This window comes from Setaria italica, chromosome IX (assembly GCF_000263155.2).
Source record: "Setaria italica strain Yugu1 chromosome IX, Setaria_italica_v2.0, whole genome shotgun sequence".
NCBI lineage: Eukaryota > Viridiplantae > Streptophyta > Magnoliopsida > Poales > Poaceae > Setaria > Setaria italica.
Window position 1 is genome coordinate 32,607,339 of NC_028458.1, and position 72,089 is coordinate 32,679,427.

At 43.7% G+C, this 72,089-nt stretch overlaps 3 protein-coding genes and 1 pseudogene across 4 annotated transcripts; all 4 read left to right on the forward strand.

Annotated features, from left to right (window-relative positions):
• The first annotated feature begins 22,192 nt into the window (after positions 1-22,192).
• On the forward strand, positions 22,193-33,864 carry LOC101775393 (alpha-mannosidase). The gene is made up of 28 exons (XM_004983347.2): positions 22,193-22,714; positions 24,696-24,784; positions 24,865-25,039; positions 25,273-25,392; positions 25,510-25,596; positions 25,665-25,736; positions 25,841-25,954; positions 26,321-26,421; positions 26,513-26,606; positions 26,712-26,879; positions 26,971-27,054; positions 27,300-27,365; positions 27,435-27,491; positions 27,946-28,165; positions 28,362-28,498; positions 28,668-28,736; positions 28,833-28,895; positions 30,397-30,468; positions 31,201-31,248; positions 31,399-31,518; positions 31,733-31,798; positions 32,107-32,219; positions 32,622-32,706; positions 32,817-32,927; positions 33,010-33,105; positions 33,197-33,244; positions 33,339-33,407; positions 33,508-33,864. The coding sequence occupies exons 1-28, from the start codon at positions 22,406-22,408 to the stop codon at positions 33,694-33,696; spliced, it is 3,042 nt and encodes a 1,013-aa protein (XP_004983404.1). The 5' UTR covers positions 22,193-22,405; the 3' UTR covers positions 33,697-33,864.
• Positions 33,865-34,887: 1,023 nt separating this feature from the next.
• LOC101753123 (alpha-mannosidase-like) lies at positions 34,888-53,280 on the forward strand. The gene is given in 29 exon segments (XM_012849044.2): positions 34,888-35,115; positions 35,201-35,284; positions 44,435-44,523; positions 44,607-44,781; positions 45,096-45,215; positions 45,324-45,410; positions 45,480-45,551; positions 45,648-45,761; positions 46,174-46,274; positions 46,360-46,453; positions 46,559-46,726; positions 46,816-46,899; positions 47,187-47,252; positions 47,323-47,379; positions 47,554-47,773; positions 48,149-48,285; positions 48,641-48,709; positions 48,829-48,888; positions 49,642-49,713; positions 50,359-50,406; positions 50,561-50,680; positions 50,948-51,013; positions 51,252-51,364; positions 51,960-52,044; positions 52,328-52,438; positions 52,519-52,614; positions 52,729-52,776; positions 52,861-52,929; positions 53,064-53,280. Coding segments are annotated over 29 exon segments (3,042 nt in total). The 3' UTR covers positions 53,253-53,280.
• Positions 53,281-54,250: 970 nt separating this feature from the next.
• On the forward strand, positions 54,251-56,199 carry LOC101774984 (GDSL esterase/lipase EXL3). 2 transcript variants are annotated; one of them, XM_004983346.4, is made up of 5 exons: positions 54,251-54,695; positions 54,817-54,947; positions 55,035-55,229; positions 55,343-55,604; positions 55,846-56,199. In XM_004983346.4, the coding sequence occupies exons 1-5, from the start codon at positions 54,419-54,421 to the stop codon at positions 56,034-56,036; spliced, it is 1,056 nt and encodes a 351-aa protein (XP_004983403.1). In that variant the 5' UTR covers positions 54,251-54,418; the 3' UTR covers positions 56,037-56,199. The 2 variants fall into 2 exon arrangements, with proteins under 2 accessions (XP_004983403.1, XP_022679244.1); XM_022823509.1 differs by having other exon boundaries at positions 55,370-55,604.
• Positions 56,200-69,757: 13,558 nt separating this feature from the next.
• On the forward strand, positions 69,758-71,585 carry LOC101774590 (annotated as a pseudogene).
• Positions 71,586-72,089: the final 504 nt, after the last annotated feature.

Genomic DNA, 72,089 nt, shown 5'->3' on the forward strand with positions numbered 1-72,089 from the left:
CCCACGTATTTTCATGGGTACTGTAATCCTGTGAGACGTGAGCTGGGAGAAGGTGCACTGCGTTGTTGATCGGTCATGGTGCTTCAATAAATAGGCGTGCCTCCAAGGCCTTTGCTCATCGGCTCTTCATCTTACACGCATTGTTTAGTGGTTGTGCTAGGCGACCTACTTGGTTCTGCGCCTTGTGAGAGGTGAGCTCATAGCTTCCGCATCTTGTTTATAGGTTACCATCATTTCTTGTGGTCATTGCTTATCATTTTTAGTTATGTTGGTAAGTATTTGTAGGAGGATGGCTGGTCAAGTGAATGGAGCAAGCAACTTCGATGTTGTGCCACCTCCGCAACAGCCAGGCTTCATTGATCCATATGATCGGTACAACATGGAAGAAGTGGATGAGGATGAAACAAAGGAGCTGAAGAAATCTAAGTTTGCTTGGCTGCAGGACCATGGTTGCACTCGTGTGCTTCGCAATGGTCGCTTTGCATGCCTTTACTACTTTCTTGCCTACCTGACGTGGCGTATTCGTGACATCCTGCAACATGCTTCTGGCATTGGTCGCTCGGGTCATGTTACCCTAGACTCGAGGGCTAGGCATTGTGCATTGGAAGACTATCTCCACGGCGACCCTCATTTTGCTGCACTCCGTGCTGCCACAAGTATGCTGGAATAAGCTTTTCCATATCCATCTCCATGACCGTGTTTGTTGGTGTTTTAGACCGGCAACCCGCCTAGGGGGTACCCTAGGAGGTCTTTTGTGCAGTAAGGATCATCGAGGATCAAGGAATCAATGGTGACGCAAGGAACACGATTTAGACAGGTTCGGGCCGCTAGATCGCGTAATACCCTATGTCCTGTGTGTTGGTTTGTATTGATGATCTGAAGTTGTTGTTGAGGGGGGTCCCAGCCTGCCCTTATATACACGGGAGGGTAGGGTTACAAGTCTTGAGTCCTAGTCGAGTACTATTACAGAGTTCTACTTGGTAAGGCCCGAGTAGTTTTCCATAAACATACTTGACTAGTCCGAGTGGGATACGCCTATCCCCTGCCTTGATCATATCCGAGTACATCCCTTAGTGGGCCATCCAAGGTCTACTCGTGGGCCTGGGGTGCATGCCCAACAGTGTTCGTTGTCTCCTTGTTGCCATGTCCGTGTCCAATGCATTGCATCTGCGTGTTGTGACACTTTCATGTAACAAAGATGACTTTATTTGTATTGTCTGGATAAGTGGTTTTAGCCTGTCGGTGCCTGCTGACAGTGCACCAGTTAGTATTTAAAATTTGTAAGGTTTTGTTGTTGTTGTGTGTGCGCTTGTGCCACTGTACGAGTATGGATATGTGAGGATGTATCATGTATGTGTACTTAAGAATGCGATCTAATAAGAATGGTCATGGTTTGTTCATTACTATTTTAGAATAGAGGACCTTACGTTGTGTATCTTCTTATATAAGCTGACATTCCTATATACTCTGCTCACTATGTAAGGCACAAAAGAAATCCCCTATTGTTCGCTGCCTCTACTCTCTTCCCTGCATCTTTTCAATCGCCACCGCCACCCGATGAGTTGCTCGTCCTCGTGACCAAATCCCCCAACATGGCTTAGAGCCAGACAAGCTTCTCAAAGAGCACCAACACACTCTTCTCCATGGCAAAAGACCTCTCCCAGGAGTTTGGGGCCCACATCACTGTCGACGCGTTCTCCCCCACCGGTGAGCCTAAAGCCTACAGAGCACCCACCGCCGACTCCGTCCTCCGCACCTACCTCCCTAAGATCCATAGCTGACTGTCTCTAGCTTGTTCTGAAATGGAGGGGGACGCCCCCGCCAGGGTTGTTGGAGTGAAGCGGGAGGCGAAGGAGACCGCTTTCCTGGTCGAGGCAGAAATGGCACGTCAGGCTGCCGCATGGTCGAAGATCTTGGCGACTTAGACAAGCGTGGGGAAACAAAACTGGTGGGAGGTGGACGTGGAAGCTCTCGGGGGCGATCAAGCTGTCGGTGTTCGTCAGGGTGTTGGAGGTGCTAAGGACCAACGTCCAACGCCACCTCGAAGCAATGGAATCATCCTGGAAAAAGAGGATGCAACCTTAATCCTTTTCTGTTAGTGCTCTCACTGCAAGATAAATCTTGAAGATGTTCTGTGAACTTTTATGCTACCTTAATCCTTTTGTAATCCATGCAAGAAAGATTTTTATGTTCTTCTTATGCATTATATTAGCATCAATCAGACGTATGATCCGTTCTTGGAATTTTGAATAGGTCGGATTAACATTTGCGATTCTTTATTGGAAAAAAGATGCTTGGTCTGAATTTTGGCAAGGTGAGCAAGGATTTCCTTAATTTTGAGAGAGAGTCAAATCGGATCACATTAATATTTGTTAATAATCATCCCATATTGATTTTCAACCTTTCAAAAAACTGATGCACTATTTTAACTACATTCTCATTAAATGAAACATAAAGTTCGATCCATCTTGGTTTCTCGGGGCATGCAAGTAGGAGAACGACGCATTGGGAAATAAATGAGGTAAGACCAAAACTTGGTTTCAAGTAACTATGCCTACATGAGAACCAAGGAAGATTGGCTGCGTGGACATGGAGGATGTGACATTACATGGCGCTGGAACATGGACGGTTGCCACGTTAATCCTCAAGTACAAATTAGAATTCATGATAATTTTTGGAAAAAATATGTACAGACGTATGATCCTTTATAGGTAAAGTGAATAGAATGGACCAATATGTTCGATCCTTTGTGGGAAAAATGGTTTGAATTTTGGCAAGGTGAGTAAGGATTTTCTTGATTTTGAGAGAGCCAAATAGGATTACATTATTTGTTAATGTTCGTCTGATATTGACTTTCAACCTTCAAAGAAACCGATGCACTATTCCAACTACAATCACATTAAATGAAATATAAAATTCGATCCATCTTGACCTCTCGAGCTATGTGAGTAGGAGAATAGCATAGCCAAGATAAACGATCTAATTAATCTCCCTAGGAAAAGCTTGGAACTTTTGGAAATAGAAAAATGAAATCATGCAATTCGATTGGCAAAGTGACAATACATCATCGGCACAATGATTAGAAATAGCGATTCTTGGAGAGGTCGTATGATCTGTTGTTGGAAAAGTAAATAGGATGGACTAAACTTTTCGTCACATATTGATTTTCAACTACTCAAAAAACCGATGAGGGAAGATGGTCATTTGTTTCTAAATACACAAGACAAGATAGTTGTTATTGCTAGTACAAAGTACAAGAGAGTTCGTTCATGAACATTCAATGGGAAACATTGACTTTTTTGCCGTAGTGCGGTGCAATGGGACAAGAATAAAAAAATCACTTGACAAGACATGGCACGGCAGGCTATGACGCAGCATCATGACCAAGAAAACCAAAGCACCAAGGAAGATGAACAGATTATTGCTGATGTCCCATCGGAGAGCAAACAGAGCAGGAAAACAGGGAATTGATCTTCGGACTAGAAAACAGAGGATTTCCCTGCTAGATTCATAGAGTAGGAAAACAGGGGGATCGATCTTTCCATCCAAAAGGAAACAATCCATTGATCTTTCCAACCAAAAAAAGACCTATGTACATGCAAAAGAAAACCCCAAATCGGAGTAATCTACGACGACCCCTTCGAGGAGTTCCCCGATGACTCTAGGTTGGGACTAGCAATGGTAGGAGCCGCATCCGACAATGGTGGGAGCCACGGGACTGGCATTGGCAGGACCGGCAATTGAGGGACCAGCTCCAACGTCGAAGTCCACCCGCCGCCTCTTCTTGACCATCTCCGAGTCCACCTCCTCCTACTCCCTTCTATTCTTGGCAGCCCGCTTCTTGGCCCTCTCCTCCTCCCTTCTCTTCTTGGCAGCCCGTATCTTGGCCCTCTCCTCTGCCACAACCTTCGCCAATGCTGCTTTTGCCACCCGCGTCGCAGCTGCCTCTGCCCCCTTCCTCTTCTTTGCCTCCCATTCCGTGTGGTAGGCTGCCGCCATCGCTTCCTCCTCTGCTGCCTCCGCCACCGCTTCCTCATCCTCCTCGTCCGAGTTCTCCTCAACGTAGGTCTCATCATCGTCGTCGTCCTCCTCCTTCTCGTACTCAGTCTCCTCATCGTAGGTGTACCTGGGAGACTCAGGTACAATGAAGGGCTCGGATGAAGGGTCGGAGTCATCATACGGTGGCCCACCATCCTCGACAAGGCCACCATCCTCGTCGAAGGAGTAGTTGGAAGGAAGAGAAGAAGCAATCGTAAAATAAGCTATGGTAGTTTTCTGGAGGAAGAGAGCATGGAGGCAAGGCAATGGAGGGGTTGGTTAGCATAGGAGGAGGGTACCGGTATATTAATGGCTCTCAGATGTCAAGGGAAAGCTGAAGGGTCACATTGGGAGTCAGGGGGACGGAAAATGGCAAGAGGCGCGTCGATCTGTAATAATGTAACGGTTTTTTGCAAGTGAATAACATTGAAATCTCAATGAATTCTGGTAGAGAAATAAAGAACTAAACTTAAGTTGCAAGTACTAGAATAGGGAGAGATAAATGATTGACAGCATTGCAAAGATAAACGATCTACACAATCTCCCTAGAGTTGCCTAGGGACTCCCAGTAGCCCTCGAAGATGGTTAAGCGACTGACGCAGCGGAAGATGACGACCTCTTTCCACCACTGCCAGGTGTGACTGTGAAGGCGGTCAACATCCTGGGAGGATGGAAGTACAGTGAAGACAATCTTAGAGGAGGTGTCATGCGCCATCCTGAAGTTGTGATGGCCCAGCGAAGTGCCGATGTAGACCAACGTGGTGAGCCAAGGAGCCTGGCAGTGCTGCTGGTGACATAAGACACCACCACCCGATCAACAACACTGTTCTAGACACCAAGGTGGAGCAGCATGGCCTGGGTGATGGTAAGTTCCAGCGGCAGAGTTAGAGCATCCATGTTGACGATCCTAAAATGCACATAGAAATTAGTTTTATCAAAGAGGGGGCAAGGTCGAAGGCACGTACAAATCGATACAAAGACTAGGGAGAGAGCATTGTACTTGTGCTGAGAGAGGAGGAGATGCAGAAGGGTTTTCCTATGCTTGAGGCCAGCTGAAGAAGTGGAGGGCCATCAGATTTATAACAAAACCACCACTACTTCGCTAGGCAAGTCTCCCAAACCAACCGGCGCTAGAACGTGGACGGTTGCCATGTTGATTTTAGGGTAAAAATAAGAATTCATTAAGAAATTGGATTTTTTGTGAATATATTTTGTACAAGACTGGATTTTACGGTTTAGGAAAACTGAATAGGCTGGACTCACATTTTCGATCCTTTGTTGGTGAAAACATGGTTGGTTTGAATTTGGCCAAGGTGAGCAAGGATTTCATAGCTTTTGACGGAGAGCCAAATAGGATCACATTATTTGTTAATACTCATCCCATATTGATTTTCAACCTCTCCAAAATCCGATGCACTATTCCAACTACAATCAATGGTGAAGCTAGAGCAAATGAAGGGGGTGCACTTACCTTGGGAATTAAATGAGAGAATAACATAAATTGGTTTCAAGTAAAACCATGCCTACACAAGAACCAAGCAAGACCGGCTATGTGGACGTGGAGGATGTGACATTACACAACGCTTGAACGTGGATGGTTGCCATATTAATCCTAAGGTACAAATTAGAATTCGTTACAATTTTTGGAAAAAATATGTACAGGCATATGATCCATTGTAGGAAAAGTGAATAGGACAGACCAAAATGTTCGATCCTTTGTGGGAAAATGGTTTGAATTTTGGCAAGATGAGCAAGGATTCCTTGGTTTGGAGAGAGAGCCAAATAGGATTTCATTATTTGTTAATATTCATTCCATTTTGATTTTTATCTTCTAAAAAAACTGATGCACCATTCCGACTACAATCACATTAAATGAAACATAAAATAGAGCAGGAAAACAGGGGATTGGTCTTCCATCCAAAGGAAATAGTGCATTGATCTTACAAACAAAAGATAATAGCATAGCGGAGATGGCTAGGGTTCAAACAAAATCTAAAGTTGCTAATTAAATGCATAGCAAAGATAAATGATCTAATTAATCTCCTTAGGGTCGCCCATGCCCTCCTAGAAGCGGGTCTTGAAGAGGTAGAAGCGGCTCACGCGCCTCTTGATTTGAATGCAATTGATTATGATTCTTGGTGAAGCTAGATGTAAATTTTGTTGTCAGAAAAGTGAATAGACCAGACTAAAATGTAATGAGTGTGGAGTTAGTGGAAAATATTTGAGTAGCAGAGTTGTGGATAGCAATTGCCGCACAGCAAGGATTGCCTTGCCAAGTCTTGGCAAGCAAGGCTAGTGGGCAAGTTTGGCAAGACAACCAAGCAGACCTGGAGTTTCATCCATGGTTTCATTTTTATTTGTCGATGTCGCACTCTTGGAACAACAAAATGAAATCATGCAATGAGATTGGCAAAAGTGAGAGTACACCATCAGCACAATGTTCAGAAACATAAGGCAACATAACCAAAGTGACACTTGCAGAATATATCATTGGGAAAATGTTCAGAAATATAAGGCAATCCTATGGTACTTTCACTCTAATTACCATTAGCTACCAAAATATAAGAGCATCATCCTACCTCTGAACCATCTACTTAATTAGCCTTGCCACCAAGCATCAATCCCGCGACAACAACAAATAAAGCAAGAAGCATGTGCGCGAGTTTGAGATTGTGCCTTTAAATCCCAATTGACTTCAGCTCGGCAGTAGCCTTCTGAAGTTGTTGTAGCATTGTCTTGAGCTCATTCCTAATCTCTCTAAGCTCACAGTTAGCTTTTCCCAATTCTTCATCCCACTTTTTTGCATCCTCTTCAGCTTGCACCTTTTTCTTCATGAGCTTCACCATAACGCCAAAGGCCCTATCGTCCCATTCTGGATCAACCCAGATCATGTAACCACATTGCTTTTTTTCTTCTTGCAAATTAAATGCCCCTTTATATATCGCCGTTGACAACAGTAACATGAAACTATAGAATCAAAATCTCTGTGAAGCAGGTAGCTATTACCTTTGGGCAGCAAGCAAACCGGCGGTGAGGGTTGAGAAAGGTCTAAGAATACTTCATCATAGCTCTCAACCCATGACCAAACTTGTTTTCAGGATACCAATGGGTAGTGTTGTAGGAAGATGTCTCCGAGCAGTAGCTGCCAACGGAAGAAGATGATGGAATACACGGATACTTCATAAAAGTCATTGTAACTTGAAATCAATGTTTAGTTTTGCACTTCATAAACTATAGCCTATCAACTTCTAACACCAATTGGAATGCAAACCTAAGGCTAAGACGAAATCAGAATCTACTACCTTCAATTGAAATCCCCAATTCTAGAAATCTCTTTCCCTCTAACGAAAGGGGAAGGTAGCGGCAAAAAATAGGAGACTGACCTAACTGTAGCTCCTACTCCTCCCTTCGCTGGTAGGATGTGCCATTCCCACCGCCCGTTGCAGATTTGCGCACCGACGCCTCTAGGCTCAAGTCTTTGCCACGCCAACAGTAGCATGCCGGCAAGTCCCTTGCAGTGTACACCGTTGCAGATATACTCATTGCACTGGCCTGCAATTGGGAAGTGGACCACACTTATTAGAACTGTAATATAAAGAAGCTGCCTTGTTCAAAAACCATAAACTGCATTATGTCTCAGTAGATGTGCTGACTCTTCAGAATCAAAAGGTCATCGCAGGTTCGATCCCTGCTGTGGACACTATTACCTTTTTATTTTTCTTCCTTTTTTTTATCTTAGACTGAGTTGTGGGATCCTGCCAGATTTTATTATCTAAGCCGCCCGTTGTATTATCACACATTGCATTTGTATATATACTACCAATATCTATATTATTAGTGTTCCTCAATTATGCAGCGTATCTGAATTCTAAATGGTAAATATGCTGGAATCAAATTGAAAGTAGATTAAACCAAAGAGGAATAATCAGATTGCATGTCATAGCCATTCATCACTACAAAGTTCATAATCATCGTTTTTACTTATCCTAATTTGCCACATAGTATATCACAGCAGTAGCGATTGCTTGACCTTCTTCACCACATTGGTGGCCTGTTCCAGGTGTACCTTCACCTTCTGCAGCTCAACGGCAGTCGCTTCAACCTTCATGTTAGCCTTAGCACATCCTTCCTTCCACAACCTTGCTTCCTCTTCAGCTTTTGCCTTCCTCTTCATCAGCTTCATCAGAATACATTTAGTCCTAGCATCCTATTTAGGAAGGGGCGAAGCCCAGTACTAGGGCATGGATGCAGATGAACGTCCCTCCTAATTTTTTTTCAGTGCCTAGTCCCACATCTTGGCCCTTTATGCACCACCCTTGGGCCAACAAGCTGCACCCCCCACGGCCCAGCTTCCCAAGCCAGCAACCTGCAACCCAATTAAATAAGCCCATGAGACAGACAAGAAGACTAAATGAGCAGATTTAGCATATTACCTCCGCTCATTTTTCTCATCTCGCGGTTATGGCGGTTGTCGATTGGCCTGCCACGCTTCTCCTCCTTACCCTCTTGCGCACATCTCGCTGCCGGCAGGACTGCAGCTCGTGCTGGCCAGTGGCTGCCACCTGGCTTCGCAACACGGCATCATGCTGACGTTCAGGGCTCTGGACCAAAGCATTTGTGTTGTGCAGGCAGCTGCTCGCAATCTTCATGGGCTCAAGGATCAGTGTATGAATAGATGATTAATGTTTCTTTTTATTATTTCTTTCTCAATTAATCTGATTTGTTATATATATAATCGGAAAGCCCTAATGATTGGGTATTCTTTTTCATACAGTAGGGTTTATTGGTACAACCGGGTTTCAATTTGGGAATTGGAGTGATCGCACAGGAGAATTTAGTATTGAATCCTTAAAGGTGTGACTTCAACATTTGGCATGTCATCCTATTTCCAATTTTCCATAGGTTCTGTCCTTGATTCCTAAACTATGCAACCAGCGATTAGCACATACTTACATATTAGGTTACTAATGACAGGTCAATTAATGGAACGATTTTACAAAAGGAAAGCACCAGAGCCATCGGATAGTGGCAATAATGCTAGAAATTCACGTTTGGATGATATCAACTGGGAGGAGGAGATTAAGTCTGATCCAGGTTAAGGAAACAAATTGATGATTATCATCCTAATGTTAGAGATAGGGTGAGAAGAAAGTGCTTGGAGAATGGGCCTTGCCAACCTCGCACAGTTTGTTTTCCTGTGACAAAGATTGGAGGAGTTCCTAGAAGGTTTGTTCCAGACTGGTTCGATGACTTTGGAGGTTGGCTTGAATATAGTTAGTCCAAAGATAGAGCACATGGCTTTTATTATTTCCTGTTTAGAGAAAAGAAGGATGGTGGATATGAAGCATTTGTTAAAAATGGTTGGAACGGTCTATCATAGAAAGGAAAGGCTACAAAATCATGTTGGTAATGTCGGTGGCTCACACTATCTGGCAATGAAGAAATGTGATGATCTCTTACAAACAAAACAACACATTGATATTGCTTTCCGTGATGTGAGTGAATCTGCTAAGAAGGACTATTTTACTCGTTTGAATGGGTCTATTGATCTTGCTAGAATATTGGTGAAGCAAGGATTGCCATTTCGGGGCCACGACGAGTCGAAGAAGTCCTTAAATAAAGGGAACTTCAAGGAATTTTGTAATTTTGCAGAGGAGCAAAATCCAACCTTAAGAAAGGCAGTAGATAAAAAGAAACCGGATAACAACCTTTTGATTGCTCTTGAAATATAGAAGGATATTATGCATTATTTTGCGAAGGAAGTGCTACACTCTATTCTAGAAGAAATTGGGGATGATGTTTTTTGCTTGCTAGTTGATGAGTCGAGAGATATTTCTTGGAAAGAACAAATGGCAATGGTCTTAAGATATGTAGATAAATGTGGAATTGTTAAAGAGAGATTTGTTGGTCTTGTTCATGTGAATGAAACAAATTCTGCAAGTCTCAATTCTGCTATTGATGCATTATTTGTTGACCTTAAGTTAAGCCTAAAGCAAGTTAGAGACCAAGGATATGATGGTGCCAGCAATATGCGAGGTGAGTTCAACGGCTTGCAATCATTGATCATGAGAGAAAATAGTTCAGCTTATTATGTTCACTGTTTTGCTCACCAACTCCAATTAGTCCTTGTGGCCATTGTGAGAAAGCATACAGGGGTTAGTGATTTTTTTACTATGATTTCTATCTTATTAAATGTGGTGGGTGGATCATCTAAGAGAAGGTACATGATTAGAGATATTAATCTTCAAGAAATGAGTAAAGTATTAGGCTGCGGGCAGCTTCAGACTGGAACAGGGTTGAACCAAGAGCAAAGTCTTCAAAGACCTGGAGATACTCGTTGGAGTTCCTATTATAAATCTCTCAAAAGTTTGGTTGACATGTTTCCTACAATAGTCAAGGTACTAGAAATTGTGGAAAAAGATAAAAAGATTGGAAAATCATATATCAAGCATCAAACCTTCTACGATACTTCCAGTCTTTTTGACTGTCTTCTATTTGCATCTCATGTTGTCTATATTAGGAATCACAAATACCTTGTCATTAGCATTGCAACGGAAGCATCAGGACATAGTGAATGCTATTAAATGTGTGAAAGCAACTAAATGCCAATTGGATGAACTTAGAAGAGAAAAGTGGGGGAAAATACTATATGTTGTGCATGGATTTTGTGACAAGAATGATATTTGCAAATTGAAAATGGAAGATGAATATATTGATCCAAAGAAGCGGAGGCATAAATCTGGAATTATGAACAAGCATTATTATCAAGTAGATTATTTTAATGATGTTATTGATTGGCTACTTCAAGAGCTTGACAGCCGCGTCAATGAGACAAGCTCTCAATTGCTTGTTTGCTCAGCAACTTTTAGTCCAAGAGACTCATTCCATGATTTTAGTATATAAAACTTGAAGAGCCTAGCAAAGCTTTATCCACATGATTTTGATTTTGGGAATTTGAGGGATCTTAACCATGAACTTAGCCTCTACATATATGATGTGAGAGATGATAAAAAGTTCTCCAACCTACAAACTGTTGCCGAGCTTTCTCAAAAAATGGTGAAGACTAGAAAACACGAACGTTATCCAATGGTTTACCGACTTTTGAAGCTTGTGCTAGTGCTACCTGTTGCTACTGCTACAGTTGAGAGGTGTTTCTCAGCCATGAAAATTCTGAAAACAGAATTGCACAATCGCATTGGTGATTTTTATATATATATATATATATATATATATATATATATATATATATATATATATATATATATATATATATATATATATATAATAGCCTATTCCATACCTAGGGTATTATACAGTATAATCCTATATATATATGAGCAATAGCCTTATTTGCTACGTGGAGAAAGAAGAGCTGTTGAAAGTCACCAATGAGGCCGTGGTTCGTCGCTTCATAAAAATGCAAGGTCGTAGATTTGATGATGAAGATTAAAGGTAATGTATTGTATTTTTTTCATTGGTTCATTTTTTTTCTCTTGAAAATGAAGTTGAGTCACAAATCTTTGTTTGCCTTTTTAGGCACGTTGCATCATCGAGGATGTTGAAGACTTGAAGTCAAATTGATGTATTTTGCCGATGTTAATGTTATTTTGTTAGTGCCACACCAAGTCATAATAAATATTATTTGTGGAATTCTTCGATTTGGTAAATATATTTTATCCCTTCTTTATTCTTGCACCCCCCTTCATTTCACTCTAGCTTCGCCACTACATTCAGGATCAACCTACATAAACGCCACGCATTTCAGCCCTTTACACTGCAGACACCGATTACGTTCATACAATTCTCCATTTACAACACTAACATCAAGAGTACAAGGAAGGTTTATTAGAATTGAAACAAGTTATCGTTTATACCTACGCCTAAGTTGTCAAATGTCCAATTATACCTCAGAAGAAGAGCATACTCGTGCTCGCACTTGTTTACAGGATCCCAACGATAAGATCATCATCAGGAGACCTCGATCTGCCGCTACCAATGACTTCAAGCACCTCTAGAAGCTAGAAGCTAGTAAAATACAAAAACTTAATACGATCCAAGTTAAAAAAACTAAATGCATCACGAAAGTCATTGTAACTTGAAATCAATGATTAGTTTTACACTTCATAAACTATAGTCTATCAACTTCTAACACCAATCATAATGCAAATCTAAGGGTACGACGAAATCATAATCTAGTATGTTCAACCCAGATCCCCAAATCCCCTTCCCTAGGACAATAGGGGAAAGTAGCAGCTTAAACCAAAGGGTGATCTCATCGTGGCTCCTCATCTTCCCATGGCCGCTAGGTTGCGCAATCATCCTCCCGTCGCCGCTAGGATGCGCCATTCCCACCGTGGGCCGTTGCAGATCTGCACAGCGAAAGTCTTTGCGAAGCTAGCGAAGCGTAGTGCTGACCATTCGATCGGTAAAGACTCATCTAAAACTTACATAACGGACCCGATGGCAGTAAAGACTTCCCATTCGATCAATTCCAAAAATCAAAGCCTAGCATGACGGTTGCTAAAGGATTTGAAATTATTAACTTTTAATTACCCTCTTCTCCCCCTTTCAAAAGTAAAAACTACATAGCATAGCATGTGTGTATGAAGGAATGGATATCTATTTATGAGCAGATGTTTATTCATGAAAGGAAACATTAAGATTTAAGAGGACACGACAATTCATGAAAGGTGGTGTTTAATGCAACCCTTTATGAAATATAAATAGATGGAGAACATCTGTAGAATATATGACACAACAAGACACTTGACTACATATTCACATACACAATCAAAACCAAAACATAACAACACATATTTTGTACTAATAACAGTGCTTAATCTACATTAGAGGATAAAGGGATTAAAAGGTTGAACCCAGTATATGATAAGGGAGCAGGTACCCAGTGCTTAATCCTGGTTAATTTTTTTTGCATAAAGGTTTTTTCTTACAGACCAAGTACAATATTTTCAATTTGGTAATGCTTATTGATGTCCATAGAGCATGTTAATAGCAAGTAATGCAACCAACCAAAAGACAGAAAAAAAAATTCAAGAGCTGGGGAATGCATCATTGCAAGAATAACCTCTTCTGCATCATTGCCACAATAACATGAATCTGATCTGTCTTATTGGCATCAACAGCATAACTACATATATTTGGGTAAGATGTTAAAAACTCAGCTGCTGGTCGACAAACTATACCAGCTCCAAGAATTACCTTTGGCCCTCCTTTATCCAGAGTGTCACCAGTTTCACAATAATTGACGTTTCCTATCTTCAGAGCTAGTTCAGTTTCTTTTCCAGCATCATGATCTCCACCATGTGCATTAGCTAGAGAAGTCAAGGAATCCATAACTTTATCCAATGTGGCAGTATCATCTGCTCCTACCTGCAAAAAGGCGTGTATCATGTGTTTTAGAAACAAATCAAATTATGGTTTTATTGATACCTAAGAAATTCCAGTATACGCAAAGTGCAACAATGGCAAAACATTGGCTATAATAGGTACAAAAGGAGAGAAGAAGATTCAAAACACACCTTGTACCAAAATAAAGCAGATCCAGGGAAGCTAAGCTAAATAAGAAAAAAAAATCTCTGTAACATCTATAATCTATGTACTTTGCCTTTTTATTTCAGATTGGTAGTTCAAGTAGACTTATTAGTAAATCAACAGCATGTTTTATATCATAATAGGATGATGTTCATAGTGTTAAAAAAATGAGAGAAGGGTCAAATTGCAATAAGCTAGTAAAAATAGCTGCCAAATTCGAAGGACAGAACACTTGATAGAAAACGATTATCCATACACGTGAAGATGGGAGTTTAAGAATCGAGGGTAGAGTTCTCAAAAGAAAAAAAAAATATGCTCTGCAGAAATAGGTTGTTTCTTTTGAGTTTATTGGGTTCCAAAAATAAATCGTAGCTGCAAAGCGAAACTCAGAAATTGCTGATCAGAGGAGCACGACTCAAAAACAAGAGGAAAGGAAGAGCTCAAACTGATAGGAAGCAGTCCATGTTGCCAATCAGTCTTAGTAGAAACACTGGCAGAATGTGGTAAGCTGAATAAGGGAATTGGATATTGAATAATGGAACCTAACCAATCGTTGCAAGAAAAATAATTGAAGGGCTATCTCTGTCTACTGTAGTCATGGCCATAATGATGGGTTCGTCCAAACTTCTATCTTTTGCAGTGGTGATAGGGGGATGGGCAGGATAGGGGAACTGTATGCAATCGTCTTCCTAAGCACATGGTACTCAATAAATGCTCATCTTATACATTCACGTAGAATAGCACAATGTGGAGGAAACAGTATGTAGTGTACCCACTGAATTTTTATTACTCATGCAGAAATGCACAACCACTGAAATTATCAGAAAGAACTTCTCTATCAAACACAACAAAATGAACCTTTTGTCTACTGTGTGAACCAAAAAAAAGGAAGCACCAAACTTAATTAGTCAGGGATAGTGAGAAAATTTAAACAACAGGGGAAATGAGAAAATGCAGATCCAACCTTAAATGGATAGGGAAAAGGCTCTTGCAAAATACACAAACAGATTCTTTAGTTCTCCATTAAAAAGGAGAGAGCAACAATAATCGGTGATAAATATGTAAATATAGGCTGGTATGTAGCCATAATTGGTTCTAGAAACATACAAGTATGAATGGATGAATTTTCAAATAGGGAAATGCCTAAGCTAATAACCAGTAACTAATGAAGAGCGCACAAATATAATTAGATAACATATAAACATCGTACAAACTAAAAAAATAGTTCATAGTATATCTAATTCTACCAATCCAGCATCCTATACTTTTTTGGTATTATTTGGATTGGATTTTTGTAAAAAAAAATAATTGGTTCAAGGTCACTGGATACCTGGCTTGTAGGATTCCACTACTTGATCTTGCTTTCCCCACTAGATCAGTCCACTATAGGGCATGCAGATACAGGAACTGGATACTATAATCCCGCTTTTCTTTTCCCTTTGCTGCTAACTTCTTTGACCTTCTTGCTCTGCCTGCTTTGAATTACGTCTTGCTTGGGTAACACATTTTAATTAAATTCTACATGTCAATGGTCTGAAAGAGTGTTATTGTACCTACTAAAAAAATGAAAGGCCGATTACTTCTCTAGATACCTTCTTTGGAAGACAATGCAGAAAGCGTGAAAAACAAAGGAAGCACAAATGGACATCAGCCAGATACAACGAGAAAATGTAACTGACAACAGAAGAAGTGAGGAAATGCTCAGACCTTAGATGAACAAGAATAAGGCTCTTGCAAGATGCCACAAAACCCTGAATTATGCTGCAGGGTATAAAATCATAAATCCATTATATTTATACTATTTTCCATCCATGATGATATGGTTCAACCTTTGAATTCCAAAGGAAGCTGTACTTCCCATTGTCAGACGAAATATTCAGTAAATGTGCTGGGATCTTGGGAGTTGACACAAAAGAAAACCATTTTCAAAGCAAGTGAGAATGGTTAAGAAATTAGTTTATTTGAAAAATCGAGTTATTAACACAAAAATTAGAATTCATTAGCTCAGGACGTGTAGTCATGTACATTACAGGGTACATTGTGTACACAGATTCCATGAGTAATAGTGTCTTTAAACTTTCAGGCTGCTGCACAAGCAAAAGTAGCAAAATATAGTCTAGCAGGTAACACACTAACGCCCGAAGCAAATATGGTCCATTTCACTTGCACAGAACTAAACCAACTGAATGATTCAGGGAATTCTAAAACATGATAATTAAATGATATATGGCCAATCAGTGGTCCTCAGGTTAAAGAAAACAATATCAACATATGATTTGGGCACTAATCAAACTAAACCACTAATCAAACTCGAACTTTAGAACAGAATCAACATATGATCTGGGCACTAATCTGTCCTCTTTGCCAAGCAACATTCAATCATTCATAAATGTAATCACAGGATCAATACAGGTCAGCATAACTTGTACTGTTTCCCACACATCTTGATAGTGTGAAAAGAGTAGTAATCTGCTCCACTTAAAACAGAATCTCAGCAATCACAGGTTAATTATCAGCAATAATAAGCAAGCAAAATGGACAACTTAAGTTTTCCCCTTCCAATTGTTTCTCTTCACTACCAATTGAACCAAATGTGCTACCATTAATACAGGAAAAACACCTCATTTCAGTTTCCTGCCTCAAATTACTTCTCTTCCCCACTAATCTCAAATAACACCCTAACGATAAACAACAGGAACAGCATTCCATCGGGAGATTTTAGTAAAATTGATTGAAATTTCGAAATGGACGCCAGTAAAAAAGCAGTAACTGTTACCATCGGCGTGGCGCTCGCTGGTGAAGAGGGGCAAATCGAACCATTTCTCGGGCTACGTGGAGATGTGCCTGACGAACACCACGGGCTCCCCCTCGTCGATCTGCCCCTCCTCGGTGACACCGGGCACGGGCTCCCCTTCGTCGATCTCGGCCTCGTCGATCTCCCCCTGCGGCGGCGCCGGTGCGCGGGGTTGAGGCCTCCGGCGGTGTCGAGGGCGGCGCCACGAACGACGCGACGCCTCAGAAGCGGCGGGCGAGGGTCTCGGTGAGCTCGGAGATGTCGTCCTTGACGCCGCGGCTCGGCGTGCCGAGCTCCTCGGCGACGGGGCCCCGGCCACCGGCCCCGCTCCGCTCCCGGCGGAGGCGGGCTCGGACTCCGGCTCGTCGGAGTCGGAGTCGAGTTCCCCTCGCGGCGAGGAAAGGGTGGCCGCGATGGAGCGCGCGATCCACGACAGGGGGGAGGATCGGGGTGGCCTGGTGGGGGTGGGGCGTGACTGAGCTGCGCTGACGAAGAAGCACCGGCGGCGGCTGGTCCGATTCGAATTTCGGAGACGGCCTCCCATCCCATAATCAGATGCAATTAAACTAATGCGTCATGCTAATCCCGATCTCCCCCTTTGCTTAGCCCTACTCGGCTACTCCTCTCCTCCTGATCTGATCCCCCTCGAAACAAATCCTCTCCTGGCTGACGCACGCCACACGAAACCGAACCCCACACGGCCACACTGCCAGCTAGGCGCCATCCGTATAACGGGCACCCGCCAAATTTCTTCCCAAAATTAAACGCGCCTCCCTCCGCCCAGATTCAAGAAGCGCTCTTTCCTCTCTCGCTCTCCCCCGTCCCCCCTCCGCCGCCTTTCCACTTCTTGCCCTAATCCTCCCCAATCCCCAGATCGTTGCAGCTCACCATGGCTCCCCTCGCGGCGGACACGCCGCAGCCCGACGACCCCGCGCCCACGTCCTCCGACGACAGGCTCCTCTCCTTCCTCCGCCTGAAGCTCGCCGGCGAGGCCCTCCCCGCCGCCGCCGGCGCTCTTTTCCACGACTGCGACATCTACGCCGCCGATCCCGCCACGCTCACGGCGGGGTACCTGCCGGCCCCGGCGAGGAAGGGGGAAGGCTACTCCTGGTTCTTCTTCACCTTCGTGAGGCCCAAGAGCAGCACCGACAGCCGCAAGAAGCGCATGGTCGGCGGCGGCGCGGGCACCTGGCACTCGGAGCGCGCTCCACGGGCCGTGCACGACGACGAGGGAAACTGCGTCGGCCACACCCAGTATTTCTCCTACAAGCGCAAGACCGGAAAGAGCTGCAGCGAGAGGACCGACTGGTACATGGTGGAGTTCACCGACGGTCAGGAAGGAGATCACGACCGCATCCACGGCGGCGAGCCCGTGCTGGTTCTCTGCAAGATTTACAAAGCGCACTCCGGTTCGAGGTCATCATCATCATCGTCGCGATCAGCGCGCAAGAGGAAGGCCACGGAAGAGCATGCCGACCCGTCCTCTGCTCCTTTGAAGGCCAAGCGGCGGCTTTTCAGTTCCTCTGCTCCAACGCAGCTGCCCGCGTCACAGGAACAGGTCAGCTCCAGAGTCACCATGGTCACCTCTCGATTGGAATTGCAGGGCGAGGCAGCAAAGGTCGAACCAGAGGCTTATCATGGCGAGATCGATGATCATGCATTAGATGATTTCCTCCAGTTCATGAAATCGGAGTTTCAGACCGACAGTACATCAGATTATTTAAACTTCTCTACCAATCCAGAGGCGTCACAGGAACAGGTCAGCTCCAGAGTCACCATGGCCACTTCTGGATTGGAATTGCAGAGCGAGGCAGCAAAGGTCGAACCAGAGGCTTATCATGGCGAGACCGATGATGATACAGTGGATGATCTCCTCCTGTACTGGGAATCGCAGTGTAAGACCAACAGTACATCAGATTATCAAAAATTCTCTCCCAATCCAGAGGCGTCGGCATCGCAGAGCAAGACAAGCACTACACACCCTAGCTCGTTGATGTCTGAAACAGAGATGTCTCAGGCTAAGATCGGCGATACATCAGATTATCTCAGATTCTGGCCTGAACCAGAGGCGTCCCAGGGTATGAGCAACAGCACATCAGATTATCTAAAATTCTCTCCCGAAGCAGAGGCAACAGAAAACATGACAAACACTGCACCTCCAAGCCTAGTGATGTCCGAACCAGGGATGACGGCTCAGGGCAAGATCGGCGGCACATCTGATAATCTCAGACTCTGGTCTGATTTAGAAGCATTTCAGGGTATGATCAACAGTCCATCTCCCAGCTTGTTGACGTCCGAACCATGGATGACGCTCAGTTTCGGGTCTGAACCAGAAGTATCGCAGGGTATGATTCAGAGTACATCAGAATATCTCAACTTCTCGCCCAAAACAGAGGCATTGCAGAAGACAAGAACTACACCTCGCAGCCTGTTGATGTTCGAGCCAGAGGTGCAGGCGCCGCAGGGTGAGAGTGAGACATCAGCGTTGGACTGGGGCATCCAGATGGCAGGCGTCGGCACCACTCCTGTGCTTGTGCATTGCAATGACAACAGCACCGCAGCGTCTTGCAGCTGCAGTCTGGGATGGTTTGTTGGAGCGCCGCCTAAATATGACATGTGGAGCACCACCGGATTTCCAAGCAGCCCAAGCATGTTCGGCGCTCCGGCTCTTTGGAGCTGCTAATATGAGAGGAGCCGTGCGCTGTGCAATGAGGACAGATTGTAGGAGGGGCATTCAGTTTATTTTTTTTTCCAGCTTCCCAACGCATAATGGATCGGTTTTGTTGTTTTTCCATTATCGTACGATGAAGTTGTGACAACAATACAATTGACATCTGTCTCTTTCAATATGTTATATCTTGTATAGTATCTACATTGAACTCTAATTGTAATTTTTTTCCATCTCTGTGTTGATTATATAGATCGTTAAAATCTGGCCCCTTTGGTATATGTTTTTCCTCTTTTCATCGATTAATGTGGTAACTTCTAGGCCATATGATTATATGAACGAATAGATTCTTTAGGTTAATATCTTGGCCATTAGATCATTGTAAAAATATGTATATTCTTGTTTTTTAATTAATATGGTAGTTTTTATTTTAGCTCTTGTTTTTAAGCCTAATGCGAGAGTCCCCTCGTTTTGGAAACGCAGGGTAGAAGAAGATTGTCAGATGAGCTTTTTGTAAAAGAAGGGAAAGGATAAGGAAGTTACAAAATGGATGAATGAAGTGACAACTCCAATTCTGGTGACATTAGAGCTTAGCGTTACCTGTGGTGCTTGGAATAGAGGGAACTCTGGTGGAAGCTGCCGGCCTAGTAGTGGAGAGGGGTTGTGGGTGAGGCGGGGGTGGTAGGAGATAACGGTTGGGTGGGGGAGAAAGCGGGGTGTTAGCGCCAATTGTAAACTATGGTCATGAGCTGTGGCTCTGGCGGCGATGGCGCCATCGGAGCTAGGAGGGAGGCGAAGGCGTTGGCTGCAAAGCTAATTATGCGGGTTACCGCTCTAATTGATCCCCGGTCGACAGTCACGCCGACACGTGTTGTCCCTCTATTTTTCTTTAACAAGCGTGGGCCCAACCTGGTGGCAGTTTTCTCCTCCACCGCGAGTCCTATCTTTGACCTTGTCTCTCCATCCGACTCCATTTTCTTTCCCCATTCTCTTTTCTCTCTCCTTCCAATCCAATCCACACGTCGACTCCACGGCAAGTCGGCGGGAGTGGCAGCGCGCGGGCGGGCAAGCTCCCCTGCGGGGGAGGGGGGCAGCGGCGCCATAGGGGGAGCTCTCTCGCCAGGGATGGTGGCGCAAGAGCCTCTACGGGAGCGCTAGCACTGGGTGAGGCGAGCTCGCCCGCTGGGCGACCGTCGGCTATTTTTCTTTTCTGTTTCTTTTTTTTCAAAAATCTTTAACTAAATCTTGCTTCTAAATTTTTTTCGCGAATCTTTGTCCTGAAATTTTTGCTCATAAATTTCTATTTCAATTTTTTTTGTTCCAGAACATCTTTCCTTATGTTTTTTAAATTTTCTTTAAACTTTTTCCCCAAATGTTTATTTTCCTAAACTTTTTCCTCTAGTTTTCTTTTAAAAATATTTGTTCACAAACTTTTCACATGCGGAAAATTTTGTACAGATTTTGTTTGTAAAAGTTTTTTTACATCTTTTTATTGCATATATTCTTTCTCGCGCGTTTCAAAAGAGAATGGAAGAGGGAGGTGGGCGTGGGAGGGCCGGTCGACAGCTTGTCGGGATAGATCGGACAGAGTCTTCCGTCCGGTCGCCCGGAAATTAGCGTCCCCCGGCGTTGGCTCCGTTGGTTAGCAACTTTGAAAGGAAGTGTCGTAGTTTCATTTTAGCAGCCGCGCCTCAACCAATATTGTACTTTCATTTTAAAAAATCCAAGTGGATAGATGCGTGAGCCTTGTATTCTATCACTATGCACTTCTCCGTTGGAACATTTCCTGCATGCCATTTTATGGTTAGCAACTTTTGATGCTTCCTGATCTGAGAGAACAAGCACATTCCCGAGCATGCTGAATCCATCACTATCAGTTAGGATCCTGACACTGATGGGTCTTCTTCCATCTGTTAGAGAGGTGTTTCTTTTGCTTCCTTGCTTACTGATGTTTCAGTTGAATTTGTTGGTGAAGAGTTGAAGCTGGAAGAAGCCCAAACATCAGATATCTCAGATGACTATGAATTGCCTCTAGAGTCCTGAGCTTAGTAACAGATGGTAGGGCTCAGTTTGGTAGTCATCCAAACATGCAAATGGTCTCCGATTTGACAACATGTTTCCTACTTCCAGCCCTAGCAGATCTCCCTAACAATTTCTCTAGATCCCTTCCCCATACCTTGCATTTGCATATTAATACACCGTTGAGGTCAGCAATTTGCCCGCCATATATAGTTCCTTGAAAAACAAATAATGTTTCAGAATATCCAAGCAAGGGGCACCTGACACATGTAATCTTCAGTATACGGACTCCAAGTACCAACATCCTGATATTCTTTGTGCTCCCTACAATCAGAATGAGGGATCGGATTTCATAATGTAGAGGATGGAGAACCAGGATTATGCAGGTCCCTTGTGACAACAGGATCAAACTTTTGAACAAGTTCCAACGAAACATCCCTGTTATAGATCATGCATCAGCTGTCTCATTAAATTCTCCTGACATATCTCCCACAACGTTCGAACTAGAATTGCGTGGAACTTGCAGTACCATGGAAGAATTGAGAAAATCCAACAACGTTCGAACAGAGCATTTGGATGCATGCAGAGCAACAAACACAGAGTAATGCTAGTTTTCATCCAGGATTTCCTGTACATTCGTAGTACATGACATAGAAATCCAGAGCCATGTCGGAATGTTCCGAACAGAGGCCCAAAATTGGCGCCCTGGGCCTCACCGAGTTGGATCCTGGGCCCGAATGAAGGCAGGCTGTGGCTGTGCGTCAGCGTCACGCACAACGGGAGTCGTGCGTGGCGGCGAGTGGTGCCACCGGACACTACGAGGATACATGGCTCTGTGCTCTGGGGCTACAGCCTACAGGTAAGCATTTGTTCCTGCCGGCAGCCGGCCCGCCGGTTCACGTGTCGCTACTCGCTACGCAACAACGGAGCAATCAATCCGGCGTAAACGTACATGTGGACGAATGCACCGCTTCGTACGGGTCAATTTGGAACGCAAGTTTTTATTTGGCCGGAGCCCACCAACAAAGAAATTACTAAACATGTTTTTTCTGCAAAATTGTATTAAAGTGTCTACAAATACTACAGAAAAAGGCAGCACAAGTCAAGTCGCTCCTTGTACTTCTCACCTCACCTTCGCATTCATATCTGCTTTTGACGGAGCCCGCCGTCAGGCGTCAGCCCAGCCGGTGGAAAAACAACAAACCAAACGCCAGCGCCGAGCAACGAAGGAGCGTCCGAATTCCAGGCCGGCCGGCTCTCGCTCCACTCGCAGGCCGTTCAATAATTCCACTCCGTGCTGCGCTCTCTCGCCCATCGATCGGCGGCCGTCCGTCATGGCGCCGCCGCTTCTGCCGCTGCTGCCTCTGGTGGCAGCAGTAGCGCTCGCGTTGGCGGCTTCGACGGAGGCGGCGGCGGCGTTCGCGGTGGCGTCCAACGCGACGGCGCCGGCGACGGTGGCGGGCAAGCTGAACGTGCACCTGGTGGCGCACTCTCACGACGACGTCGGGTGGCTCAAGACAGTCGACCAGTACTACGTCGGCTCCAACAACAGCATCCAGGGCGCCTGCGTCCTCAACACGCTCGACTCCGTCGTCGACGCGCTCGCCAGGGACCCCGCCCGCAAGTTCGTCGTCGTCGAGCAGGTCAGTTACCCTGCCTGGGCTTGCCTTTCATCGACGGATCGTCTCCTCTGTTTTTCGTTTTCCTCCCTACTGGATAATGGATTTGTCCTTGTCGTTGTCGTCTAGAATGCTCTTGCATTCAAACGTCTATACTGCTACTTTTGGCTTTCACTGTCCATAGAGATTTTTGACGTCGATACCGACAAGTACAGCAGAGACTGGACAGGCTACCATCTTCCACGAATAGATTCGCTGTTATTCCATTGCCTGTTATTTCATCAATGATTCGCTGCCTGCTAGCGTTCCATCACTTCATCTTCCCTCAATAACTCAATCCGTTCACAATGAATCCATCTAAGATTATTGATGGATTCAAACGAAATTTACTGCCTACTACCTCAGGCCCAAACTAGTCATCGTCTTCTTTGTCGTCTTAAAATGCTTGCAGCAAATGTTTCGATACTTTGGTTATACTTGTGCGCCATTGTACTATCCATGGTTTCCTGAAATGCAAGTATGAGATTGTGATCATTATTGCGTGCTAGTTTCGATGTCCATACCGACAAGTAGAAAAGGACCAATACATATCCCTTGTTCCACTGGAGTGGAGTGTCATCTAGCTTAATTGGTAGCGGGCTACTCTCATCAGTGGTCCAGCGCACTGACCCACATGTGAACCACCTTCCACTCCCAGACAGTGATGGCAATACTTTATACAGTTCCTGAATGGAATTGGGTCGTCCTCGGATTGAATTTCACTACTGAGTATCTGGGCCGTGGAGCAACTGTGCTTGTGGCATGGTTGTATAGTTTCTGATGAATTACTGTCCTGCAATTAGCTTTTATAGTTTTAATTAATGTTTGGCTAAAACATGAACGATTTTCATAGTGTGCATGGTCAAATAGTTCGAAAAAGCCTTACTAATACTTGTTTCAGTTAGGGATGAGTCGTTTCTTGTCCCTCAACTTTGCAATCCTATCCAATATTAGGTGCTAGTCATATCAGTATCACTTAGTTTGTTTCGATGGCTACTTCTGTTTCTTTACCCCAACACATTAGTTGGTTCACATGGATCCCTCCACACGAGAAACATTCAATTCAAGTTGTTGATGCATCCACAACAGATAGATTCGCCTCAAATTATTGATGTGACCACAACAGCTACATCAACTGAAATTTAAGTGAGTACAAACTAATTGAGGTCCAAATGAGTCAATTATTGTCATCGTCCAAGAATGCTTGCAGTCAAGGTTTCAATACTTTGAATATTGGGACACATAAAAATACATGGATTTGCTATTAAAAGTACTTGTATGCCATTGTACTTTTGAAAGTATTGCAAAAAAAATATTACTAGCAAAGAGTTTGCATTATTGCACACCAAAAGAATCCAAAGAGAGTGCACAGCCATGTACATTGGTTGTGGGTTGCCACCATGTGCATGTGCTACAAGGACCAGGATGTGGACCAGCTTCCACTCCTAGATAGGGATGTCCATCCCTTTTTTTATTCAGGAAGTGCAAAATTCAGGGAAACAGAGGTGTTCGGTTTGTGAAGAAGCTAACGTTGGGGCTCTTGCAAAATTGAGGCTGGCAAATGGTGCTCACATCTCGATGGAGCCAAAATGTCCCAAAACTGTGCGTATGACAATGTCATTGGTGCCCACGTGCCATTAACTATCGTAGCATCACAAATTTCTAACATGGGTATTAGATTGTTGACTAAATTTTAAGGAATACAACTGCTTAAACCAGACCATAAATGAAATACATGTTTTAAAGAATTATCGTCTGAAGCTTGTTGCTATTAGGCTTCAGTCGTCTTCTGATAGTTGATTTTAAGACATGGACCACAGGTCGCATGTTATTTTCTAGGTCACTGACATCTGTGACCACTGACAGAGTTGAAAAATATAGTGCCCAAAGCTTCATGTGTAGAAAACAACTTTTCTGATGTGTTATTTTACAGGTATGGAGATTAACTTTTCCTTTTTCCTTTCAGGCTTTCTTCCAAAGGTGGTGGGCAGAGAAAAGCCCGGCAATACAAGACATAGTCCACAAGCTGGTTGACTCGGGTCAGCTGGAGTTCATGTATGGAATGTGATCGTCCTTATTCCCTTTGGTCTTCGCTTCTTTTTTTCTCAAAATTTTCATTTGGATACGTTGTTCAGAAATGGTGGGTGGTGTATGCATGATGAAGCTGCTGTGCATTACATTGACATGATTGATCAGACCACACTTGGTCACCGGATGATCAAGAAACAATTCAACAAGACTCCAAGAGCTGGCTGGCAAATTGATCCTTTTGGTCATTCTGCAGTTCAAGCTTATTTGCTTGGAGCAGAGGTACTGTAAACATCACATTTGCAATGATGTCAAAGTTCCTGAAAGAACTAAACAGTAGTAGTGTAATACTACTTTAGTTGTGTCAGGAACTAAAGGATTTGTATAAATTCCTAGGTTTGCTGAATAGAAGATAGAAATCTCCAAAAGCATTGTAACTGCACTTGCATTGTTTTCAAAAAACAAAAAGGTGAACCTTTTCCTTCTAACATTTGTTTACTTTACTGCAACTGTAGCTTGGTTTTGATTCTGTACATTTCGCAAGAATTGATTACCAAGATAGAGCAAAGCGGAAAGGAGATAAAGGCCTAGAGGTTATATGGCGCGGCTCAAGAACTTTTGGTTCATCTTCACAGGTTCTTTTTAGTTCTTTTCCCTACAAATGTTTTTGTACATCACTGTATCCTATGTATTAGTATGAAGGATTAAATTGACTTTTACAAGATCCGTTTAACTGTACGATCAAATTGCAGATCTTCACAAATGCGTTTCCTGTCCATTATAGCCCACCAGATGGCTTTAGCTTCGAAGTCCTGGATGAAAATGTCATACCTGTTCAGGTACATATCCATACAGAACGATTCCACGCTCATTGAATCTTTTGTTTACTCATACAACCATTTTCTAGGATGACATGTCACTGTTTGACTATAATGTCATAGAACGTGTGAATGATTTTGTTGCTGCAGCCATAGCACAGGTAAATCTCTAGTTCTGTGATGGCTCTTGATTAAATGGAGTGATTTGTAGTTATTGTTTGAACTGAAACCTGAAACTCACTTCTGCAATGTTTCAATGATCAAGGCAAATGTTACGCGTACAAACCACATCATGTGGACCATGGGGGATGATTTTAACTACCAGTATGCTGAATCCTGGTTCCGGAATATGGACAAACTTATCCAATATGTGAACAAGGTAGAACAGATTTAATCCTTCCATGTCAAGATTCGACACACATTTTTGACATTCTGTGACAATATTGTTAAAATGTTGTATCTTTTATCCATAAAAGGATAAGCGATTTTTAAATTTCCATAAAAGGATAAGTGCCATATCTGGACATCCACTGAGCTCACGTGGTTTTAGTTCTGCTGATTACAGGCATGCAGGCTTGCCAGACTGCATCTCACTCAACAAGATAAAAACATATGCTCATGAACATTTAACATATACGGAAGCACATCGATCGATATGAATTTTCATTGCAGTTCAGTGACATGCAATGTTTAACTATTATCTCCACTGCATTTGAAAAGGAGAATAACGTCCTGAATGCTGCAGGATGGCCGAGTTCACGCCTTGTATTCTACTCCATCCATCTACACAGATGCCAAACATGCGTCAGATGAATCTTGGCCAGTAAAATATGATGATTATTTCCCGTGAGTTCTCAAACTTACAAGTATAACATGAAGTTTTTTTTATGCTAACGGAAATAAACATGAGGTGCACTTGTTGTACTGCAAATTGCAGCTATGCTGATTCAACAAACGCATACTGGACTGGGTATTTTACAAGCCGTCCAACTTTCAAGCGATATGTTCGAGTGTACAGTGGATATTACCTGGTATAATATTTGCGGATTTCAACTCTACAAGTTTATAAATTATTGTGCCATCTAAACCTTAATAAGTTATTGAATAACCTCGGGACATGTATCATTTCCTGGCAGGCTGCTCGTCAAATAGAATTTTTGGTGGGTAGGAGTTCCTTGGGATTATTCACTTCCAGCTTGGAAGATGCAATGGGAATTGCCCAGCATCATGATGCAGTCTCAGGTACTGCAAAACAGCACACAACTGATGACTACTCGAAACGGCTTGCCCTTGGAGCATCAAAGGTTTGCAATTTCCCTTACAGAATGATTTTATTAAAGTGCCCTTCCATTTTGTCAAAGAAATTGTGATGTATTAGCTACTCTGACCGTTCAGGTTGAGAAAGGTGTCAACACTGCTCTGACTTGTCTGACAAGCTCCAATGGAACATGTGTGTCCTCTGTAGTAAACTTTAACCAGGTAAGAAAATATGCACTTGATCTCGCAGTGCAATTCTTCAACATTTTTTTATGTTTCTTCCATATTTTTTCCTTTAGCATTTGAATTCTTCTTATCAAAAAGGACAAAAGGTGATAAGCTATTAGCCTATTATTACTTTTCTATTTTCGGTCATATTAACTCTGTATAATTTTTTCCAAGTTTCTCATTAGTTTTTAAAGAGATTTTACCTAATCAAGCTGTCTCATTTATTGATTCAATTTTAGTGTCCACTTCTCAATATAAGCTACTGCCCTTCAACTGAGGAAGCAAGTTCAGCAACAAAGAGCCTAGTGAGTACAATTTGTTCTGGCATTTTATATACCAATTAATATTTCAGATACTCACATGGTCAGTTGCAGGTTGTAGTTGTTTACAATCCTCTTGGGTGGGAGCGTAGTGACTTCATAAGGGTTCCTGTAAGCGACTGAAAACTTCACTCAACATTTCTTCAGTAATTTTGGAAATTCTATAAGAGATGTTATAGGTCAAGGATTATGATTTCTTTATGAAGGAACAACTACCTCTGTATCAAAATACTTATCACTGTTGACTTTTGATCACGATGTTCGACCATTTATTCAAAAAATTTGTACGTATCGTTTATTTTCTTTGTGACTTATTTTATCATCAAAGATATTTTAAGCATGACTTATCTTTTCGTATATTTGTAATAAAATTTTAGAAGATGAATGGTCAAATGTTGGGTGAAAAAGTCAATAATGACAAATATTTCGAGTCAGAGGGAGTATATCCTAACTTTGTAAAAAAGCTATGATAAAATTGTCATTGAGGACTGCACCAACTTTGAGTTCCTTGCTTCCTGAGCATCCTTACTTCTAAAGTTACATGTTCTTTAATTAACATTTTCAGGTCAATGATGAAAACCTAGCTGTAAAAAATTCGGATGGAACTATTGTTGAGTCCCAACTAGTTAAGGTTGATAGCGTGACAGGCAATTTAAGGAAGTTTTATGTGAAGGCTTACCTTGGAATCACAGCAGACAAGCCCCCTAAGTATTGGCTAGTATTTCAAGCTTCTGTACCGCCAATGGGATGGAATTCTTACTACATTTCGAGGCCCACTGGAGCAGGTGAATCTTTTTTTTCTCATTTATTAGTCGTGTCTGTAGTCATTAAGATAAAAATAACCTTAATGCTGATTGTAACTATAATATGATTGGTGATCGTAATTTATTTGGCAAGTCAATCCGAAAATATCTGATTAATCTGCCAGACTCTGACCATTTTCTGAAGTTAACTTACATAGTTTTGCTACAATCTGTCCAGCATACAACGGTACTGGGTATGCCACGGCCGTGGTTTCTGCAAGTCATGACACAATTGAAGTTGGACCAGGGCCTCTAAAGATGTCCTTTTCCTCAGCATCTGGACAACTCAAGAGAATATTCAATTCTGTCTCAGGAGTGAGTCTCAGGATCTATATGTCTCTTTAAATGAGTTAGAAATATGGTACCATTTCAAATTATATCTGACACAAATAAATTCAAAACTTACATTTTCCGTTACCTAAATAAATATTTCTAATTTATATAGGGAAACATTAACATATTTTTCCTTGAAAATTTGTTTCAGGTGGATTTACCAATTCAGCAAAGCTTTTTTTGGTATAGATCAAGTGAAGGTGATGACGTGGATTCACAGGTTTTACTAAGGAACTGAACTTTTTTCTCAGTTAAAGGAAATATAGCCACATATATTAGTAGTTTCAAATTTCAATATATATGTTTTATTTGCTAGGCATCTGGAGCTTATATTTTTAGACCTGATGGTAACAGACCAACTACTGTTTCATCATCATCGGTAATATCTTTATGGCCTATCTCCGTGTTTCTGTTTCTTTTTTCTGGTATTATATTGATTAATCTCCCCTGTGGTACTTTGTTAAATTACATAAGAATGAGCTTTATATTACTGGTAACTCTCTTTGTTGGTCTGGGTTGTATTTCCCAACAATTATATTGCACAAACAAATTGGCTCAAGAAATCATCGCACAAACAGTACTGTAATATCTATACTTTTAGGGCTTTGCTATGGTACTCCCAAATGACATTTACGTAGATCTAGGTGGTTATGATGAACTATTACCTCTTAGGAGGTGTAACATTTTTTTCCTAACGTGACATGGCAGAGTCGTAATATTTTTTTTCTAACCTGACATGTTGTATGTGTTATAACATGTTATCTTTCGCGATGTGACACAAAGTATGGCTGGATGGTCTTATTAATAGCGCAAATATAATACGCAATTGATTGATACTGAGTATATGTACATGGATATGCCTGCCATAGATCCGTGCATAATGTATACAATTTATAAAAGCAAGTAGCGTGCTCGCGAGATATACAGCATTACAGCCACAGGCATAACGAGCGGCACGCAAGCATGCACGGGTACAAGCAGCGCCCAACAACGATGCTCACGTGAATTAAGGAACGGATTACGGGATATTCAGCTTTTTTGCTTTTTATTAATTATGTTATCTCTTTTAAATTTTATTGGCTCAGATTTATTCGATCTCTTACCTCCTAGGAGGTAATCCGAGTACCGTAGCAAAGCTCATATTTTTATTGGCATTTTAGCATCAAGGACATAGAAAGACATAGATGGGAATAGCATAATGTTACTCCCCACAACCTTTGATCTGTTACATTAAAAGAGCAGATGAAATTGTGGCATTTATATTTAGTTCATTAAAGGGCTTCAAAACTTATACTCCCCCTCCATTAATTTTTGTTGCTGCTGTTGGATTTTTACTATCTGGCAGATGTAGTTTTGTGTTATCTCATAAGTCCGGTGATTTGGTTTTAATTATTCCAGTTGTGAATGTTTCATTGCATGGACTCTATAATGGGATGTTTGGTTTGAGGAATGAGGTGGTACATCATCTTCTCATTCATCGAATTTTTTCGTTTGAAGAATGGAATGTGATGATTCATCACCACCTCATATGCGCATCATTAGTATAAACATAGAGAATGGGGCCATCCCACTGAATTTCAAGGGATCAACCCATGATGAATCACCTCATCCTCAGACCAAACATGCTATAAATGTCATATTGCAATTTACAAAACAACAGAGGTCATAGGTAAACTTAGTGTAATTTTCTGGTTATATTCAAAGAAATAGTCAACCTAAGTGATGGATAATTTGATCCTTCCCTTGAATATTTCTTGTTAATACAAGAGAGGGCACTGAAGTTCCTATGATATCTACCTTTAGATCATGCACTAGCTAGTTAGAACTTCACAATTCATGTTTCTATGCCAGGGAATTGATTCATATTAATTTCCTTTTAGGTGCCACTGAAAGTTATCCGTGGACCTCTGGTCGATGAAGTGCATCAACAATTCAGCTCGTGGGTTTATCAGGTCAGATCTAATTTTTCTCCAATTTAGAGCCCCATCAAAATTAAGTGCAATTTAGCTTAATCATTGGTGGAGCCTAAAGTAACAATATTCTGTTGGTTGAGCTAACATGCACAAAAAAAGTGATTAAAGGATAATTCTACTGAGGAGTTCATTTAAGTCTATTTACTACTGAAGGAGATGAATCAAAAGATAGAGCATTTGAAAAAAAAAGTGTTTCTAGAAGTTATTTGAAATCGAGACATCTCTATTCTAGGAATGATAAGCGGAGCACATGAAGTTGTTGAATTTCATTGTTAAGGATTAAATTGTATTCCCTGTTGCAAGGCATATGTAAATCCTGCCATTTTATTGCAATTACACTTCTATATTATATGTTTAGTTACCAGCTGTCGGGTGTGCATTTTTTATTTTTTTCCTTATTGTATTAATGGAATGATACGCAACTCTCTTACGTGTTTAAGAAAAAAACTACATTCCTCTGTTTTTATTCATTCTTATTTACCATATTACTAGTACCATTCTCTTATTTACTAGCATCCAAAATTTCAACAATGTTATAAATCTGAAGTATGTAGCCCTCCTGAAATCATTTCTTGGCAAGCGATTTGTAAATCCATCATTTGGACATAGTTCTTCATCATTGGTCCAGTGTATATATAAGATCTGCATTCGAAAAATAATAGGAAATTTTATTTTAGTAGTGAACTAGCGATTAACATTTTATTTACATAGATTACACGACTCTACAAGAACAAGGAGCATGCTGAAGTTGAATACACGGTTAGTAGTAACTACTCTCAGCTTTACAAAAGGATGCTCACATGATACTTACCTAGTTGGACATGACATGACGTTTCAGTGATGCAAGCATATTTTGGGAAATCATTCAAAGTTTAACTAACAATTTTCTTTCTCTCATACATACAAAAGATTGGACCAATCCCTGTTGATGATGACGTAGGGAAGGAGGTCATCACGCGAATGACAGCAAATATGGTCACGAACAGTACATTTTATACAGATTCTAATGGACGGGATTTCCTCAAAAGGGTAATAATCGATATAATTTGTAGTTTGGATGTTCGATATTGTTACTTGTTTGAAAATCACACAATTGTCTAGTGCAGTATTGAATAGATCTCTCCAAACCTTTCTCATCAATATCTGAACTAAACATGATCTTTATGAGGAAGGTGTGGGAGACCGTATGGAATATTAGTCTACTCTCGTTTTATATGAGATTCACAGAAATTATCATTTGCAGGTGAGAAATTACAGGGAAGATTGGGACCTTCAAGTGACTCAGCCAGTTGCAGGAAATTACTATCCGGTAAGCAAAACTTCACATTTTCAGGTTGAAACCATCTACAGTTTTTTACTACCAGCAGAGAAACTTGGGTAATGTTTTTGACATATGGGCAGAAGTATTGGCAAGCAAGTGGACAACAATGCTGGTCGTGTGGCACTGTAGTTGAAAATACCTGAACCAATTGCTACATTTCCATTACTTTTTATGAAATGATGTAGCTTTGGTGAAAAGAAAGACAACTAGTTCCTAACTTCCTATATATCAAGATACTATCTTTTAGAGTAGGCAATCTACTAGTCTTGCCGATTTCTTATGCACTGAATTTCCAGGTCAATCTGGGAGTATATGTAGCAGATGGAAAATATGAACTATCTGTACTTGTTGATCGTGCTGTCGGAGCATCAAGTATCCATGATGGTCAGCTAGAGATTATGCTACACAGGTATTAGCTGAAGTGGTCTGAGCTCGTTCAAACTCCAAGATCTTGCTCTAAACAGATCTTACGGTGGATGAAAAGTTTCTGTTAACCAAACACACTAGCACAATTCTATTTTGTTTTCAGTATCTAAATCTAAAGCTGTTATTTCAAACACAAAGGCAGGCTCAGATTTACTAACTGCCAAAAACTGGTCAAATGACTTAAGCCTACCAATTTTGAAGCTTCTATTTTTTGGAACTTGCTACCTGTGTTGTACACAATGTTGTTGAATGATATGGTCAACTTAACAAGTGATTGCAAAAATAATTTGCAACTGCTTGAACTCAATTGCAAATCTGCATATCAAGTTTTATAAATATTTTGCATACTTAAACTCTTTCTAACCATGACCATTGTCAATATCAGGCGTATACTTAAAGATGATGCTAGAGGTGTTGGAGAGCCACTTGATGAAGTTGTTTGTGATGGTGAAGATTGTGAGGGGCTCACGGTACACATAGAGTCACAATATTGAAGCCGTCTCTCTCTATGTATATTATCCAGCAGCATCCTGCTATTTGTTTGCTAATAGCCATTGTAATTATGCTTAAATAATTACAGGCCAGGGGCACTTACTATGTCAATGTCGAAAAGCTAGGGCATGGAGCTCATTGGCGACGTACATATGGACAGCAAGTCTATTCACCCTTTCTCCTTGCTTTTACTCATGAGGTATACTTGGTTACTCTCGATCTCGACCTATCTGGTTTGTGTATTTTCATTTTGTCAAAGTTAACTGTTTGTCCTTTTACAGGAGGAAACAAGCTGGAAATCCTACAATGTTCCAAAATCTAGCATGATGGATGCAAATTACAGTCTACCTCATAATGTGGCAATAGTCACTTTGCAGGTATCACTGTACTCCCCCTTCTTTTCACCCTTTACCCACGCATTGCATTGCCGATATACATTCCTTAACAAATCATGTCTTAACATTTCAGAATCTAGATGATGGTACCACGCTACTCCGCTTGGCCCATCTTTTTCAGGTATATTAGTAGTTTGTTCAATATTATTGTCGTTGTTCCTTCTTGATGATAATGAATCAATGATACTGATAAATTTCCAATAATGGCACTGCAGGCTGCTGAGGACCCTGAATATTCAGTGTTAGCAAAAGTTGATCTTAGAAAAATGTTCGGAAAGAGAACTGTAAGTATTATATTATTTGTTCCCAAATCAGAGGATTTTGTTGCAAAATAAATTATTGGTTGTCTTCTAGCTCGTGAAACAATGGTGTTCCAATGTGCAGATCAAGGAATTGACCGAGACAAACCTTTCTGCAAATCAGAACAAGTCCGAGATGAAGAAGCTCAATTGGAAGATCATTGGGGAAACTGAAAATGATCCTGCCCCGATAAAAGGGGCCCCCGTTGATAGCCAAGCTCTAGTTGTTGAACTGGGACCCATGGAGATACGCACGTTCTTGCTGAAATTTTAATCACACTTACGGAGTATATATGGTGTATATAAGAAAATCAAGAATACACCACGCATATAGGAAAGTGTGAGAATGATGAGAAGCGTTCAAAAATGTAACAAGAGGACACTATTTTGAATCCTCATGGTTAATTATTTAATTTGAGGCTACTTTGGAATGCCTATGCAACTTGCTACGTCACGTTGCCAATATCCCACACGCCAAAGCCAAATAATTTGAGTTGAGCAGCACAAGCTTCTTATTCCACTGGGACGCTGCCTACAAGAGGAAGATTAAGGCATCTCGTGTTCCCTAAACGAATCCCCTAAAACATCTTTGGCATCTATTTATTTTTTATTTATAGGTACAAAAAATACGTGTCCAGCCGTTCCCTAATTTTTTAAGAAAAAAATTGTTTCCCAAATTTTCCATGTCCCCAAAACCTGAATGGACCGATGGGTCCGTATCCGCTTTAAGTTGGCTGGTCAACAATGGATGATGCAATTAGAGCCCACAAGGCCCACGAGGCTACCTGTGCTAAGGACTTGCATGGGCTTAATTGTGAAAGAGCCCGCCATGCGGAAAACGAGCCCGTTCCTCCTCCTCCGGTAAAAAGGCAGCAGCAAAGAGAGGACCTAGCTTCGCCGCCTGAATTCGAAAAACCGCGACAGGGCTCCTGGAGCAGATCCATCTAGCGGTGCGCTGGCAAGACCTGCTTCTGCGCTCCGCTGGCAAGACCTGCTTCTGCGCTGCGCTGCCGTGCGCTGTGCTGCTGCTGTCCTGCGCGCAGGTCGCAATGTCGCTTGCTATTGGGCTATGAGCTGCTGGGCCTATGCCCGTGGGCTGTGCGATCGCTAGAGAACATATATCGGAGCTCCCTCTTCTAGCTGGGTCTTGGGCCCAAAAGGAAGACAGAGGCTGGGCCCCGGAAACAGCCTGCTCCAGTTTTTTCTTTAATTTTATTTAGCAGCCAGTTTCAGCACATCGTTCCCATGCAGTGCAGCAACACTTCGTTTCTGTGCCTGCCCGCGAATGCTATATACGGTAACTAAAATAGACTACAAACGCCAACGCCCAAATCGCGGTACGGTGATCCGCATTGTCAGATCGAGTAGGCTCCCGATCCTAACGCACTGGCCGATCCGATCTGCGTCCGATCGATCGTCGGGGCCGGACGCCGCCGGGGGATTCGCCACCAGGCACCAGTGAGCCATGGCGCCGGCACTTGTGCTGCTGGTGGCAGTGATCGCGGCGGCCGCGATGGCAAGGGAGGCGTCGGCGGCGAGGGGACTCGCCGCGGCGTCCAACGCGAGCGCGGGGGCGGGGACCGCGGCGGCGGGCGGCAAGCTGACCGTGCACCTGGTGCCGCACTCGCACGACGACGTCGGGTGGCTCAAGACCGTCGACCAGTACTACCTCGGATCCAACAACAGCATCCAGGTAAGCCACTACTGGGCATCGCAGTGCCGCGCCGCCCGTCCCAGCCGTTCTTGACCTGCTCACCTCCGGGAAATGTCGATGGCAGAGAGCGTGCGTGATGAACACGCTCGACTCCGTGGTGGACGCGCTCGCCAAGGACCCCGCCCGAAAGTTCATCATCGTCGAGCAGGTACGTAACGTACCCCATGCACTCACCTTCTTCGCTAGTTCACACAATTCATAGATCATTTTCAACTGAATTTTAGTGAGCACGGCATTGTCTTTGTTGCCATCGATTCCTTTGAGCGATTGCCGAAGGATGGCGCTCCCGTCTTGTGAGCGCCTGGGTGACGACGAGCAGGACCCCCCGGACCTCGCCGCCATCGACCCCTGCCCAGTGATAGACAGCCAAAACACACCACCAGCACCAAATCCTGCTCCTCCGCCGTCGCCGCATGCTCGGCCCATCTTGGGGCCCGGAGAGGTGGTGGCGCGCCGCCGAGGAACGCAGCCCCTACCACGCCTGGAGAGCAACCAGCTCGTTTCCTCTTAACTTCCACGCCACCGTCGTCCCATGTGAAATCGCACCTACCCCTCCCATCTCCATCTGGATCGCCCCTGCAATCATTGCTTCGCACTGCGATTCCTCTTTCATGCAGCACATGCTCAATTTCCTCCTCACCATTCATCCGGGTCGCTTGCACATCATGCGCGTTCAGTCTAAGGTTTTTCACGTGTCTATGTCCTGTCTGAATGTGGCAAACACTCTCCTTGTTCGGAGTCCTCTATGCATGGGCGCCTCTAAGTTTTGGCTTCACCTGTCCATAGCGACAGCGGAGAGAGCCGCTAGAGCATTAGAGGACGGGATCGTGGGCCCTCACCAACCAGTAGTTACTCCGCACCAACATGAAGAAACAGGGCCTGTTCGCTTCAGCTTATTCAGCCGGCTTATCAGCCACCAAACAGTGTTTTCCTCTCACAACAAATCAGTCGTTTCAGCTTTTCAGCCTGCTTATAAGCTGAAGCGAACAGACCCACAAGCTTCAATGTCGCTACATTTTCCAACACGGGGAAGCGTTCGGTTCAAGGTGGCAGCTTTGGTTTTACTCCTTCAAACAGTTCAAAACAAAAGATCTCTGCGGATTTGCTCAGCTCAGCTGCCTGTGCTCGCGTTGTGCCCCCTCCTGAGGCAGCGCATGCGTGTCGACCTACTACTGGCATGCCCCTCCCCGCTAGACAGGCATAACGACACTCAATGCTACCCAACCACCTAACGCCCGTACCTCCAGGCTCTCCTAACCCCAACAAAACCATAGAAAACCCTAGCGTGCCGCAACCCTCCCATTATCGCCGCCGTCGGCTGCTTTCACTGCCTCACCACCGACCACCAAGTGCGCTCCTGCCGTGATCCTATCCACTGTCGGAACTGCCACGGCAGCGGCCACCGGTTTCACGAGTGCAAGATGCCGATCGCTAGGGTGCTCACCCCCTAGCATCGTCGCCCCACCGTCCCCCCACTCTACCACCCGCGCCGCCATCCACATAGTTCCCTACACGCCTCGCTCCACCTCGCTGCCACCACCACCAACACCCCCACCACCGCCTACGCCCTCGCACGTTGCACTCCCTGCGACATTTGACCTACTCGTCATGCTGGCCTCCTCGAGCTCCATGATGCCAGATTTGAGCTCTCTTGCGGTGTCGCCACTCCTGTGTTAGCCCTAAAGGCGGGCACTGTTTTCCCCCACTCACCAAGCTCGCCTCTGCCAGAAGCTCCGATGGCCGCCGCTGCTCTACCACCGCTCATCCCCAGATCTGTGGACATCCACGTCCACTCGAGCTGCGGAAAGGCGCCGGTTGACCCCCTACCGCTCTCCCCGTCACCACCCTCCTCACTAGGAAGGCATTTTCCACCGCCCAGCGCTTCGCCCATCCAGGGGACCTGATGGTGCCGGATGCGCTGGCGATGGACGTGAATGGTGTTGCCGAGCTACTGGCGGGCCTGCACGGTGGCAATGACAGTGATGATGATGACACCGATGACGGCACTGGCATCGAGGATGAGGAAGAGGTTGAGAGTGAAGGTGGCTCTCTCAATGACTGGGATGGTAGAGTTCACATGGTAGAGGCCTGTCTGCCGCGTGGCTATGAGGATATTGCCGCGCGCCTTACTTTTGCCTACATCACACCAGCCAAAGTAGTGGGTAGCGTCGCCTTGTTCATTCCGCAGGCTTTGGGGGTTGTGGCACTGCAGATCAAGGTTGAGCTCCTGCCCTCCTTGCGTGGTGCTATGCTGCTCCGCTTCGCATCTGAGCAGGATCGAGAGCTGGTGCACAAGCTAAGTCCCATCCACCATGACGACATCACGCTGGAGCTAGAATGCCCGCAAGAGACGTTGAACCGTTTATTCCAGGAAAGGGAGTGGCTGGCGTACGTTGTGGTATAGGACTATCCTCTGGAACATTGGACGGAAGAACACATCAGCAACAACTTCCGAGGGTTCTGCAGCCTGCTTGAGATCGACCCGACATGCCTCACTGGTTATGACTACTCCCCGCTTCATCTGCTCATTGCAGTGAACCACCGGCTTGATATCCCCAGTGCGCTTTGGATTGATACCGAGGGGAGTGCACTTGGAGGGAGCATTGCGCAGCTCATGCCAATCCATGTTTGGCACCGCAATGGTCAGATGGACACTGATCAAAACCTCATCCCATTCTTTGGCCCACCTCCTCCACCTCCACATGGACCCGGCAACCAGCCTGCAGGCCTTGCTGGGCTAGCACTCCCTCCTCCATCACCACCAAATGCTGCCAGTAATGGGCTGCTCGCCGTGCCACCGCTGCATGCTCCACCACACCCCCAGGCACCTTACTACGATGCTTGCTAGCATGAAGTGCTCTGCTCCACTTCCTCCCGCCTCACCGCCACCTTCCCCTGCTGCTGCTACTGTGACACCAACTGCAAACATTGCTGTTGTTTCTCCTCTGACCACTGATGGTGCTGTGTCCACCACACGCTCCTCGATTCGTGGAAGACATCCAAGGAACAAGAACACTAAGGACGCAAAACCTCAATGCCAGAGTTCATGCCTGGCAGCAATGGTCAATGGAAAGTATGTCGCAATGGCATACAAGGCTGCATAGCTCGCTGCTCTGAAGAACTCCCTGTCCACTTGCTCTGCTGCTCTGCATACTCACATGGAGAAGCGCAGCATCCTCTCACGCACCAAGCTACCCATCTCTGTGCAAGATGGTGGGCGCTGCTGGTCTGGGCACTGCGGCTGCCAATGCCATCGGGGGAGGGCTGCTGCCAAATGTTGAATGATCACCCTGCGCCTTAGGTTCTGCAACGAGGAGAATTGTTTGCCACATTTCGTGTCCCTCTGTCATGCATCCGTGTTCGTCGTTAGCATATGTTGTCTCTGTGTCTGTGGTAGTTCGTGCGGCAAGGCCAGGCGCTTCATGCCTGCTCCTTGCTTTGGCTCTGTTGTCATGTGTGCTCCATCCCTGGGGCCTGTGTTCCCCCAGGGCGTGACGTGTCCGTTTGTCATCTGCTACTTTTAATTGAACTGGACCCGTTGTTGCTTAATTTTCATGCTTGTTGTCATTTTTTAAGCATTCTTGTTAATTCATTGCCTCTGTCACTGTCTTTTCATGGGTCGTTTGTGCAATCCATCTTTGTTTTGCAAATGCATTGCTTTACTTACTTGCTGGTGCTATGCTGTTTTAGCTATGGGTACTGCTTTTAGATCGTTTAAACTTCTATCATGGAATGTGCGCAGTTTGGGCGACCCGATTAAGTGTGGTGTGGTGCGTGATGCGATCATATCTGCCGCTCCTTACGTTGCCTGTCTTCAAGGAACCAAACTCCAAGACATTAACAATCTCTCTGCTAAGCTTTTCCTCCCCCCTCCCTTGACACCTTCCACTTCATCTCTACCGCGGGATCCCGTGGTGGAATTCTCACCGCCTGGAACAGCTCAACCTTCCTGCTCCACTCCTTCATCACCTGGCACCACACCGCTCACCACGGTGCTCGCCTCCACCACATCTGACCACACTATCACCATCACAAACGTCTACACTCCATCCGACCATAGTGACTCTCCTGTTTTCCTACAAAACCTCAATGAGCTCCCTCAGCATGTCACTGGCCCCTGGCTACTCGCCGAGGACTTCGACCTTTGTCGGTCAGCCGAAGAGAAGAACAATGGCCGTGTCGACGCCTGGCTCCGCTACAACTTCAATGGAACCCTTGACAACCTAGGTCTTGCTAAAATACCACTCCTCGATTGCCTCTATACCTGGTCCAACAAACGCGACACACCCACCCTCTCACGTCTCAATCGGGTCTTTGCGAACCCCGCGCAATGTGCAGCCTACCCCAACACAACACTCACATCCCTCCCGCACCCAACCTTGGAGCATCATCATGCTCTGCACTACCTTCCTGAAAGTGACCATCTCCACTTTGAAAATGCATGGTTGCACAAGCAAAACTTCCTACTTACTGTTTTCCCTGCATGGTCCATGGCCCACCCACCTCAGGCGGACGCTGCTGGCCATCTTGCTGGCTGCCTCAAGGTGACTCGAGCTGCGGCAAAGGTTTGGAACAGACGTAACAGGGCGCCTCCAGCTCTAATACAAAACTGCAAATTCATAATTTTGCTTTTTGACACACTCGAGGAACACCAATGCCTGTCTTTTGAAGAACTACAGGTCCGAGCACTCTATCAGGATCGCTTGGCCATGGCCATCAAGGAAAGGGCCGCATACTGGAAGCAACAAGTTAAACACCGTGCAATCAAAGAAGGGGACTCAAATACACAGTTCTTTCATGGGCATGCTACCCAATGCATGTGCCGGAATCATATCAAAGGAATCGAGGTGGACAGTGTGCTAGTAATGTCTCACCAGGGGAAAACTTCTGCACTCACAAGCTACTAAAAGGGGATCATGGGCACTGCAGGTGTCTTTGACTGGGAGTTTGATGCCGTTGCTCTGTATCTCGATAGCTGAAAAGCCTCTGATGCACTAACTGCCCCATTCACAGAGCAAGAAGCATTGCTGGTCGTGTGCGCAATGAACCGGAACAGTGCGCTTGAGCCTGATGGTTTTGGTCCTAGCTTCTACAAAGCAGCTTGGGCTATGGTAAAACCTGAGGTCATGGCATTCCTCCACGTGTTCTAGAAAGGGGAGGTAGAATTGGCAAGAATTAACAGAGCCTACATGGTGCTACTGCTAAAGAAACCTAGTGCTTTCACAACGGATGCTTTCCGCCCAATTGCCTACAGAATTGCTGTGTCAAGATATTGGCCAAGATCCTTACCTTTCAGTTACAGACTGAAATTGTGATGATGATTGACCTTGATTAAACTGGTTTTCTCAAGGGAAGGTCGATCTTAGAAAATTTTGTCTGTGCCACGGAACTTGTGTAGGTTTGCTACAAGAGGAAAGCACCAACTCTTGTCCTCAAATTTGACTTCGCCAAGGCGTTTGATACCATGAATTGGGAAGGACTGATGAGGATCATGGCCACTCAGGGGTTTAGTGACCAATGGTATGATGGGTTTGACAGATACTCGACACCTCCCTGACAGTAGTTTTGGTCAATGATTGCCTTGGTCCATGGATTCCATGTCGCTGAGGGCTGCGCCAAGGTGATCCCATGTCACCGTACCTTTTCCTGGTGGTTGTTGATGTTCTTCGGGCCATGATCAAGCAGGATGGTGGTGTTCGTCACCCACTCGTAGAAGGAAGTGCATGTCCCATATTGCAAGACGTGGATGACACAGTCATACTCCTTCGGGGAGAACTGCAGGATGTCATCCGGCTATGAGCTCTGCTGGATCAATTCTCCAAGGCCACTGGACTGATGATCAACTTCACGAAGAGCACTGTAGTGTCGATGCATATCTGCGATTAGACTGCCTCCTAGTGCGTGTAGGCTCTTTGCTACCGACAGGAAGGTTTCCCTCAAACGTACCTAGGCTTTCCACTCTCTTGTGCGAAGCTACGGATCAATACTTTTGGCCCCTACATTGAGCGAGCCGACAGATACTTGGAAGGATGGCAATCCTTCCTCTTTAACCCGATGGGTCGCACGGTCCTGATCAACTTCGTTCTGGACAGCCAGCTCATATACCTTATGTGTGTCATCCCACTACCTCCTGGGTTCATCTCCAAAATTGATCAGAGACAGCGAGGCTTCCTATGGGCTGGGGAGCAACGAGCAACCGGAGCTTCCTTCCTTGTGGCTTGGGAAAATGTTCAGAAGACTCGTGATCAGGGTGGGCTTGGCATCACCAACCTGAGTGTAGAGAACTCCTGTCTTCTCTTAAAGCTTCTACACCTGCTGCATCATCCGCAAGGCTCGTTGTGGGCGACATGGGTGCGCCGACACGCTAGTATTACTTGTCTGGAAGGGGAACTTGTGGGCCAACATTGGGACGCACTTTAGGAGCTTCTGCTACTCTACCAAGCCATCACCACGGTGGAAATTGGGAATGGCCGCTCAACATCCTTCTGGTTTTGATGTCTAGCACGGGCGAAGAGTGCCTTGCTGACAAGTTCCCTACTCTCTTGAGTCACTGCAAGCGATCCACCCACAAAGTTCGAGAAGTCCTTGACCTTAGTTTGGAACCAAACCTGGTGCCATGCATGGCACCCTGTCAAGAGCTTGATGCTGTGTGCTGGATCAGGGAAGCTGTTAGCCTCTCAGTCGATGAAGACACGTAGCTTTGCTCGTTTGTGGTGCCGGGTGGGAAGTTGCACATGGGGCCATTGTACAAACTACTACCGGCAGCCCAAGGCACTGACTCCTCCATATCCAAATTTGTCTAGAAGAATAGAGCACTGCCCGAGTGCAATTTTTTGCCTGGCTTCTTGTCCAAAATCAAGTTCAGTGCCGAGCCAACCTCCTGAAGAAGAATGTGGTAACAGAAGCTACCTATGAGGTGTGCGGTGCAACGGAGGAGACAGCCACACATATCATCTTCCGGTGCTCCTTTGTCCAAGCTTTCTGGCGGGCACTTCAGTTTGAACTGCCTAAGGGCATCACCACCACAACGCTTGATGAGCTACCGCGCCTAGCTCACATACCTAGCATGCACTTTGAGACCATGGTTCTACTGTGCTGTTGGCAGCTCTGAAAAAGAAGGAATGGAGTTGTCTTTCGTGATGAGCACATGACACTTCGGCAAGCACTTATGGCCTGCAAGGCGGACACGGCGCTGTGGCACTGCAGGATGAAGCAATCAGAAATTAGCATATGTGATGCATGGTGTACTCTGTTTACTACGGCAATGTAAACCTTACGATGTAACCTTATGTAAACACTATCATGTGGGCCGTTATGGGCCATTTCAGTGAATCAGGTGGGGGATTCTCTCCCCTTCCGTAGAACATTAAAAAAAGGTCTTCGTTGCCATCCTAGACTGAATGCTTGCCGGCAACGATTTGCTACTGAATTTGTGTCTCCGGAGTACCTCTGCGCCATTGTTTCTTTGATTGTTTCCTCGAATGTGTGACTATATGAGATGTTGTGCCTTACTGCAGTGCACAGTAATTTTAGATGTCTGGACAAACGAGTAGAACGCGACCACAGTGCACGCTGTGTACCATTTCCTTTTGTTCCACTACAGTCTCATCAAGGTCCCGGGCTTCTGCATATCATCAGTGTAGCAACAATGACCCACATGTAAACCACCTAGATATTAATGGCAATGCTTTATGTAGTTTCTGAACTGAATTAGTCATTATCAGGGTAAGCAACACTATGTCTCTAAGGCATGATCTGTCCGTTTTTTGTGTTGCTTTCCTAGAGTGTAGCCTCTAACTTTGTGAAAACATAAATCATTTTGATGGTGTACATAAATCATTGTTTGAAAGATGATACTCCTATGTTCACCATTTAGGTCTTACTGAACTTGTTCCAGATAGGGGTGTGTCCTTTATTGTCCCTCTACTTTTCAGCCAACCCCAATTTGGCTTTAGTCACGTCCAATAATTGAACTTCTTTTGATTGATTCCTCTGTTTTTCTCCCATCACTCCAAAACTGATAGATTGAACTGAAATTGGGACACATAAAAAGTAACTTTGTTAAACCATAAATCATTTGGCTTTAGTCGTCATGGCCATCGTTCAAGAATTCTTGTTGTCAAAATTTGACTATTGGGAAGCATAAAAAATATACAGTTTGGTGGTTAAAAGTACCTCTGTGCCATTATAATTTGACGAGTTTTCAAAACTATACAACCTCTGATTCCAAATATACGTACAAGGATTAAGAAAGTAGGTGTGGTCTTCATTTATAGTACATTGGGAAAGATGACTCATCCATTTGTGATTGTAGTATTTATTAAGTAGAGGTAATGATGGAAGATAAAAGATGCATAGAAGTTATAGGATTGCATACATTTAGAGAAAAGTTGAGAAGGCTAAAGCGACCCACATCTATAATCGGAGGGAGTAACTATTAGCTAGTAGATTGTGTGCGTCATTGCACAACAAGTGATGGCCAGACCGACAACTAAATGGAGAACAGAGAGTGCACATCCATCTACCGTAGTCATGGGCTGCTGTACATGTATGAAAACAAGGACCAACATGTGGATCACATTCCGCTGTTAGACGATAGGGATGTGTCTGCACCTTTTACGATTTCAGGCCTTGCCAACCTTTAGGGAAACAGTGTTTGGTCTGTGACTAAACTAAAGTTGTGGTATTGCACAATTGGGGCCAACAAATGGTGCTTGGTTTGTGGCTCAGACAAAGTTGTCAATTTAATTGAAAAAACTGAGTGTATGACAGTGCTGGTCACATGCCATTAACTATTCCACGTCAAAATACATCCAACAGGTGTTTAAACTTGTTAATTTAGTTTTGAGGACCTCGCAAAAAAAAGTTTTGAGGACCTCGCAAAAAAAGTTTTGAGGAATACAATGATTTAAAACAGAGCAAGAATCAGATATACCATTAAAATTGCTGTTTGAAGATTGCTAATAGAGGCTTTTCCTTTTCTGAAAATTGATTTAAGATATTGACCACAAGCCAAAACAACATTCCTCCCAAGTCACTATCATCTGTGATCAGCAGATAAATGGTATCTAAACTACTGTTGTGCTGTACACTTAATGGACAAAGACACAATTTAATATAGCATTTGAAACTGAAATTCAGGACTCCAAACTAATAGATCCAAAAAAGTCAAATTATATGCTCAAAGTTTCAGGTGTAGAAAAGAATATGCTCAAAGTATAATGCTTGGATCTTTAGTTTTTCAGGTAATTTATGAATCATATTCATATTAACCTTGGAGGTTGACTTTTCCTTCCAGGCTTTCTTCCAAAGATGGTGGGAGGAGAAAAGCTCAAACATCCAGACAATAGTCCGCAAGCTGGTCGATTTGGGCCAGCTAGAGTTCATGTATGGACTGTGAATTTTCCTTGTTCATTGATTTTATCTTCAGTTTTTCTCTTCAAGTTTGTTTTTTACATGTCATGATTCAGAAATGGTGGATGGTGCATGCATGATGAAGCTGCTGTCCATTATATTGACATGATAGATCAGACCACGCTTGGTCACCGCATGATCAAGAAGCAATTCAACAAGACTCCAAGGGCTGGCTGGCAAATTGATCCTTTTGGACATTCTGCAGTTCAAGCTTACTTGCTTGGAGCAGAGGTAATATGGACATCATATTTGCGATGATGCTGATGTTACTAAAATCAATAAAGCATCATCATAAGCTCCTAGATTTACTGGACAGAAGATACAACTATCATTAAGCACTTGGTTGTCATTTTTCAGTCTGCTGGCATTGCTGGTACATGATATGCCAGCGAAGTTATTTGACTGTTTGTTATGTTTGTATGGTGGATGTAAATGATAAGCCTTAATGACTGTTCAGAGTTTAATCAGCAGATTTTTTTCTTGATATAACATTTTTTGTGGGAAGCATATGCATTTAACATTTCTTTACTTTATTGCATGTATAGCTTGGCTTTGATTCTGTGCATTTTGGAAGAATTGATTACCAAGATAGGGAAAAGCGTAAAGCAGATAAGGGCTTAGAAGTTTTATGGCGTGGCTCAAGAACTTTCGGTTCTACTTCACAGGTTCTTATATTGCTGTTTTCCTACAAATAGTTTCGTATATCCTACTCATTAGCACGAAGGATTAACATGACTATGTGAAGGGAATTTGACTCTATGATTCAATTTCAGATATTTGCAAATGTATTTCCTGTCAATTATAGCCCTCCAAATGGCTTTGGCTTTGAAGTTTCAGATGAAAATATCATGCCTGTCCAGGTACATGTACACAGCCAGTTCCTTCCTTCTGGAACCTTAAGGATAGATATTTTAATTTTAAATTTCTAGGATGACTTGATGCTGTTTGATTACAATGTTGAAGAACGAGTTAATGATTTTGTTGCAGCAGCCATAGCACAGGTAAACTTCAAATACTGTTTCCACAGGTTGTAGTTCACTAGAGTAATTTGAGATTACGATTCCAACTGAAACTTGGATCTAACTTTTGATAATCAGGCAAATGTCACGCGTACAAACCACATAATGTGGACCATGGGGGATGATTTTAGTTATCAGTATGCAGAATCTTGGTTCCGGAATATGGACAAGCTTATTTATCATGTGAACAAGGTATTACTGATTTTTTTTTCTCGAACATGCTGGAGAGCTGCGTATCACTGAACCATTAGTTGAAGCTCTCAAGTTTTGATACAGTTTTCATGTTCGGTCCTCATTTTGATTTACCTTTCAGCAAAGTGCAAATAATACTACTATATACAATACTTCCATAAGAGATAAGTGTTTTTAATGAACTTGTAGCGTATTTGAGATGAGGTCCCTGATATTCACGTGGTTTGGTTTTGCTGACGACAGGCATTACTTGCATTTCACTCGATTAACAAGATAACTACATACATATTATGATTTTTAGCATCTTCCTGAACACTCCAGTCATGTGAATGCAGTTCAATCATGTGCCATTATTAGCTGATATCATGAAAGTATTTTAAAATTAGAGAATAATGTCCTGATCATTCTGCAGGATGGCCGAGTGCATGCATTGTATTCTACTCCATCCATCTACACAGATGCAAAACACACATCCAATGAATCTTGGCCAGTAAAATATGATGATTATTTCCCGTGAGTCCTTCAATTTAGTAGAATGATACGAACAATTTTGTGCTAAAATATAAACACGATGCGCTTGTTCTACTGCAAATTACAGCTATGCTGATGCAAAAAATACATATTGGACTGGGTATTATGCAAGCCGTCCAACTTTCAAACGATATGTTCGAGTACTCAGTGGATATTACCTGGTACGATATTGGCACTCTACAACCATAGCTACATGAATCATGGTGCTGTATAAATTATATATAAAGAAGTTCTAGAAAAATTTAGGAACCTGACATTTACTACAGGCTGCACGTCAAATAGAATTCTTAGTGGGTAGGACTTCCTTAGGATTGTTCACTACCAGCTTGGAAGACGCAATGGGAATTTCCCAGCATCATGATGCTGTCTCAGGTACAGCAAAACAACATACGACAGATGACTACTCAAAGCGCCTTTCTCTCGGAGCATATAAGGTTTCCCTCTTGCAGAAATATTTTTTTATATAATATTCTTCCATTTTGTCATAGATATATGATGTATTAGCTACTCTAATATTGTATAGGTCGAGAAAGGTGTCAGCATTGCTCTGACCTGTCTAACAAGTTCCAATGGAACATGTCCGTCCTCAGTAGCAAAATTTAGTCAGGTGAGAAACTGTGCACTTAATATTGTGCTGTAATTTGTTTGAAACAGCTTTTGTTGTGCTACTGCTAGTCATATTTCACTTGGTCCGTATTTTTTTCCCACGGCTGGTAATTTAAATCTTCTTACCAAATCAAGGAAAGGGAGCCAGCTCTTATTGTTTTGGCAATGTATGGGTGTAGAAATATTACTATTTTATACTATATTTACTTCATACAGAATTTTAAATAGTCCTCATATGGTTCTTGAACAGATAACCTGACCAAGTTGTCCCTTATTGACAATTTTTAGTGCCCTCTTCTCAATATAAGCTACTGCCCTTCAACTGAGGAAACAATTTCAGCAGTAAAGAGTTTAGTAAGTATTGTATGTTTAATTATATTCATACTGATGAACACTTTAGATACTGATATACATTATTCTGCAGGTTGTAGTTGCCTACAACCCTCTTGGCTGGGAACGTAATGACTTCATAAGGATTCCAGTAAGTGTCTCAGAAACGTCACTCATAACTTTGTTGCAGTAATTCCTGACACTACTTAAAAGAACTTAAGTGATTAAGGCTCAAGGGTCACTATTATGCCCTAAATTTGTACTCACACTGGGATTCCTTTACCTCCTTTCAGTTCTACTGTTACATGATTTTTTTTAATTTTAGGTAAATGATGAAAACCTTGTTGTAAAAAGCTCTGATGGAACTATTGTTGAGTCACAACTAGTTGAGGTTGATAACACGACAAGAAATTTAAGGAAATTTTATTTGGAGGCTTATCTTGGAACCACGACAGACAAACCACCAAAGTATTGGCTAGTATTTCAAGCTTTTGTGCCACCAATGGGGTGGAATTCTTATTACGTTTCAAGATCCACAGGTACATGTAAATCATCTTCATCTAAAATATTTAGATTGAACCCTCACATGATAGTATTTCTAGTTAATTGGCCCTTGAATGTTGGGGGCATAAATAGCTAAGGCACAATAACACATTTAACATGGAGGTGCTAAACTCGTAGGAGGATATCATACGAGAAAAGAATGCACTGAACCTTTTTCTCTGACTATAATGTCCTCACTCTTTTTTCTTATGATTTCTAAAAAATGGCATATATACTCAATATGCAAAAAACTCAATATTTTCACCATCTTCTGCTTTAGTCATTAAGCTAAAATTTTTTACTGTTGCTTACAATTTCAATCCAAAAATATCAGATTAATTTTTTAGATTTTGATCAATTTCCTACAATCCCTCTAGGATATAACAGAACTGGGTATGTCTCGACCATGGTTTCTCCAAGAAACGACATGGTTGAAGTTGGACCAGGGCCTCTAAAGGTGTCCTTTTCATCAGAATCAGGACAACTCAAGACGATATTCAATTCTGTATCTGGAGTGAGTCTTAAGATAAATATTTCATATTTGAGTTGATACAAATGTAGCAGTATTCCACGTTAAATCGCAGACAATTTTTTGATATAAAACTGCCATTTTCAAATAGGGGTAAGCAACATAAAACTTATACGCATTATATTAAGAAGAATAAAAGGAAGGGATCTAGAGCCCTGTACATCCACACACACCCCTTTTGTATTATATGATTGCTTTCTCTCAGGAAATAATCAACATGATTTAAAAATGCATGTTATTTTTTTGATATTAAACCTGTCTACAGTGTCACTGGAGCTCTAACCTTCCATATAAGTTAACAAATACTGATTATATATCAAAATTTTGATAAAAATTTCAGGTGGATTTACCCATTCAACAAAGCTTTCTTTGGTATAGATCCAACGAAGGTGATACCGTCGATTCACAGGTTTTATTAAGGAACTAATCATTTTCTGAGTTAAAGGAAATCCGGCAAATATATATTTGACAGTTGTGATGTATATGATTAATGGTTTTGTGATGTATATGATTAATGGTTTATACCAGGCATCTGGAGCATATATATTTAGACCCAATGGTACTACACCAACTGTTGTTTCTTCATCGGTAATACCTTGCAGCATATGATCTGTATTTATTCTTACTTCATATTCCATTAATATATCTCCCCTGTAATATTTTGTTAAATGGTATAACACTAAAGTTTCTATTAATAGTAACACAATTTATTGGCTTGTTGCATTTCCCAACAAACAAGAGTTGTTAATAGTGTAGTATTTATTTTGGTTGCATTTTAGCACCAAACGACTTGAAAAGATATATAATCTGGAATAGTACAGTGTAATACCTCATAATGTTTGGATCCGCTTCATGAACAAGAGTATGAAAGTGTGGCATTTATTTTTTACCCCACCACTGGACTTTAAACATGCATACTCTCCATTATTTTGTATGATATTGTTGACCCTTTCCCTTATGGGAGATGTAATTTGATCTCATAACTTCGTAAAACATAATCATAGTGATAATAATTAGTTTTCCAAACAAAATTTTTTGGTCATTTGGTTATCACTAAAATCTTTAATGTTTTATTGCATGGATTCTATACATGTCATGTATAGCAGAGAGCATAGATTACTTTGGACAATATTCTTGTTATATTCAATGAAATAGATCGACTGGACATATTAACCTGACCTTTGCTGTCAAATAGCTCTTGTAAAATAAAAAGATAGAAGCCAAGTTCTTATGAACACCTATATTTTGTTTGAGAAATAACTTTAGATCATGCACTACTAGTTAGAACTTCATGTTCATCTTTCTATTTCACTGGATTGATCCATTTTAATTTCCTTTTAGGTGCTGCTGAAAATTATCAATGGGCCTCTGGTTGATGAAGTGCATCAACAATTCAGCTCATGGATTTATCAGGTCAGATCTTAAATTTACTCCTATCTATGACCTTATCATAGTTAAAAGTAATATATATATTGCATGATTACTGGATCCTAAAGTAAGAGTATTTTGCGTTGATCTAGCTCTTTGTTAACTAAATTTTCTAAAATGCACAAACAAAGCTTGGTTAAAACACAAATGAACTCAAGAGCCAAATTCAACTTTGTTTGTTGAAAGGGACAAATCAACATATTGTTTAAATTCAGGCTCCATTTGAAAAGTGTGCTTTTAGAAGTTACTAGACATCTTTATTCTAGGAATGTCAAGAGGATCTCACAAAAGTGTTGAAGTTTCTTCTTAAGGACTAAATTGCAGTGCCCTATTATTGCTAGGCACTTGAACACTTCAGGTTTTATTGGAACTACACTTCTTTATTATAGGATTTGTTACCAAATACATTCCTCTATTTTTTATCCTTCTTTACCTTAGTACTAGAAAAAAAATCCTATTTCCCTAGCTTCCATATTTCCCACAAAGATATACATACAAATGATTTGTTAATTCACCATTTGGTAATAGTTCTTCATTGGAGCAGTATATGGATCCTGCATTTATAAATTAACAGGAAATCTGTTTCAGTAGTGTACTAGTGAAGCAGTGGTCAATATTTTCTTCATATAGGTTACACGACTGTACAAGAATAAGGAGCATGCTGAAGTTGAATATACGGTTAGTAACTATTTTCAGATTTGGAAAAAAGATGTTTGCATAAGATTTACCTGGTTGGGCAATATCAATATGATATTATAGTGATTCTATCATGCATCAAAAAATCTATTACTCAAAAGAGAACTAACAATTTTGTTCCTACCGATTGCGAAAGATTGGGCCAATCCCTATCGATGATGATGCAGGTAAGGAGGTCATTACTCGACTGACGTCAAGCATGATCACGAACAGTACATTTTATACTGATTCTAATGGAAGAGATTTTCTCAAAAGGGTAATAATCAATATAATTTGTCCTTTGGGTATTAGATATACTTGTTTCAGTATCAGACAATTGTATGGTATATTATTAGATAGATCATTGTGGAACATTCTCACTGTTAATTGTTTCTCATTATTACTCTGCTGAAAAGTTGTTTTTTGAAGATCTGAAAAGTTTTTTATGTGAAGACTTGGAACCCTTCTGAATTTAGCAACTATTGTTATAAATGATTCTAAACTCCCCTTTTACATGGATATTTAGATAGTACTTGATTTACAGGTGAGAAACTACAGGGAAGATTGGGACCTTGAAATGACAGAACCGGTTGCAGGAAATTACTATCCGGTACTCACATTTTCAGAGTGAACCATATTCAGGTTTTGAGATGCCATAATAGAACTTGAGTTACAGAAAATCATGTACAAGTTTTTCCCTGCGTAGAAGTATTGGCATATATTTTTCATGCAACAATGTATCCTGGGTGAGATGAAAAACAAATAGATTCAATATAACAGGATTCTATTTGCTATAACTACATTCCGAATTATTAATCTTGCAGATTTCTTACACGTCGACTTTTCAGGTCAATCTTGGAGTGTATGTAGCAGATGGGAAATATGAGCTGTCTGTACTTGTGGACCGTGCTGTTGGAGCATCAAGTATTCACGATGGCCAACTAGAGATTATGCTACACAGGTATTAGCTGGTGAAGTCACTTGAGCCAGTTCTAGGTCCTTGCTAGTTGCTACTGTCGTAGAAGGTACTTATAAGATCTTCTGCTGGATAGTTTGTATAGGATTAACCTTGGTCCTAAGCTGGGTTCCAAAAATCTTTATAAAATTCGACCCAATGTATGGTATCGGAGGAATTCTAAGAGAAAGAAAGGGCCTAGTTCTCCTCTAACAGAAGGGAAGAGAGTTTTTATTTCGTAGAACCAAGTCTCAAGCATGGAGTAAGCTCTTGGATTTTATTTTTCGTTGGAATTGTTCACCAAAATGTATAGGATCGATCCGGTGCCAAGCCCTTAGGAACAAGTTTTTTAATACATTGGAAATGTCTGCCACAAACTCTATAATAATGCATATGTTATTAGTAGTTTGTTTTCTGTATCTCATATGATTCTGCTATATATTTAATTTGTATATAAAGGCCAGCTCAGGTTTACTGAGGAATTACTGGATCAGATGAACCAAACCTACCAATTTTGAAACTTTTTTTTGGAACTTACCTGTGTTACATCTCCCTTGCACACAATGGAACTCTCTTTCACCATGAATCTTGTCAATATCAGGCATACCCTAAGAGATGATGCCAAAGGTGTTGATGAGCCACTCGGTGAAGTTGTTTGTCTGGATGGAAGCTGCAAGGGGCTCACGGTACACGTTTATTAGTGACAATTGTGGTGGAACCGCCCCGAATTAATCTGGCTAAAGTGTATTTAACTTCGCCTAACACAGGAACTTACACCTTAATCAAGCTAACTCGGCAGTCCGTCGGGTTATACCCGATAAACCACTTAACTTTCTAAACACTCTACTTAAGCTTTGACAGGGTTAATTAAAACTAGGGTTGTTACAACAACATTGAAGCTGTCTCTGTATTTTCCACCAACATCCAGCTATTTTTTTGAAAATTATCATACTGCCTAAAAAATGACAGGCCAGGGGAACCTACTATGTCAAAGTTGACAAGCTAGGGCATGGAGCTCACTGGCGAAGAACATATGGCCAGCAAGTCTATTCTCCCTATCTTCTTGCTTTTACTCATGAGGTATAATTATTGTTACTCTCTGAACTTTTCTGTATGATGCTTTTCTGCTTTTCCACATTTAATTATTTTTGTTCTTACAGGATGAGATAAGTTGGAAATCCTATAATGTTGCCAAAGAAAGCATGATGGATGCGAATTACAGTCTTCCTGATAATGTTGCAATTGTTACCTTGCAGGTATTATTATAATGCTCTGTTCATCTATCCTTAACTCGTAGAGAAGTATTTGCATGGCATACACAAAATTATAGCAATATAAATTCATTAACAGAACGCATCTAAACATTTCAGAATCTAGATGATGGTACCACATTACTTCGCTTGGCCCATCTTTTTCAGGTATAGCAATAGTTTATTTAATTCTTTTTTGGTCACCTTGACATGGATCAATGATGCTGATTAATCTTTGCCGGTGATCTGCAGGCAGCAGAGGACCCTCAATACTCAGTGATAGCAAAAGTTGAACTAAGAAAGGTGTTCGGAAAGAGAACTGTAAGTAAAATTTGCTCTGCAGTTTAGGGTTTTAGATCAGCAAATTCTTGCTTTTGCAGGACTGCTGCTTATACGCTTTGGAATAATTTTGGAGAACTAAAACCATTAAACTATGATGCTGTGTGGAAATGCAGATCAAGGAGTTGACTGAGACTAATCTTTCTGCAAATCAAAAGAAGTCAGACATGAAGAAGCTCGACTGGAGGGTACTTGGGGACACTGAAAGTGGTCACACCCCATTGAAGGGTGGCCTAGTTGACAATAAAGCTCTTGTTGTTGAACTGGGACCCATGGAAATACGCACTTTCTTGCTCAAGTTCTGAATTACAAACTTGCAGTGGCGCAGTTTATAGAGAGGGAAATAAGAAAAATGATTTGTTTATTTAATTAGTTAGGATTATTCAATTATACACGCAATCTTGTTATCACAAACATCACGTTATTTGTGTCAACAACAACCACGTGTAGGTCACCTGAATCAGTGTTGAAATGATAAATCTCATCTAACGCAACCACTCTGACAGCCAGACCGTGCATATAGTGACGTACAGAAGTCAACAGCAATCAAGAAAACTAAACGTTTCTAGACAAGCGGGACCTAAAATCCAGTTTGATCCGCTAAAACTAGGTGCAAATTAAATCTAGAGCTGTGATGATGTAATAATGAAGAAAAAACATCAACTTTGTTCGCTTAGACCCTTAAGAAAAGTTTGGCTTCATTTACTCTACAAAATTATTTCAGTTGGTCCAATCTAACCCTAATGAGATTTGTCTTTCCTGTTTCTCCACGTATCAAATAAGTTTAAGTTCATTTTCGTAGGGAGACATAGGACATCATAAATAATGTTAGAAAAGTGCATTAAGAAATTTCATTTTCATAGGTAGATGCATATAAAAAATTTTATGAAAATAATGATGAAAAATTGTTTCTAACATAGTAAATCATGTCCTCTAACCTATCTCAAAATTTGAACTTAACTTATACGCGGAGAAAGGAAAAACATAAATCTCAATAGAGGATAGATTGGACTTATTAAAACAACTTGGAGGATTAAACCAGGCAAACATTTAATTTAGGAGGTCACATGGACGAAGTTGATTGCTCGGGGAGTAAAAAGCATTTTTTTAATCATTTAACTACCTGGAGCAATTTACTTTGTATACAATAATGGACAAGGTCACAAGGCTACAGGCATCTCATTTCACTAAGGCTGAAAGGTTTTTCTTTTGTTAGAAGGTGAAAAGTCACTCTTTCTTTGGTGTGGAGAGAGTATATAATTAAGAGGCAACCATTGCAAATGTGTAAGCCCCTCAAGTTCATCTTGCCAAATTAAGCAGCCTCCTGATCGGTCTTGCAGGGATGCAACATGCCAATTAGCTAGAGAGTCACTTTGGTGAGAGTGGTGACCAACTTTATCCATGCTTCAATTAATCACACCAGCCCCCATCAGCACTGGCCGATCATCACACCACTCACACCCTCAACAGCATGGAAAACCTGATCGCTGCAGTGGTGGTTCTTGCCGGAGCCATCATCCCAGCAGCAGGTGCGAACGTCGTCGCCAGAGCTCATCCTCCGGCGGTGGCGCCTAGTGGACCCAAGGTGCCAGCGCTGTTCGCGTTCGGCGACTCTATCGTGGACACGGGCAACAACAACTACATCCGGACCATCACCAGGTCCAACTTCCCGCCATACGGCAGGGACTTCCCCGACCACATGGCCACCGGCAGGTTCTCCGATGGCAGGATCAGCATGGACTTCCTAGGTGACCTACGTTGTTACTGGCCGGCTTACTGCTGGTCTCTTCACTAGCACAGCATGCATGTAATAAACTGTGATTAATTAACTGTACGGAGTACAAATCAAACCTGACTATATGGTTGCAGCGTCTGCGCTTGGGTTGAAGGAGATGCTACCGCCTTACCTGGACAAGAACCTCACCATGGATGAACTCAGGACCGGCGTCAGCTTCGCATCAGCAGGCAGCGGCCTCGACAATGCCACGTGCTTGACTGCGGTGAGCATCTCCGTCGATCCGTGCAGATTTTGTGGCCGGAACTTACTCAAATTGCAATTGTCTTGGATGATATGTATATGCGTGCAGGCGGCGATGACAGTGGAGCAGCAGCTGCAGCTGTTCATGGAATACAAGACCAAGGTGGGGAGCATTCCCGGCAGGTCGCTGTACCTCATCTGCTGGGGCAGCAACGACGTCGTCCAGCACTTCACCTTCAACGATGGTCTCAGCGATCCCGACTACGCTGACCTCATGACCCAAAGGGCTTCCAACTTCATCCAGGTGCCTAGCTAGCTAACACGTTGTTCATATATGCTTCGTGCTTCTGCGCAACTGGGAAGAAGACCCGAGCCAAATGATGAGTGCTTGGGTTCGTACGTGTGGCTCGATCGCAGAGACTGATCAGCCTGGGCGCACGGCAGATTGCGGTGACCGGGGTGCCGCCGGTGGGGTGCGTACCGGCGCAGCGGCTGATTGGCGGGGGTCTCCTCCGGCGGCGGCAGTGTGCCGAAGGCCTCAACCAGCTAGCGATGCTCTACAACCGGGAGCTGAACCAGGAGATCGACAAGCTGGCCAGAAGGTTCCGCGACGTCAACCTCGTCTACATCGACCTCTATGCAATCCTCGCCGACATCATCCAGCGTTATCAAGAACTTGGTACGCTGCAACTCAACACTGAATAAGTGTTTCCTAGCTTTGCTCATCCCAAAATAAAGCGTATATATTTCTGCATAATATGTGTGCATTTGTTAGAAATTAGCCCTCCGCGGCGACAAGCCGCCTGCTAATTTCTAACAGCATTGGTAACACATCTTTATTACTCAGAAATCTGATGACATCTATGCATTCAGAGTTCAGACTGATGTGTTTTACTTGTTTCTTGGATGGGCGGATGAAGGGTTCAAGAACGGCAAGGATGCGTGCTGCGGGGTCATCGGGCTGGAGTCAGGTGTGCTGTGCAATTTCATGAGCCCAGTGTGCGAGAACCCGGCGCAGTACGTGTTCTGGGATGGTTACCATCCTACCGAGAGGGCCTACAAAATCATGATCGATCAACTCATTGCAAGATACATCAGATTCCTCCGCTAGAAACCTGCCAACCTACCTTGCAATTTTATTTATCATTATCAAGACGCTTGTGGTTGAGTTGGGTCCCTGGAAATACAAATATTCTTAATGATACTGTGGTAATTTATGTCAGTTATCACAAATGCTTGTGTATGTCAATAAGTAGTTAACCTATGAATCCTATTGGGGCAACTGTCACACCCGGTTTCTGGATAAAACCGAATGCATCGCATATGTGTGCCAGGATCTATTCTCACACATATGTTGACGTCATCAGTGAATACATCAAAGACAGTGCTTAAAAACGTACATAAACCAGTAGGAACTTTATTACACTCAGCATGATAGACACGAAGGTCTTTACTCGTTCAACGATAACTTAACACGCGCGCACACACAACACAGCTTCTCCACAGGCTTGACTGGTGAACACCTGCCTAGAACTCCTCGAAGTCGTCGACGAACTCCCCATCGTCACAAGCTTCTGAACAGTGTTTGGTCAAGGGTGAGTACACTTATGGTTGGTACTCAGCAGGTGGGTGAAACATGCAAGGCTCACAAGGAATGGCTCAAGGCTTTAAGCGGTTAGCGTTTTAATTGGTCAAATTTTTATTAGCAGCACCTAATTACTAGATGTAAGTTTATACCAACCCAATTAAGCAGATAACATTAACATATCCCAAAGATAAAGGTAACACAGTTAATTCTCATCTTTAAGTTCAATTATCATGTGAGGGTCCAAGCCGCTCTTAACCGTGAGCACGGCTGATATATCAGTTTTCACTCTGCAGAGGTTGTACACTTTACCCACAACTCGTGGTCCCCCGTGTCGCTCGGGTTTGCAAAGCCCTTACAAAGACACTACGAAGCCTTTACAAAGACACGCAGATAACTGGTAGCCCGCTAGAGTTCCAGTAGCGATGCGGACCACAACCCGTTAATGAGACAGCACCTTAGCGAAGGCTACTACTCCGGATCGTTCACCCAACACCTTCCCCCTCCTTGCCCTTCCGGTAAAGCCACCAGCTAACTACATGCCTAATTATTCGGCTAAGATCAGAGCCATATGATGTTGTGGTTGTACTATTTTCTTGGGTGGTTCTCCATGTTCCGATTGAAACAAGTGTTCTTGCAATTAAACATGTATAACAACATAAATAAGGCATGATTAACATGTTTCATGATTAGCACATTACCAACCCAATTTAAGCGACTAGCAAGTCTACCCAACATGATTAAACAGGTTTTTAAGGAATAAGGATTAAAACTAGGTAAGTCCTTAATAGGCATTTCCGTAAAACTTATGCACATACAAGAAATAAGTAAAGTGCTTAATCATGATATTATTGGGACAAAAAGAACATGCAGGGGGAGAAGGCCACTTTCCTTCCTCGGCAAACTAGGAGTACTCTTCTTCGAACGGTGGCTGCTCTTGGACTTGCTCCTCCGCGAACGTCACGTCGTCTACACGATCACACAAGGCAAACAAACAAAGAATGATTAAAACAGTACAACAAACATATGAAAAGGCTTACAACAAACTCCTAAATCTAACGTTCATGCAGAGACGATCGCGTGAGCACGAGAATCGCTGAAATCGGATTTAAAACGAAGAAGATATGAGATAAACAAGTTTCAGGGGCTAAAATAGAATTAACTATATACTTCAGGGGCTAGCAAGGAATTTTAGAAAGATATACTGAATAGTACATGCGAAAACAGAGAAACATAGGGTTAGATCTATAAAATGACATGGCTCGGGTTAAAATAAAAGAATACAGGAACTTCAGGGACTTCTCTGGAAAATTTAGAAGACACAAGAATTAAGTAAAAGGAATAACAGAGAGTTCAGGGACTAGATCACAAAAACTCCATCTTCTTCCTTTCTCCAGTAACAGGCATGCGCCTGGGCATGGCCGATGAGAGAAAAAAAGGTGGGGCCTCGCTGGCGAGCGCTGGCGAGCGGTGGCGCCCCGGTGGGGGAGAGGAGGGAGAGAGGGAGGGAAAGGAAGGAGAGAGCTCTCACCGGAGAAGAACAGAAACTTCGCCGGCGACAGTACGGGCGGCGGCGTGGCCTAGGTGGCGGCACGGCATGGGTGGCGGCACAGCAGTGCGAGAGAGAGGTGGTTGAGTAGTAAAACGGAAACAGGAACTCCGGGCGAGGTCGATGGCGACCTTTATAGGCCCCGGGGAGGAGCGGAAGGGGCTCCCGGGAGAGATCGAAGGTCGGCCGGCCATTAATGGCCTTCAAGCTTGTGCGGCTATTTCCGGGGAGAGGAAAGGATGGGGCGACGGTTTGAGGCTGGGAGTGGGGGAGGGGAGACGTCGCGAGGTCGTGGAAGGGCTCGGGAGGCCGAGGGACGCCAGGAGGCGAGGGGGCCCCGGCCAGTGGCGCATAGGGGGCGCACGGCACTCGTGCGCCTGGCTCCTGGCATTTCAGGTGCTGGAGGTGGAAGATGGAGGGGTAGCAGGCCGGTTGGGCTAGCTTGGGCTGGCTGGTGGGGAGGAAAAGAGAGGGAGGTGGCGGCCCAGAAAAAGAAAGGGGGTTGGGCCGACGCAAGAAAAAAGAGGGGGGGGGAAAGGAGATGGGCCGGCTGGTGGAATAGGCCCATGCGGTTGGGAAGGGGAAGGAAAAAAAATACCTTGCGGGCTGAAAGAGAGAGAGAGGAGAGATTTCGGCCCAAGGAGAGGAAAGAAAGGTGGAGGGTTTTGAGAATTTAAATAGAGTTGAAGTTTTCAAAATCCAATTCAAATTCTTTTGAAATTCAAAAGCAAGCATTCAAACAAAAGCCAAAAATAAAAGAGAAAAGAAAAACTCTACCAAGCACTTATTGCTTCTAAAATTATTTCAAGTGCTCTTTAATTATTTAAAGATCGTAATTTAATTAAAGTAATTTATTTAATCCTCAGGGTACGAAAAACTAGACCGAGTTGCTTACATTGCATTGTGATGGAATTTTGGGTGTTACAAATCCTACCCCCCTTAAAGAGAATCTCGTCCTCGAGATTCGGAGAGATTGGAAAACAACTGAGGAAACTCTTCAATAAGCTCGTCTTCTCTTTCCCAAGTGGCTTCATCTTCGGAGTGGTGACTCCACTGTACTTTGCACATTTTGATCACTTTACTCTGAGTGACTCTCTGAGATGTTTCCAATATCTTGACAGGATACTCCGTGTAGGTCAAATCATCCTTCACATTAAGATCTTCCAGTGGTAGCTGTTCTTCGGGTACTCTAAGACACTTCTTTAATTGAGAAACATGAAACACATCATGAACATCCGATAATTGAGCAGGTAGATCTAACTGATATGCCACTTCTCCTTTTCTTTCCAGAAATTTGAAACGGACCAATGTATCAGGGTGATAGTTTCCCTTTAACCTTGAATCGTCGAAGACCTCTCATAGGTGATACCTTAAGATACACATAATCTCCGACTTCAAATGTTAGTTCCCTTCTCCGAGTATCAGCATAACTCTTTTGTCGCGACTGTGCAGTCTTGAGATTATCTCGAATTATTTGAACTTGTCTTTCAGCTTCTTTAAGAATTTTTGGTCCAAAAACCTGACTTTCTCCTGTCTGACTCCAGTATAGTGGCGTTCTACACTTTCTTCCGTATAACGCTTCGAACGGGGCCATCTTAAGACTGGCTTGATAACTGTTGTTATAAGAGAATTTTGCGTACATCAAACTCTTATCCCAACTACCTCCATGCTTTAAAGCACAAGCTCTTAACATATCCTCTAAGATTTGATTAATTCTCTCAGTTTGACCGTCTGTTTACGGATGATATGCGGAACTGAAATTAAGCTTTGTATCCATTGATTCATGGAACTTCTGCCAGAAACGTGATGTGAATTGAGTACCTCGATCATATACTATTTTCTTCGGAACACCATGTAAACATACAATCCTTGACATATACAACTCCGCTAACTTAGCTCCATTATAGGTTGTCTTAACTGGTATGAAATGAGCAACTTTAGTCAATCTGTCCACAACAACCCATATAGAATCATAACCATCGCGAGTGCGAGGTAACCCAACAATGAAATCCATTCCGATCTCTTCCCATTTCCACTCTGGTACCTTCAGTGGTTGAAGTAAACCTGCTGGTCTTTGGTGCTCTACTTTTACTCTCTGACATACATCACACAAAGCAACGTGGGTTGCTACATCCCTTTTTAAACCATACCACCAATATTTTTCCTTCAAATTCTGATACATCTTAGTACTACCAGGGTGTATGGAATAAGCTGAATCGTGTGCTTCCTTCAATATATGTTCATGAAGATGGTCGGCCTCCGGTACACAGATCCTTTTCCTGAACCAAATAGTTCCTTTATCATCTTCAGTGAAATCTGGGGCTTTTCCTAACCCAATTAGAGTCTTGATTTCCTTGATTTTAGCATCTGTCAATTGCCCTTTTCTTATCTCTTGTTCCAGTGTAGGCTCAATTTCCATAGTCACGGCTTCAGTATGTGCAATGATTCCTAAGTTGAGTCGCTCCATTTCCCAACATAACTCTTGAGATATCAACCGTGCTATAGTCATATTAGCTTGACCTTTTCAACTTAAAGCATCTGCTACGACATTTGCTTTGCCGGGATGATACTGAATATCCAAGTCATAGTCCTTGATCAACTCTAACCATCTGCGCTGCCTTAGATTAAGATCTCTCTGAGTGAAGATGTACTTTAGGCTCTTGTGGTCGGTGAAGATCTGACACTTGTTCCCGATCATGTAATGTCTCCAAATTTTTAATGCATGCACAACGACAGCTAATTCCAAGTCATGAGTCGGATAATTTTGCTCATGCTTTCTCAATTGTCTTGAAGCATAAGCCACTACTCGACCTTCTTGCATCAATACACATCCAAGTCCTAGACGTGAAGCATCACAATAAACATCGAAGCCTTTGTGTATATCCGGCATTATCAGTACAGGAGCTGTAGTCAATTTCTCCTACAGTTCTTCAAAACTTGCTTGGCACTTTTCATCCCATTTAAACTCTTTTCCCTTTTCTAACAATGACGTGAGAGGTTTGACAATCTTTGAGAAACCTTCAATAAATCTGCGGTAATAACCTGCTAATCCAAGAAAACTTCTGATTTCGGACACATTCTTGGGTGGATTCCAATTCAGCACATCTTGAACTTTGCTTGGGTCTACTGTGATTCCTCCGTCGGTGATAACATGTCCAAGAAAGGAAACTTCCTTTAACCAAAACTCACACTTACTCAGCTTGGCATATAGTTGATTCTCCCGAAGGTTCTGTAACACTAATCTTAAGTGCTCTTCATGCTCTTCTTCATTTCGAGAAAATACCAAGATATCATCGATGAACACTACCACAAACTTGTCTAGGTACTCCATAAACACCTTGTTCATCAAGTACATGAAGTATGCTGGCGCATTCGTCAATCCAAATGACATCACGGTATACTCATATAGGCCGTATCTCGATGTAAACGCTGTCTTGGGAATGTCTTCTGCTCGGATCTTCAACTAGCGATAACCTGATCGCAGATCAATTTTGGAAAATACTTTTGCTCCTCTCATCTGATCAAACAGATCTTCAATCCTAGGGAGTGGATACTTATTTTTAATGGTCACATCATTAAGAGCTCTATAGTCCACGCACATTCTTCTAGTGCCATCCTTTTTATCAACAAAAAGTACGGGTGCTCCCCAAAGGCGAAGAGCTAGGTCGGATATACCCTTTACTTTCTAATTCTTCTATTTGTTTCTTTAACTCAACCAAGTCTTTAACATCCATTCTATAAGGTCTTTTTGATATAGGTGATGTGCCGGGTAAAAGATTAATAGAGAACTCAATATCTCGGTCAGGTGGCATACCTGGTAAATCTTCAGGAAAGACGTCGGGGTATTCACTTGCAACCTTGATATCTTCCAAGGACTTTCCTTTTATCTGATTCACTAAATACTTCTCTTCTGATGGGGCGGTAGCTGTAAACTCAATTCTATCTCCTTGAGGGCTAGTTAACAGCACTGATCTCTTAGCACACAGAATAATTCCATCACATCCTTTTAAACCAGTCCATTCCAAGAATTACATCAACACCATTGTACTTTAGAACCACTAGGTTAGCTAGGAAATCTATTCCCATGATTTTCAGATTGACTCGTGGGCATATTTGCCTAGTTTCCATATCACCTCCTGGTGAACTAACTAGCAAGGTTTTCTTCATAGAATGCTTAGGTATATTATGCTTTACCACGAATTGATCAGTTATAAAGGAATGAGTTGCTCCAGAGTCAAATAAAATTGATGCAGGTTCAGAATTGACGAGGAACATACCGAAAACAACATCTGGAGCTTCCTGGGCCATCTCAGCTGTCACGTGGTTCACCCTACCACGCATGAAGTTTTGTTGGCCCTTGTTGCCCTGAGAGTTTTGATTTCCATTGCGTGCTTGCGACTGCTGCTGTGACTTCTGACCATTAGTCTCCTGAGGGATCTGCGTGTTGTTCTTGGGACAGGCGTTGGCGTAATGTCCCACCTCACCACACTTGAAACACCCATTGGGTCGAATTGGAGTGACTTGATTAGTGCGCACTGGTGCTTCTGTGGCATTGTTGGCCCGGTTGTGCTGAGAATTTGAGTTGCGCTGGGCTTGTTGATTGAAACGTTGCGGCGGTTGAGCTATGCGTTGAAACTGCTGATTCTGTTGATAACTCCCACCCTATCCTCCTGAGCAGAACTGGGATCCCTGCAGTGAGTTGAAGTGGGGACGGGTGTTGCTACTAGATTGGCCTTGAGACTGAAATTTCCTCTTTTGTTCCCTGAGCTCTTTATGTTTACTTTCCAAACCAATGGCTTTGTCCAACAAAGTTTGGAAGTTAGGAAATGTGTGACTCTACAGTTGATAATTGAGTGGCCCTATCAGACCATCCAGGAAATGTTCCTGCCTCTTCTCATCTATGTCCATCTCATTGGGCGCGTAATGAGACAGCTGTGTGAACTTGTCCCGATACTCGCTAACTGTCATATTGCCTTGCTTTAAAGCTAAAAATTCCTTCTGCTTGAGCTTCATCACACCAGCTGGAATGTGGTGTGTGCGAAAACTGTTTCTGAATTCTTCCCAAGTAATTGCATTGGTATTGGCGTGGGCAATAGTGTAAGCATCCCACCAGTTAGCTGCGGCTCCTTCCAAACATCCCGCAGCGTACAAGACTTTCTCACGGTCATTGCACTGAGTAATATCCAGCTTCTTGTTAATGACCTTCAGCCAGTCATCGGCGTCCAACGGATCCACCGAGTGTGAGTAAGTAGGGGGTGGTGACTCATGAATTCCCTATGTTTGTCCCTTGGTGCCTGAGGTGCTTGGGATGGTTGCTGATTCTGTTGAGCTTGTAGGTTCTGAATAGCTGCAATGAAGTTTTGGAGCAGTTGCATCTGGGTAGCCAAAAATGGTTCCATTGTTGAAGGCGGTGGGGGTAGTGCTTGATTCTGTTGGTTAACCACGTGAGCACGCCTCGTACTTGGAATATCTTGTCCTCCTCCTGACCTGGTGTTTACCATCTGAGTGTTAGAGGAATAAATCTTGTATAAGAATGATGATTTGATAAGGTAGATAAAAGGAACAACGAACCAAGATTGAGACTCAAAGCTATTAACTTTATTTTATTAATTGATGCAGTTGTGGCCATCACTCCACAAAAACATCCCAGACATTACAAAGATCCAAATCAAGCATGTTTTCAACCAACAAACATTATTACATCGCACGTCCTCGCAGGAACGGTTCTATCGAAAGACACTGGTAGGCATCCTATAAGAAGGAAAAACCTAGTCTAGAAGACCGGTGATAGAACCAGATGTGCCATAGCGAAGCCTCTTGCGGGGTGGTGAAACAGTGGGGTAGTAGGGCTCGGCTGCCTCCTCAGGTGGCTCCTGTCCTGCAAGCTGTGCCTCAAGCTGTGCGATCCTGGTGTGAGCGTCCTGCAGCTCCTCATGTGTCTTGGCAAGCTCTGCTGTAGCTCCATCGAGGTCGGTGTTGAGTGCAGCAGTGACTCGAGCAAGAACATTGATGCGGTCTTCTCCGGCTTCTCCCAACGGTACAGCTATGTCCTCAGTGCCACTGACTCGGTGAGGAAGGTGTTGGTAGACGGTGGTGCTCAACTCCTCGCGGTGAGTGAAGTAGAGGGCTGACAGAGCTCTCCTGGCGGCATCGCTGACAGCTGCGGCGTAGGTGGCGTGAGGCGTAGTGGAGTCGTGCGCCATGTAAATCCTCAAGCCTCTAGAAGTCACCAAATGCTCCCTGATGTGGACCTGAGTGGAGTAGTAGTCATCCATGGTGGCGTGGGTGATACGGTGAGTGACGTAGAGGGGCTTCACAGAGTTTCCCAGAGTCTCTAGTACTTCCCGGAGCAGTGTGGGAAAGTATCCGGGCTCATCATCTGAAGTCTGGTAGTCACAAACTGGTGTCACATCCTGCTGTCCACTATCTTCATCTCCACCATTGTTGTCACCCTAGCTGTTGGCATTGTCATTGTCGCTGCCGTCATCGTTGTAATCTTCATCGTCTTCATCATCATCTTCTTCACCATCGCTATCATCCCCTGAGTCGTTCGGGTCTCCACCATCGGCAGCAGGTGCTGGAGCGAGATCAGCTGGTGCTGAAGCGTCTGATGCAGAAACATCTGGTGCAGGAGCAGCTGAAGCTAGGGCAGCTGGTGATGCTGTCGGGATCACCAGATTCCCATCCGAGTCGACCTCCATGACACTGCCATCTTCCATCTCGACGTAGAAGTAAAGCTCCTCCGGATCCTCTTCAACCTCCTCCATAGGTTGAACCGGAGTAGCTGGCTGAGTAGGGGCAATGCGAGCCTAGTATCCTGCAGTGCTTTTGCGAGCGGTCAACCTGGTCCTGGCCATCTGACAAAACAAAGAACAGATACTCTGAATAAAATAAAAATGAACAGATTTTAACAAAGAATGAAAATAAAATAGATTTTTATAAGAAATTAAGACATTTGAGAGCAGACATGGCTTGCTAGAAAATGAGTCCTTATTCACGTCCATTTCTATCTAGGCTTGCATCCTACAGTCAACACAGCTCTGGTACCACTTCTGTCACACCCGGTTTCTGGATAAAACCGAATGCATCGCATATGTGTGCCAGGATCCGTTCTCACACATATGTTGATGTCATCAGTGAATACATCAAAAATAGTGCTTAAAAACGTACATAAACCAGTAGGAACTTTATTACACTCAGCATGATAGACACGAAGGTCTTTACTCTTTCACTGATAACTTAACACGCACGCACACACAGCGCAGCTTCTCCACAGGCTTGACTGGTGAACACCTGCCTAAAACTCCCCATCGTCACAAGCTTCTGAACAGCGTTTGGGCAAGGGTGAGTACACTTATGGTTGGTACTCAGCAGGTGGGGGAAACATGCAAGGCTCACAAGGAATGGCTCAAGGCTTTAAGCGGTTAGCGTTTTAATTGGTCAAATTTTTATTAGCAGCACCTAATTACTAGATGTAAGTTTATACCAACCCAATTAAGCATTAACATTAGCATATCCCAAAGGTAAAGGTAACACAGTTAATTCTCATCTTTAAGTTCAATTATCGTGTGAGGGTCCAAGCCGCTCTTAACCGTGAGCACGGCTGATATATCAGTTTTCACTCTGCAGAGGTTGTACACTTTACCCACAACTCGTGGTCCCCCGTGTTGCTTGGGTTTGCAAAGCCCTTAAACACTTCCTTTGGTGAGTGGTTGGGGCGTCCACTATGAAGCCCTTACAAAGAAACGCAGATAACTGGTAGCCCGCTAGAGTTCCAGTAGCGATGCGGACCACAACCCGTTAATGAGACAGCACCTTAGCGAAGGCTACTACTCCGGATCGTTCACCCAACACCTTCCCCCTCCTTGCCCTTCCGGTAAAGCCACCAGCTAACTACATGCCTAATTATTCGGCTAAGATCAGAGCCATATGATGTTGTGGTTGTACTGTTTTCTTGGGTGGTTCTCCATGTTCCGATTAAAACAAGTGTTCTTGCAATTAAACATGTATAACAACATAAATAAAGCATGATTAACATGTTTCATGATTAGCACATTACCAACCGAATTTAAGCGACTAGCAAGTCTACCCAACATGATTAAACAGGTTTTCAAGGAATAAGGATTAAAACTAGGTAAGTCCTTAATAGGCATTTCCGTAAAACTTATGCACATACAAGAAATAAGTAAAGTGCTTAATCATGATATTATTGGGACAAAAAGAACATGCAGGGGGAGAAGGCCACTTGCCTTCCTCGGCAAACTGGGAGTACTCTTCTTCGAACGGTGGCTGCTCTTGGACTTGCTCCTCCGCGAACGTCATGTCGTCTACACGATCACACAAGGCAAACAAACAAAGAATGATTAAAACAGTACAACAAACATATGCAAAGGCTTAGAACAAACTCATAAATCTAACGTTCATGCAGAGACGATTGCGTGAGCGTGAGAATCGCAGAAATCGGATTTAAAACGAAGAAGATATGAGATAAACAAGTTTCAGGGGCTAAAACAGAATTAACTATATACTTCAGGGCTAGCAAGGAATTTTAGAAAGATATACTAAACAGTACATGCAAAAACAGAGAAACATAGGGTTAGATCTACAAAATGACATGGCTCGGGTTAAAATAAAAGAATACAGGAACTTCAGGGACTTCTTTGGAAAATTTACAAGATACAATAATTAAGTAAAAGGAATAACAGAGAGTTCAGGGACTAGATCGCAAAAACTCCATCTTCTTCTTTTCTCCAGTAACAGGCATGCGCCTGGGCATGGCCGACGAGAGAAAAAAAAGGGGGGGGGGCCTCGCCGGCGCGCGGGCGGCGGCGCCCCGGTGGGGGAGAGGATGGAGAGAGGGAGGTAAAGGAAGGAGAGAGCTATCACTGGAGAAGTACAGAAACTTCACCGGCGACAGTACGGGCGGCGGCGTGGCTTGGGCGGCGGTACGGCGGTGCAAGAGAGAGGTGGGTGAGTAGTAAAACGAAAAGAGGAACTCTGGGTGAGGTCGATGGCGACCTTTATAGGCCTCGGGGAGGAGCGGAAGGGGCTCCCAGGAGAGATCGAAGGTCGGCCGGCCATTAATGTCCTTCCAGCTTGTGCGGCCGTTTCCGGGGAGAGGAAAGGATGGGGCGACGGTTTGAGGCTGGGAGTGAGGGAGCGGAGACGTCGCGAGGTCGTGGAAGGGCTCGGGAGGCCAAGGGACGCCGGGAGGCGAGAGGGCCCCGGCCGGTGGCGCATAGGGGGCGCACGGCAACTGTGCGCCCTGCTCCTGGCGTTTCAGGTGCTGGAGGTGGAAGATGGAGGGGTAGCAAGCCGGTTGGGCCAGCTTGGGCTGGCTGGTGGGGAGGAAAAGAGAGGGAGGTGGCGGCCCAGAAAAAGAAAGGGGGTTGGGCCGGTGCCAGAAAAAAGTGGGGGGAAGGAGATGGGCTGGCTGGTGGAATAGGCCCATGCGGTTGGGAAGGGGAAGGAAAAAAAATGCCTTGCGAGCTGAAAGAGAGAGAGAGAGGAGGGATTTCGGCCTAAGGAGAGGAAAGAGAGGTGGAGGGTTTTGAGAATTTAAATAGAGTTGAAGTTTTCAAAATCCAATTCAAATTCTTTTGAAATTCAAAAGCAAGCATTCAAACAAAAGCCAAAAATAAAAGAGAAAAGAAAAACTCTACCAAGCACTTATTGCTTCTAAAATTATTTCAAGTGCTCTTTAATTATTTAAAGACCGTAATTTAATTAAAGTAATTTATTTAATCCTCAAGGTACGAAAAACTAGACTGAGTTCCTTACATTGCATTGTGATGGAATTTTAGGTGTTACAGCAACTTCTAGATTTCTCTTGAAAAGTTCTATCATGGTTTAGTTTGTACCCACTCCGGACTTCCGGAGCGCCGCTGTTGCTTCAATACTTCCAGTGCCGCAGCATTCTGAGCGGCGAAAGATCAAGGGCTCGACGGCCTGCAAGTTCCAATTGGTGATCGAGAAGCAGCAAGCTATGCATGAACAAGCCATGCTTCATTTCATACCATAAGGCGTGCACACATTTCGATATTATTAAAAGATTAGTGATTTTTTACTATGAGATTATTCATGTTTGAAAAAATTACCATGATCATATATTTAGTTAAAAAAATGGCAGCACCGGATTTATGTGGCCATCATGGTTTAGTTTGTTGTATATAGTAAGTATATACCAAGAATATTGCATTATACGACAGACACAAACCAGCGTTTAAAAAGTTAGTAAAATTCTATGCTTAACCAGTCAAATAACAAATTATATTTCAAGACAAATAAGCACGTATCTGCAGCTAGCATTCGCCTCAACGTGAAGCAAGGACCGGCTGTTCCGCATCACTGCCCAGATGTAAGCTTGCCATGGACATGGAGCCGGGTCTCCTGACCGGCCTTGCATGCATGGATCCAATTGCCATATTTAGACGAAGGAGTCACTTGGTGAGTGAGAGGTGACCAGCCCTATATATTCATAGCGGTGTCCCTGGCACCGCACACAATCAACCATCCCCTCTTGCTCATTCTCGCGGCTAGCAACTCACTCCCAGCGACACCATGGCGTGCACTGCCCTTTCGCTGCCGGCCCGGCTCATGATCAATGGATGCTCATTCTTGCCGGAGCCATGGTCGCAGCCGGTGTTGTTGTAGCTCCTGCTCCCACCCCTCCTCTTCCTCCCCCACAGTTGAAGGCACCCTCGCTCACTCCTCTTCCTCCTCCTCGGCCTAGAGCTCCTTCTCGCACTCCTCTTTTTCCTCCCATTCGAACTGGCGCTCCACCTCCAACTCCTCCTCTTCCTCCCCCGCGGTTAGGGGTACCACTTCCGAATCCTCCTCTTCTTCCTCCTCGGCTGGGAGCTCCTCCTCGCTCTCCTCTTATTCCTCCCTTTCAAAAGAGCGCTCCACCTACCACCCCTCCTCTTTCTCCTCCCCAGTTAGGGGTACCACTTCCGACTCCTCCTCCTTCGCCGCCACGGTCGGGGGCACCACTTCCAACTCCTCGGTTGGGGGCTCCAACGCACGCCCCTCTTCTTCCTCCCTCATGGAAGGGCACTCCACCTCCCATTCCTATTATTCCTTCTCCACAGTTGGGAGCACCAATCCCGACTCCTCCTCTTCCACCTCCTCAATCGGGTGCTCCACCTCGCGCTCCTCTTCTTCCTCCATCACAGAAGGGTGCTCCACCTCCTAAACCTACTCTCCCTTCCCCACGGTTGGGAGCACCACTTCCAACTCCTCCCCTTCCTCCTCCTGTGTTGGGTTCTCCCTATCGTGCTCCTCTTCTTCCCCCTTCCAGGAAGGACGCTCCACCTCCCAAACCTACCCTTCCTTCCCCCCAATTGGGAGCACCACTTCCAACTTCAGTTGCTCCTCCTCAGCTAGGAGTTCCTCCTCGCGCTCCTCTTCGTCCTCCCTCTAGGAAGCGCACTCCACCTCCCAAACCTACCATTCCTTCCCCACGGTTGGGAGCACCACTTCCGACTCCTCCTGTTGCTCCTCCTCAGCTGGGAGTTCCTCCTCCCACTAGCAAGGGCGCTCCACCTCCCAAACCTACCATTCCTTCCCCACGGTTGGGAGCACCACTTCCAACTCCTCCTGTTGCTCCTCCTCAGCTGGGAGTTCCTCCTCGTGCTCCTCTTCATCCTCCTTCTAGGAAGCGTGCTCCACCTCCCAAACCTACCCTTCCTTCCCCACGATTGGGGGCACCACTTCCGACTCCTCATGTTGCTCCTCCTCACCCTCCGCTTCTTCCTCCCTATAGGAAGGGCGCTCCACCTCCCAAACCAACTCTTCCTTCCCCACAGTTGGGAGCACCACTTCCGACTCCTCCTGTTTCTCCTCCTCGGGCAGGAGTTCCTCCTCGCACTCCTCTTCTTCCTCCCTCTAGGAAAGGTGCTCCACCTCCCACTCCTCGTCTAGGGGCACCACTTCCGGCTCCTATTCTTCCTCCACCTGAGCAAGCTAGTCCTCCTCCAACTCCTCTTCTTCCTCCGCCTCAATCGGGAGCTCCGCCTTCTCAGCCTCCTCCAATGGTGGCACCAGGTGGACCTAAGGTGCCGGCCCTGATCGTGTTCGGGGACTCCATCGTGGACACAGGCAACAACAACTACCTCCCAACTTTGGTGAAGGCCAACTTCCCGCCGTACGGCAAGGAGTACCCTGGTCACAAGGCTACCGGCAGGTTCTCCGACGGCAAGATCACCGTGGACTTCATAGGTGCTTACCTTTTTCTTTTGCTACAATAACATTTTTTACCGCGTCACACGCTAATTAGCGTCTGATATCTGTTTACACACTTACATGGCTTTGTATACGTTTGTAGCTTCTGCGCTTGGGTTGAAGGAGACACTCCCGCCGTACCTGAACAAGAACCTCACCCTGGAGGACCTCAAGACCGGCGTCACGTTCGCGTCTGCAGGGAGCGGCTACACAATGCCACCTGCAAGACGTCGGTGAGCAGACCTTTTGTCGATCTATCAATGGTGTTTGCATTGGATGAGAGGGATCGATCGATCTGTCTATAAATAAAATTACTGGTGAATGCAATTCTAATAATTAAATTTGTTGCAGTCGACCTTGACGATCGAGCGGCAGCTGCAGCTGTTCACCGAGTACAAGGCGAAGGTGGGGACCATCCCCGAGAGGGCCCTCTACATCGTCTGCTCCGGTAGCAATGACATCGTGGAGCACTTCACCCTCGCCGATGGCATGAGCTCGCCTGAGTACGCGGACATGATGGCTCAAAGGGCCATTGCCTTGGTCGAGGTATACCAGCTGATGAAATGACTTGATTAGTTACCATGTCGTCTGTTTTTGCATGATGATGAACTCATCAACCATGGACACGTGTACAGCGACTGATCGGCGAGGGCGCGCGGCAGATCGCGCTGACGGGAGCGCCGCCGGTGGGGTGCGTGCCGTCGCAGCGGCGCATGGCCGGCGGCGTGCGGTCGCAGTGCGCGACGGACCGCAACCAGCTGGCACTCATGTTCAACCGGAAGCTGAGCCTGGAGGCGGCCAAGCTCGCCGGCCGGTACCGCGGCGTCAACATATTCTTCGTTGACCTCTACTCCATCCTCGCCGACGTGGTAACGCGCTACAAGGAGCTGGGGTTCAAGAACGGCAAGGACGCCTGCTGCGGCTACGTGGGCTTCGCTGTGGGCCCGCTCTGCAACATGGGGAGCCGCCTCTGCCCGGATCCCTCGCAGTATGTGTTCTGGGATAGCTACCACCCCACCGAGAGGGCCTACAAGATCATGATCGACGAGTTCGTCAGGAGATACATGAGATACATCCACTAGCTAGCTAGTTTTTAACTGTTCGTTATTTCTTGCTAGCTAGCTCCTTCTTCGTTCAACTTTATATATATAGGATCATTATTGGTACATAAGTAGTATGATGATTGATCGCCATGAGTGTGTCACCGATCGTCATCATACAGGGATTGTAAGGCTCAGACTTTTTTCCTCCTTTGCTCCAAATAAAGATCTAAATTGGGTGGTTAGTTGTCACACCTGATTTTTAGAGGGAAAACCAGGTGCATCTCATATGTGTACTAGGATCAAAGTTTTACACATATGATAGACTTTATAAGTGAATAACCGCAACCACGTCATAACGAAAGAGGTATTAAAGTAATTATTACATCTTAGAGTGACTCAAAAGTCTTAGCGGAAGGATAAATGAGCATTTAACTAAGAAAGGTAACCAAAAGCTCCATCTCCATAGGCAGCTAACTGGGGGACTCGCTTATAACTCCTCAAAATCTCTAGTAAAATCCTCAAAGTTCTCTGGGTCTGAGTAGCAATCTGGACGTTGTAGATGCAATATATAAAACACAAACATGAGCACATGCCGTATCAGCAAGAGAAAAGAAAATATATGACATGCAAGGCTTTATATGGTGGAAGGCTGACAAGGTTAACTGCAATTAGCACTTTTAGTTGGTCAAGTTTTATTCAGCAGGCAAATGTAAGTTTATACCATCCCACAATTAATATTGAGCATCAATATACCAAAAGCATGAA

Coding starts and splice junctions, on each gene's coding strand:
- LOC101775393 (XM_004983347.2), top strand. CDS start 22,406: ATGGCGCCGCCGCTTCTGCCGCTGCTGCCTCTGGTGGCAGCAGTAGCG. Junction 26,607..26,711: donor TGTACAGTGGATATTACCTG/GTATAATATTTG, acceptor ATTTCCTGGCAG/GCTGCTCGTCAAATAGAATT. Junction 31,519..31,732: donor GACGGGATTTCCTCAAAAGG/GTAATAATCGAT, acceptor TATCATTTGCAG/GTGAGAAATTACAGGGAAGA.
- LOC101774984 (XM_004983346.4), top strand. CDS start 54,419: ATGGAAAACCTGATCGCTGCAGTGGTGGTTCTTGCCGGAGCCATCATC. Junction 54,696..54,816: donor GATCAGCATGGACTTCCTAG/GTGACCTACGTT, acceptor ATATGGTTGCAG/CGTCTGCGCTTGGGTTGAAG. Junction 55,605..55,845: donor CCAGCGTTATCAAGAACTTG/GTACGCTGCAAC, acceptor GGGCGGATGAAG/GGTTCAAGAACGGCAAGGAT.